Source organism: Panicum virgatum, chromosome 9N (assembly GCF_016808335.1).
Source record: "Panicum virgatum strain AP13 chromosome 9N, P.virgatum_v5, whole genome shotgun sequence".
NCBI lineage: Eukaryota > Viridiplantae > Streptophyta > Magnoliopsida > Poales > Poaceae > Panicum > Panicum virgatum.
This window is the reverse complement of record NC_053153.1, coordinates 43,076,171-43,147,719: the sequence shown is the minus strand read 5'-3', so window position 1 is coordinate 43,147,719 and position 71,549 is coordinate 43,076,171. Positions and strand designations below refer to the sequence as shown.

The following is a 71,549-nucleotide window of genomic DNA, read 5'->3' as shown; positions in this document are numbered from 1 at the left end:
TTCAAAGCCATAAAATACATCAACACATCGTTTTGTACGAAATTATACCTGAAACTGTAGGAGCCATGACTTGGAAGGGCCTTTCGACTATGGGTGCTCATTGAAATCTTCAGGATCAATCGTGGTGGCAACACCTGCAAAACATTCCTCAAGATCCTCCAGCCACGTAGAAGGTACCACGCGGGACCCGACAACGTCTCCGGTGATAGGAAGACCAAGCAGCATCGCAACGTCCTGCAGGGTCGGTGCCATCTCCCCACAAGGGAGGTGGAACGTGTGTGTCTCAGGTCTCCATCTGTCAACGAGAGCTGAAAGTAGAGACCTGTCTAGCTTCACCAAAGCACTCTCAGCAAGACGAGCCACTGTGAGAAGACATGCCTCGCTCAGCCTGCACCATACAATGCTCAAATGTTAATACATTATATAACGAAATGTATAACGGATAAAAACAGAAAATATACGACATATCACCTGGGCACCCATCACGGGTCTACAGCAACCAACTCTGCAGGTGGACGTGGACGCAGCACGTTTAGTTCTTGGTGCTGAACCTTCGCAAGGAAGGACCGGTGATCCGAGTCTATTGTTGGGTCCAGCAACGCAGGAGTAACCCCGGCCATACCTACCATGTAAGATCAAAACAATACAATACAATCACACACATCTAAATATTTTTAATATTTCCTTATATTTCCTAAATAATTTATAAGATTTTCTAACCATTAATAATAATTTCTAATATTTTGTAACATTTTAGAAATTTTCTAATATTATCTTGCAATTTTTAAGATTAATTAATTAGATTGCTAATGTACTATATCAACGCTAATCACTACAATTAACTACACCTAAATGTACCACTAATCAGTCCTAATAATAATTAAAATGATTGCTAATCTACTGTTTAAACAAAATAGTTTCTATAATTTTTTTATAATTTTCTAACATTCTCTACAATTTTCAAACATTCTCTACAATTTTCTATAATTTTCTACAATTTTCTAACATTTTCTACAATTTTCTACAATTTTCTAATATTATCTTGCATTTTCTAATACTTCTCTAACAATTTTCTAATACTAAATCTAACACTTAATGTACTATATCAACGCTAATCACTATAAGTAAATGCACCTAAATGTACCCCTAATCACTCATAACAATAATTGAACTGATTGGTAATCTACTGTTTCAAAAAAATAATTACAATATAATCTATTTATAAAATGTGGAAAATTTTAGTTACCTAAAGTCGCTGGCTTGAAAATCCGACAGGGCTTCGCCGCTTTGCTTCTCTCTCACCCCTCCTTTCCCTCCCTCCATCTCTTTTCTTTTTTCTGGATTTTTAGCAAGCCAAATGAGGGGGGGAGGGGCAGCCAACACCCTTATATAGCGGAGGGGGGGCCGGCCGCCCCCAGCCGGGCGGCCTGGGAGGCCGGCCGCCCGGCTGCCGGGCGGCCGGTTCCTAGGGACCTGTCTGCAATTTTTTTCCTTTTTTTTTTGTAGATAAGCCCCTGCCGCCCGGCAGCCGGGCGGCCAGGTCCCGGCCGCCCGGCAGCGGGGTGGCCGGGATATATTTCTGTAAATTTCCAAATCGAAAATTTATTTTTGTAAAAAACAGAAATAAAAAATATAAAAATACAAAAACCGCCTGTGCAGGCTGTACTAGGCCGATTGCACTATCGGAGCCTAGGCTAAAGAGCCTATCCAACCTACCAAACAAACCAGGCTGCACTAGGGAAGTCTAGGTAGGGCCTTATGCAACCTACCGATCATAATCTACTTGTGTTTTAAGGCTCTATAGAATTAGACAGGCTCACACAATGCAAAAGAGCTATCTACCCTGTATAACTTGAAACAAAATTCATTCTCATTTCCGGCTTATGCAACTTGGCTAGCGCTAGACATGGCCAACTAAGTAGTGTTTGTTTGAGGAGCGAGATAGAATGGAATGATTCCATTCTTAAGTTATAAATGAGATCATTCTATGTTATGTGTTTGGTTATAGGAATGAAGCCATTCCATTTCATATTTGGTTGGAGGCATAAGAATAGATCTTTCATTACTCCGTTAACCACGGTTAGGTGGGACCCATCTGTCGGTCATCCAATCTTCCCTTCCCATCCTCTCTCACAATGAAGCATCCTTACCTCCCACGGCCATGGCTCCACCCAAGCTTTCCGCAATGGCCGTGCCCGCCGAGCTTCGTCCGTGACCGTGCTCTACCAGCGCTGCCTCCACGCTTGGCTCGCACCACCCATGCTTCCGAGCTTCTTGCGCGCCACTCACTTACCACGTGTCGAGCCCCACTACCCTGCTCCATCGGCACCACCCCGCGCACCACACTCTGCGAGCGCCACCTGCGCACCATGCTCTGCCCGCGCCGATCGCACTCTGTGCTCCACCCAAGGTTCACCACCGTGCCACTCAGAGCTCGCAAGCTCCCTGCACCTCCTGAGCTCCCAAACTCTGAACAGCCACTGGAGCTCTAGCTTGCGTGTGGAAGGGGCATTGACGCTGGACGGAGCTGATGCCGTCCAAGTAGCAGGTACTTTCGGTTGCTTCCTGTAGCTGTGAGTACCTACTACTCACAGCTTCGAAGCAACCGGAAGTATTTGGAAAATTATTCGAAGCACTCAAAGGAATGATCAAAGTGCTTGAAGTACTTGAAGATTGTTGATGCTTGTTAACGACCAATTTCAAGCGTCAATTTGATCATAAAATCTTTAGAGTTTAAATATTTCATATAATGTTGGAAAAAGGACTAAAGTGCAGGTTATGAGGGCCTTATGATCCACGGGAAAATCGTCGACCAATCAGAGCGCAGAACTCGGGCTCACATGGATTAAAAGGCCCACATGCAACACCAAACCGACTTACCATAAGCTCAGGCACGTGGAAAAGGAACAAGAGGACATGTGGGATGCCACCAGAGAAGACTGGAGGTGGTTGGGCCCACCTGCCAGTCGGTCGACCACCATGGTCGACCGAGTGGGTCCCATCTCCACTGACCTCCAGCCTTCAGGGGAGTTTCCTACAGTCTTCCTTAAGTCAGTTTGAGGTGCCAGGTGTCCTGAAACAAGTCCGTGAGACCCCCTTGATCTCTCCCTATAAATATGAGGGGGGGGGGGGGTAAGAATAGAACAAGCACAAGCAAGCACTCTTCTCCATTTTCACACTTGAGTAGTTTTAGGCTAGTGGAGCTTAGGTGAATTAGTTGTCGGGTCACGCGGATATGCTTCGGAGAATAGGTATGGGTTCACTACTAGTTTTCTTTTGTAATGTTCGGTCATGTATACTTGACTTATCTTATAGTTATTTATATTTGCATGATTTATGCCCTGCGGTGTCAGACATAGATTTCATGATTACTTTACTTTCTTATTATATGCATTGCCTGGTTAGAGACTTAGTTCTAGTTAACTTTTACATACTCCAGTATTCGTATGTTTGCTCTAGTATAATGTCTGTCCATCCCAAGGGTGCGGGCTCCTCGTAGGATTCCAGAGTATCGCTTGCTAGTGTAGACATTGTGTCTGGGTTAGTTAAGTGTTGATGGATGTAGCCTTTTCCACGGTTTGTAGAGGTAGCCTGCAGGTGGTGACAGCTCTATTTAGTGCCATCATAATCCTCCATGTTCGGTTAGGGGGGGTAGGAGGGTATAAATGTCTATGATGGCTTGACAATCATATCTGTCAGCCATTTGCACAGTTCTCCCTTGTATTATGAATAACTAGATAGAGTCTAATCACATTAAGTGCAAAGTATAAAATACTAGTAAACAGTATAGATAACTAAAGAACATTAGATAGACCTTGACTAACTAACTTCTACCTAGCTCCCTGCCTCTTTTTACTTTTGTTAGAGCTAAGTTTTGCTTGTGTTTCACACTATCTTCATCCATATTTATCTTACCACAGTTTATGCATTTAAATATTCTATTGGTATTAGTTCATATTGCCTACCTACACAACTTAGTCGTTGCCTTCCCTGCGAAAATATAAATGACACCCCGAAATACTCATCTAGGTAAAATAATGCACCGATGATTCTGTCCGTTTGCGGAATGATTCATAGTTCACAATACAGTATCTGCAGGTAGTGCAAGCTCGCTTCTTCCTCGAAGCGTTGGTCATTTTAACTTCACCGGGTGAGCAGCCGAAGTGAGGAAAGAAACTCTTTTCTCCACTAAATCAAGCATATCAATTGAAAAATTGAGCCCACGCACTATCAAATCTAATCCCCAACAGTGCAGATCGACCTCATAAGCAGCGAATCGTAACTGATGGCAACAAATCAAGTTTGAGGCGGAGCAGGGGATAGCTATGCTGGTTGTTCTGGTGTACGGTCTTAGAGCAATCATGGGCTCAGACTGTCCACACTCGTCATAATCTAAATTCATCCTCTAAAAGTAATATTCTTACCTGGTCATCAAAATTCTCTACTTTATATTCAGTTTCGCTGCACTCATCCATCCTCTATATTTCTCCTCTATCCCAACTACCCATGAAAAGGGTCCACATGTCACCCACCCTTCTCTTTTTTTTTGGGAAAATTGGTCCTGTACCATCGAAAGATCACCATACCCGTAAAATACCACTGAAAGATGACCGCCCCGTAAAATACCACTGAAAGGTGCAAACGTTATTAGAAATTAGCACTCTGTTAGAATTTCTGACGGAACAAATTGATTTGGCGCATTTCAGCATAAAACACGAATATGAAATTACTCTTCTACCCTTGGCTGATGACCAGCAAGGCTCGCGACACAGCCTTATCCACTCCAAGCCTCCCGTTCCTCCATCTCGCGACCTTGCCTGGCGACACAGCGCCGCTTCTCCTACTCCCCTGCCATCGCCGCTCCTCCGGCCCCCTTCCAGCGCCGCCCCACCACCCCCCTGCCAGCGCCGCCGCTCCTCTGACCCCTGCTGCCAGCGACGCCGCCCCTCCCACCGGCTGCAGCCCCTGGATCGAAGGGATCCCCTATCCGGTGCCCATCCCCGACCAAGGGCCTCCAGGTCGGCATCCCTTGGCCGGCCCTAGGCGTAGGGCGGCGGGATGCCTTGGCCTCCCCCCTTGGCGCAGGCCGCCGCTGTCGGGTACCACGATTAGGGACACCCTAACCGGGGTACTAAGATCGCTTTAAAACGCAAACACATGTTAAGGCGACTGGGCCCACAAAGGCCCACGACCTCCTTCCAATCTGAAAGAAAGGAAAGGACTCAACGAAGCCTAGCATGCGGCCCATTCGCACCCCTCTCGGGCCCGCGGGACGATCTCCGCCTCGCTGGAGGGCTCCTATCGAGACCCTCGACTGTGCCCCGCATCTCCGCCTCGCTCGAGGGTAGCGGAACTACCCTCGAGCAAGCAACGCACCTCCACCTCGCTCGAGGGTAGCGGAACTACCCTCGAGCAAGCAACGCACCTCCGCCTCGCTCGAGGGTAGCAGAACTACCCTCGAGCAAGCAATGCACCTCCGCCTCGCTCGAGGCCACCCCTCGGCATAAGGACAAACGGCCCCGCCGCTCAACCGCTTGCCGTACGGGGGAATTAAAAGCCGATCACTCCTCCACGGCGCCCAGGATAGACGGTGTCAGACCGCCATTCCTCATGATGGCTGCGACCGGAGTCCCATCCGCCGACTTCGGTCACTGCTCCGCCATCCCGGACGCTGTGGCGGCACTGTGGAACCTGCGACGCGGGACAAAACGCGCTCAGCACAGTCCTCGTTACTATTCTGCCAACTCCGGTTGACCGGACTCCACCTCATCATATGCATGGCCCCGCACCCGCCTCCTGCTTGGGAAAGGACCCGACGACGCCACGTACCCTTCCTCGAGGGATGCTCAGCACACGCAGCTGAAGTCCCGGACCTCCCCCCTCGAGGAGTCCGGGACCTCCACGCAACCCCCGGACATCCTTAGTACGCACACCGATACTTTGTCCAGAGGGGTCCGGGACCGCCGCGTGCCTCGCCACCACTGGGGCACGCAGGACTCTAACCTGCAGGGCCCACGGAATGCCATATCTGGAGGCCCGTACACCCTACAGTGACGACCACGCCGCCTGCAGGGGCCGGCAGGACGCCGGCGCGATCTCCGCAGGACCAAGGACGATATCCAGGACGACTGCCACGCCTGACGCCATGCCCACAGTGTACTTACTACAGTGTTCGGTCACTGTACCCCCGCGATTCAGGGGGAAACTATGACTTCCCCGCCCCCACTTATGTACACCGCCCCTCCTTGTGACTATAAAAGGAGGAGGCGGGCTTCCTTTAAGAGGGGCTGAACATTCTGGACATCAGCGACTGCGGTCACCTACATTCACGATCATCACCATACCCGACTCCTTTTCTAGTAGAGACCTGGGAGCTTCTCTCCCTCTCTCGCCTTGCTTGTACCCCCTACTACAAGCACTCCGGGTGTAAGATAATACAGTGCCCTCACACACCTCCTTTGCTGGACGTACGGCCCCGTGGCCGGAACCAGGATAAACCGTGCGTTACTGTGTTGCCTCTTGCATCATCATCTGGGACGAGGAAACACGCAGCATTTACTAGTTGGAATCCGGACCCCCGGGTCGCGACACCGACAGTTGGCGCGCCAGGTAGGGGTCGCTGCGTGACATTTTTCTCTCTTGTAACCTTTTGATCTCCAGGGATGGCGGGCAGATCCAACCCATACCCTATGGGTGTTTTGGATCTGCTCCCAGCGGGACACATGATCCAGTTCGGAGTCTTGAGTTCAGAGCAACTGGCAACGGTTACCTCATGCAGCTCCTTTCGCCCAGACGCAACCCCATCACTCTGACTTCACCAGCCCGGCGCAATAGGCGCTCGGGTCAGCGTTCCCGACAAGCACGCGCGGAGCGGCGTCGTACGGCACGCCACAGCTCCCCCACGTGGGTTGAGGCTGGCATGCCGCAACTCAACATCATGGCCAACGGGGCCACCGCTTCGTCATCACGTGCCTCGGCGTCATCTGCGCCGGCACCGTCACCTACTGCAGCACTGGTGCCTCCCAGGGGGGCTCGACCTCGCCGTCGCCCTTCCCCTTCGGGATGCGCAACGCTGCCGCCCGCGCCTCGTCAACCAGCGCTAACTTCACCAAGTATGAGGATCTGCCAGGTCATCATCTTCTGTCGATCCGCAGCCTCATCGCATCGTCTCCTGACGAATCCTACCCCGAGATGAAGAGCTCAATCGCCAACGATGTCAACTTCTTCATGAACAACTTCACGGCCGAGGAGGTCGAGGACTACTCTGGGGTTTGCGACCCCGACGCTCTCCGCTCGTTCCAGCTGGCGACGGCTTATTGCCTCACCTGCTCCGAAGACTCCAGCGAGGGGATTACAATCCTGCCCGGGAGTGCCTCATGGTCCAGCTCGCAGACGGGCAAGACGACAACGCTCCGGGTGATGACGGGAATGGCGGGGCAGACGCGCAGGTGATCCAACCGGTGGTGCCGCCTGCAGCCCCCTTTTCTTCGTCAAGCTCGGCAGCACGGCAAGCACAACTGGCACAGCTCAAGGAGCTTCAAGCCAAGCTCGACGAGCAGCGTCGGCAGACCCAGGAGCTGTGCACTGCGCTTGAGCAGCAGCGTACCGCGCGTGGTGCACATGCCCAGGCGGCGGGACGTGTTGCCCGGGAGCGCATCCTGGCCGACGACAACGTCGACAAACCTCCAGAACTAAAGACGGCCGGCGAAAAACTCGTCGCTGCGGCCTATCTACTCAAAGCTTTGCCTGAGCCATCGACGCCTTCGGGCCGCAACCTGCGCCGCGAGGCACAAGAGCTCATCGAGCAAGCTGCCGTGCAGCAGGCCGAGAGTTCTGCGTCTCTATGCGCTCGAAAGCCCCGGGGCAGCCTGGCGGGACTGCGCACCAGGACCGCGAGGTTTCGGTGCACACTCCACCGGTAGACAAGGGCAAGGCAGCCATAGCGCCTGGTGCGAAGGCACCCTCGGTGCACGAGCGCATCGAGAGAGTTCCCGTAAGGGATCGAATCCGTGACACGCGCGGGCATGCCGGCGACGGCGATGCCCGCTACATCATCGATGGCAGGAGGTACACCCCTCGACGGGGTGGACGCTTCGACCCCGAGCACGACAGGGGTGAGTCACCGGAGCCTCCAGGCACCCAGGTGTTCAACCGGGAGATCCGAACTGCACCTTTTCCCCCGTGCTTTCGACAACCCAACACCCTCGTGAAGTACTCGGGCGAGACCGACCCTGCAGTCTGGCTCAACAACTACCGCCTAGCGTGCCAGCTAGGCGGCGCGACGGAGGACGCGGTCATCATCCGCAACCTTCCTCTTCACCTTGCTGACGCCACACAAACGTGGCTCGAGCATTTGCCCGCGGATCAGATCCACAACTGGGCCGACTTGGTCCAGATCTTTGTGGGCAATTTCCAGGGCACATACGTGCGCCCTGGGAACTCCTGGGACCTCAAAGGGTGTCGTCAGAAGCCCAACGAGTCCCTGCGCGACTACGTGGGCCGCTTCTCCAAGCAATGCACCGAGCTCCCTATCGTCACCCACGTCGAGGTCATCAACGCTTTCCTCGAGGGTACGACGTGCAGGAATCTGGTGCACGAGCTTGCGAGAAGCCGACCCGCCAACACCAATGAGTTGTTCGACACCGTAACCAACTACGCCGCCGGCGAGGAGGCTGTTGGTGCCATCTTCAACGACAAGTCGAGCAAACGCAAGGACGATGCGCCGGCGGAGGGCAGCAACCCCAAGTTCAACGCCCCCGCCAAGAAATAGAAGCGGGGGAGGAAGGGAAAGAAGCCGGTCCCACCGAACCAGCGCGGGTCGGGGCGGGCAGAGGACTCCGAGGAGGCCTTCGCTGCCGCCCCAGACCGCAAAGGACCTCGAGGCCCCCCTCGAGGCGGTGGTGGCCAGTTCGACGACATGTTTAAGAAGCCGTGCCCTTACCACAAGGGCCCAGTCAATCATACCCTCGAGCAGTGCGAAATGGTCAAGAAATACTACAACCGCGTCGCGCATCACGACAAAGACAAAAAGAAGGTTGCGGGTGACAAAGGTGGAGATGATGAGTTCCCCCCAGTGGAGAACGCCTTCTTCATCTTTGGAGGAGCAACGATGAACATGACTTCTCGACAGCGCAAGCACGAGCGCCGGGATGTTTTCTCCGTCACCAAGGCCACGCCATCCTACCTCGACTGGTCGAAGGACACCATTTCCTTTGGCCGCGAGGACCACCCCGGCTACGTCCCGCACCCAGGACGATATCTGCTCGTTGTCGATCCCATCATCGGCAACACCCGCTTCTCCAATGTTCTCATGGACGGAGGCAGCAGCCTAAACATCATGTACGCCCACACCTTGGAGCTCATGGGGATTGGACTGGACAAGCTTCGCCCCAGCAAGTCGCCATTTCATGGCGTTGCGCCGGGGAAGCGCGTTCAACCCCTCGGCCAGATCGATCTGCCTGTCTGCTTTGGCACGGCAGCTAACTTCCGCAAGGAAGTACTCGCCTTTGAGGTGGTGGGGTTCCGGGGATCCTATCATGCCATACTTGGTCGTCCCTGCTACGCCAAGTTCATGGCCGTCCCCAACTACACCTACCTCAAGCTGAAGATGCTGGGTCCCAAGGGCGTCATCACCATTGGCTCTTCGTTCGAACACGCCTACGAGTGCGACGTTGAGTGCGTTGAGCGCGCGGAGGCTCAAGCGGAGGACGAGGCCCTCACAGCCACCCTCGACAAAATGGCAAGCGAGGCCTTGGACTCCATGCACCGACACGCCGGGAGCATCGAACCCGCCGAGGGTATCAAGAAGGTGCCCCTTGACCCGAGCCACCCCCACGACAAGGCGTTGCAGATTAGCGCCACCCTCGACAACAATTAGGAAGTGGTGCTCGTCGATTTTCTCCGCGCCAACGCTGACATTTTCGCGTGGAGCCCCTCGGACATGCCTGGCATACCGAGGAAGGTCGCCGAGCACTCCCTTGATGTCCGACCCAACTCCAAGCCGGTGAAGCAGCGCCTGCGACGCTTCGACGAGCTCAAACGCCGAGCGATCGGCGAGGAGTTGCAGAAACTTCTGGCGGCCGGATTCATCAAGGAGGTATTCCATCCCGAATGGCTAGCTAATCCCGTATTAGTGAAAAAAAATGGAAACTGGAGTATATGCGTAGATTATACTAGTTTAAATAAGACATGTCCGAAGGTTCCCTTTCCTTTGCCACGAATTGATCAAATTGTATATTCTACTGTGGGGTGCGAGCTTTTATCCTTTCTTGATGCTTACTCTGGTTACCACCAAATCAAGATGAAAGAGTCCGACCAGCTCGCGACTTCTTTTATCACACCTTTCGGCATGTACTGCTATGTTACGATGCCCTTTGGCCTCAGAAACGCCGGAGCCACATACCAGCGGTGTATGCTCCACGTTTCCGGAGGCCATCTCGGGCGGAACGTAGAGGCATATGTCGACGATATCGTTGTAAAAACCTAGAAGGCGGACGACCTGGTTGCCGATCTCAGGATCGCATTCGATTGCCTACGGGCCAAAGGGGTAAAACTCAACCCCGAGAAGTGCGTGTTCGGGGTGCCTCGAGGAATGCTCTTGGGTTTCATTGTCTCCCAGCGGGGCATCGAACCCAACCCTGACAAAGTCTCGGCCATCTCTCGGATGGGACCGATTTGAGACCTAAAGGGGGTACAGAGGGTCATGGGATGCCTAGCGTCCCTCAGCCGGTTCATCTCGCGTCTCGGCGAGAAAGGCTTACCCCTATATCGACTCCTGAGGAAAACCGAGCGTTTCACATGGACCCCCGAAGCCCAAGAAGCCCTCGAAAGGCTGAAGGCATCGCTCACTCACGCTCCCATTCTCACACCACCCACGGATGGTGAGCCCCTCTATCTGTACGTTGCTGCGACGACCCAAGTGGTCAGCGCGGTGATCGTGGTCGAAAGACAAGAGGAGGGCCATGCTCTGCCCGTCCAACGGCCGGTGTACTACATCAGTGAAGTGTTGTCTGAAACTAAGACACGCTATCCTCAGATTGTTGGCGCTCCCTAAGTACCCCTTTTATCCCTTGTTTATCCTTGATAATGGCATGAATTTAATATCAAAATCACTAACCGTCCTAACCCCGGCCTAATTATTAGTCATTTTCACACTTGCACATATATTTTGAAGGAACTTCATTTTTGCAGGTTTTTGGCCCATTTTGAAGCATGAAATGACAAGGTCCGTGATCGAGTGCTAACACGAAGAAAGACGAAGGCCAAAGCCCAAAGAAAGGACCAAAGCCCATGTTGATTCGAAGCCCATTCATGCACATCCATCCTCCAAGAGAGCCCAAAGGACCAAACCTACGAAGATGAGATCAAGATACTTCGGGATTAAGCAAAGCAAATGAAGATTTAAGGAAGGATTCCCTATCCTATCCTTTCCTCGAAGATATCTCCAAGATAACGACATCAAAAGGGGTGCAATCGTGAAGGACATAAACTCTAGAAGATGTGAGGAGTCTGCACGCGAAAGGAGGACACGAGACGGCGAAGGAATGAGCCAGGCCGGCCGGCCCAGCCCTTTTTTAGGTCGGTTCGACCTCCCCTTCGACCGGTGGCTTCCTCGGCTTATAAATAGCTCGCACCTTATTCAACTCGAGGCATCCATCCACCCAGAACTCGACGAAAACCTAGGGTCAAGACCGGAGGGAGACGACGGCCGCCGCAAGTCTTCGAAGTTGTCTAGGAGATGGCTTAGGCCGACCCTAGCCGCCGTGGCCTCCCTGCGTGGTTGTGCCATGGCGGAGTTCAAGAGCTAGTTGGATTCATCAATGGTGTGCACATGGCGGTGTTGATCCAAATGAATCTATTATGTGAGTAATGATAATCATGTCTTCCGAATCTATTAGAGATCGTGTTCTCCTCTTTTGATTTCGTTCTTCTCTTTTGGTTTGCTTCATCCTAGATCTATTATCGAGATAGATCGCTTAGCATGATCTTGTAGTCATGGTGGCTAGAGGTTCATGGCGGAACTACCAAAGGGAGTTCGACTTGTTTCAGGGTATCCCATTGAAAGGGGTGGCGTCGTGACAGGCCGTTGCCACTTAGTAGGTTGGGTATCGAGGGATCGGATTGGAGATTTTGAGTTTAAAGATGCTTTTGATTGAGATGCATGATTTATCCACTCGTTAGCTTGAACTACAACTAGATGACGATAGGCCTAGTCATATCTTTGGTTTTGCTATGATTAAGCCTATATTCATGGATGAGATCAACCTTCACATATCACTCATATCTATTAAAGGTTTACCCTTTATATGCAATCAATGCTTCATGTTAGGATAGATCCATTAGATTAGATGGAAAACCTTAGGTAGTTCTTTGTCGATCCACGAATTGGTAAACCTTGGGGGAATACTCTAAGGGAAAAGCTACACGAACCGTGCGCTTGCGGTATACAAATCGGGGTGCTAAGGAGCGTCAACACAGATTCAGAAGCTGCTCTACAAAGTGGTCCTGGCTCGGTGCAAGCTGCGCCACTACTTCGAGGCCCATCCCGTCACCGTGGTCTCGTCTTTTCCTTTGGGAGAGATAGCCCGCAACCAGGAAGCCGAGGGTAGAATTGCCAAATGGTCTGTGGAGCTGATGGGAGAGACTCTCACCTACGCCCCCCGCAAAGCGATCAAGTTCCAAATCTTGGCTGACTTCGTGGCTGAATGGACGGACATTCAGCTACCCCCACCGCAAATCCAGGCCGAATGCTGGACTATGTACTTTGACGGGTCGGTGATGAAGACCGGCGCCGGCCTCCTCTTCATCTCACCCCTCAGAGAACACATGCGGTACATGATACGTTTGCATTTCCCTGCGTCTAATAATATGGCGGAATACGAGGCCCTCCTCAGTGGCCTCCGCATCGCCATCGAGCTCGGCGTTAAACGCCTCGACGCGCGCGGTGACTCTCAACTCGTCATCGACCAAGTAATGAAGGAGTCTAGCTGTCTTGACCCAAAGATGGAGGCGTACTGCAATGCAGTGCGCCGCCTCGAAGACAAATTCGACGGCCTAGAGCTCAATCATGTCCAGCGCAAGTATAACGAGGATGCCGATGAATTAGCCAAGATCGCGTCGAGGCGGACCACCATCCCCCCGAACATCTTCGCTCGTGACATCACCAAGCCCTCCGCCGAATTCAAGGATCCGGCGGAGCCGGGCCCTCGTCCACCGGGTCCCCCGGCGGGAACCCCCCGGCGGACGGGGTCGAGCCCATGAACATTGACTTCGAGACCACCTCCGCGGACGACGCCAAAGCAATGGAAGTTGACGAGGTCCCCACCTCGCAAGATTGGCGCGTCCAGTACCTTGACTGGATGATTCGAGGGGTCCTACCCTCGAACCGTACTCAGGCGCGGTGCCTCGCTAGGCGGGCCAAGTCCTTCGTTCTAATCGACAATGAGCTATACAAATGCAGTCCCTCGGGTGTCATGCAGCGATGCATCCCCGTCCCCGAGGGCAAGGAGCTGATCCGCAACATCCATGCCGGCATCTGCGGCCATCATGCCGCGCCGCGCACCCTCGTGGGTAACGCGTTTCGGCAAGGTTTCTATTGGCCCACCATGGTCGCCGACGCCACCGACATCGTGCGGACCTGCGAGGGTTGCCAGTTCTATGATCGAAAAACACACCTCCCGGCCCATGCTCTGCAAACAATCCCCATCACATGGCCTTTCGCTATGTGGGGACTGGACCTCGTCGGTCCGCTGCAGAATGCGCCCGGGGGCTTCACACACTTGCTGGTGGTAGTCGACAAATTCTCCAAATGGATCGAGGCTCGACCCATCGGTAAGATCAAGTCCGAGCAAGCGGTCCTATTCTTCACTGACATCGTCTTCAAGTTCGGGTCCCGAATTCGATCATCACCGACAACGGCACGCAGTTCACAGGCAAGAAGTTCTTGGCGTTCTGCGACAGTTTCCACATACGCGTGGACTGGTCGGCTGTGGCGCACCCACAGACGAACGAGCAAGTGGAGCGTGCCAGTGGCATGATCCTCCAAGGACTGAAGCCGAGAATCTTCAACAAGCCGAACAAATTTGGCCGAAGATGGCTCTCGGAGCTACCCTCGGTCATTTGGAGCCTGAGGACGACCCCAAGCAGAGCCACGGGCTTTACCCCATTCCTCCTCGTCTATGGCGCCGAGGCCATACTCCGCACTGACCTGGAGTACGGGTCGCCAAGGCTCAAGGCATACCAAGAGCAACAAAACCAGCGAGCCCGCGAAGACTCGCTGGATCAAGTGGACGAGGCTCGTGACGTGGCACTCCTACACTCCGCGCGCTACCAGCAGTCCCTACAAAGGTATCAAGCGCAGAGGGTCCGGCGCTGAGACCTCAACGAAGGGGACTTGGTGCTGAGGCTTCGACAGGACAGCAGGGGCCGCCACAAGCTCTCACCGCCATGGGAAGGACCGTACATAATCGCTTGGAACATACAACAGCTACATCGCTTCTATCCTTAGAATTTCAAGCTATTTGTACATCAATTGTACTCAGGTTTTCAATTTCCCGAAATAATAAAGAAGTACACATTACTTGTTTATTTTTGGGAACCTTCTGGACCCTCGAAGGCTCGGATGCGCACGAACACTGAGGTACGCCTGGCTTTACCCTCGGCAAAGCCACACCTCCGTCGGGGGCTACTACGGGGGGAACCCTCGAATGTCCCCAAAAAATCGCCAATGTTTTTTCGAAATACTTCCGTTTCGACCCTAAGCTTCTCGTATCCTTGGAAAAAATGGATGTGAGGCGTAAGCAACTACGGTACGGGGCCAGCCGAGTTGCGGGGCCGCCTACGCCTCTGGGATACAGCACACCCCTCACCACCCCACGCCTACGTTGCTTATGAACGCGAAATTCCTCGCAGACGTTTATCTAAGTCGCATATGAGAACACGGAAATAAAGTAAAGAAAACATAGGCTTGGACGCACAAGGCCTCGATGGGCCACACAGTCGATTTAACGGAAATAAATCTCTTATATCCATAAGGTACGATTACAAAGTGTGATTACGATAAACACTAATCTATTACATGGGCTTCGAGGCCCAGATTTCCTACAGGCTACCATCCCCCCTTGCGGGTCTTCAGTGGCGTCGAATTCAGCAATGGGAGGGATGTCAACTTCGAGCTTCTCGGCGAGAATTGTGGCGAACTCCTCCGCGGCTGCGTCGGCTTCGTCCATGATGGCCGACGCGGCGTCCGCATCAGCATCATCGGGAATGATGTACCCCGACGACACCCTCTGGAGATCCATGAGGTAATGCGTCGAGGCCACGGCGAGGGCCCGCAGGACACCGAGGCGGAAGGTGCTCTTGGCGTGTTCAGCAATCCGACCGCTTAGCGCTCGCAGGCGGCTGATCACCGAACTGCTCGAGACGGCACTTCCCTCGAGCTCTTGGCACACGCTCACGGCGGTTTGCTCCAGCTCGGTGAACTCCGCCTGCGCCGCCGTGAGTGCTGTGTGGACCGCTTCCGTTGCCGCGGACTCATCCGCCACCTTCTGCCTCAGCTCTGAGCAAAGGAAATCAATGTAAGCTACGAAAAGAAACAAACCAACGAAAATTCAAAGGTACTTACCCATGATACTCTTTTGCGCCTCCTCCCTCTGGACTCGGGCGGCCTCTTCGAGCGAGGACAAGGAGTTTTCCTTCTCATTGAGGGCGGTCCCCACGTTCTGGAGGGCCACCTCCTTCTCCTCGAGGGCCTCGCCCTTTTCCTAGAGGGTCCCGGTGAGCGCAACCATGGCCACCTCCTTATGGAGGAGCTCGGTCTCTTGCTGCTCGAGTGATGTCCTGAGGCGCCGCAGCTCGGCGCTCTGCGCCTCGGCTTCCCGAGCCTTCTCCTCAAGCGCTGTCTAGAGGCGTTGCAGCTCGGCAGCTTGCGCTTCGGCCTCCCGAGCCTTCTGCTCCGCCGCGGCCCTCTGGACATCCCGCTCACCGGTAACCCGCGCCAGATCCGCCTCCAGCGCCTGCTGACGCGCTCCCAGATCCGCCATCTTAGTGTTAGCCTCGATGTTCTTGAGCACTAGCTCGGCGTTGTGCTGCCCGAGCTGGCTCATCTGGGAGTACATCCGGGTCATCTCGGCGCTCTTCTCGTGCGAGATTTCCCTCAGCCGCTGCAAGTGAAAGGATGTGGGAAAAAGTATGTTAAAGCCGAAATCGAATCCGAGCAATTGTCAGGGCGAAGCATTTACCTGGCTGACCTGGTAATCCGTCCCCTGATAGAGCTGGAACGCGCGGTCGAGGGCTTGCAAGATCTCGTGACCGACATTGAGCTGCGCGTTCTAGGCCTCCTCCTCCTCATGCTCCTTGCGGAGAAACTCCGAGGGGAGCCCGGACGGGACGATCGCCCCGTGGTGACGCCACTCGAACGTCCCCGCCTCAAGCACGTCCGCGCTGGCCGATGCAAACTCGGCAATGTGCAAGGCGGTGCTTACCGCAGCAGCGGGGTTGATGTCCATCGAGTCCCCATTGGCGCCGGCACCACCGCGACGATACCCTCGTCCCGGGCCTCGGTGGGCTCCGAGACGGGGGCTCCTACCACCACTGGTGCCTCTAGCGCAGTCCCCTCCTCTGCGATGCCCTCGGCCTCGGCCCTCGGGGGCTCGAGGACGAGGATCTCCTCCGCTTGGTCGGCAGGGCGCTCCTGCGCCCCCCCCCGCCAGTTTCTCCTCCTGTATCCGGTCGGGCGGCGCTGGCCGCGTCGCCCTGATCGGCCTCAACTTCAATGACTGAACGTGCGGTGCCGTCCGTGCCGCCCCGGCCGGTCTCCTCGGCGCCGTCAGCTTGTGCGGCTGCTTCAGCACCGCTCTGGCTGGCATCGCCCTCCTCCCCCTGTGCCCGAGCTTGCTGGGCCGCCTGGGCCCCTCGAGCCATGGCCTCCCGTAGCTTCGCGGCCGCCGCCATGAGGTCCACGGCAGGCAGGGGCTGCGGCGCTGTGTGCGGTGTGCTGCGTGACCCGGTCTTGAGGGCCTTAGTTGGGGCAAGCTGCACCGCATCCTTGGCGACGGCCCCGGGGCTAGAAATCGAGGAACAGAGGTTGAGGACAACGGGATCGAAAAATCGATCAATAACGCAACAGAAATAAAACCCAACGTTTACTTACCCGGATCGAGCACTCATGCTCCGCTTCCTCGTGGCCCTTCTTCGGGCCCGCGGTACCGCACAGCCCCTCGAAGACTGTCCCGAGGGCACCCCCTCGTGTCGCTCTGGTGACTCGAGGCTGCCAGCACGGACGACTCCGCGCCCGCCGAAGCCTCGTCGCCACGGATCAGCACCTGGGGCGCGGGCGTCTCCTCACCGGCTACCGGAGGGGATGACTCCCGCTCCGCACCCACGACGGACGGGCCGCCGATGACTCTGCCATGGCCCTTGTGTCTTCCGGCGCCACCGGCGCCCCCTCGTCATCCTCCCACTGGTAGGTCGGCGGGGGGCTCGCACCCGCTGCCGTCCCGTCGCCCCCCAGAGCGTGGTCCTCAGCATCCGAGGCCTCTTCCTCCTCCTCGTCCGTGGACTCAGGCGTGGCAGGCCGCGGCTTCCCCTCCGAGCATGCAATCTTGCATGCCTTATCGTGCCTCGTATTCCGCTTCCTCTTCCTCTCGACCTTTGCCTCCGCTGCGTCCTTCCGCCTTTTCATCTTCTCCGCGTGGAGGCGGTTGATTTGGCGTTCTTCCGGGACCGGGGGTTTTGAGGTGCCGCACCTCAACCCCTGCAAAGCATGCCCGAGTTGGAGTCAGGAAAAGGGACTACACAAGACAGCGGATTCGGAATCAAAACTTACGAGAGAAATGTACCCCGCCTCGGGGCGCATCTTGATTCTTCAAAGATCCTTGGGATCGTGGGGGAACTCCGCCACCACATTCTTTTCCCTCCGGGCGGCGGTGGTGCGGGAAAGCAGCTTGTACGACGTCCTCGAGCCTTCAACCTGGCTCCCGGGGGTGAGCTGGAAGATCGGCAGGGCCCTTTCCACAAGAGGGATGACCCTCTGCCAGTGGAAGTTTGCGATGACGGCCGCTGCCGTCAACCCCTTCCTTGCCAGATGCGCCAGCGCGTCGGTGAGGACTTCGAGCTTGTCTTGTTGTGCTGGGGGCGACACCCCCCAGTCCCACTTCGGCGGTCACTCCCGGAGAACTCTGTTGGTGAACGCCGGGAGCGTGCCACGGTAGTTCCGAAGGTAGAACCACCCTCGGCTCCACCCGGCGTTGTTCTTCGTCATCTTGCTCGGGATGTACTAATTCTTCCGGGAGTGACGCACGTGGAACATCAGGCCACCAGCTCGCGCGAACCGCCTCGGTTGGCCCCGCCCGCTCTCGATGAAGAGTTCGCCGCGGAATAGGTGGATCCAGAGATCCCAGTGCACTTCTATCCCAAGGTACCCCTCGCAGACGGCGACGAAGACTGCCGCCTGCGAGATGGAGTTGGGGCTGAAGTTGGGCAGCTCCGCTCCATAATAATCACACAGCGCCCGCATAAACCTGCAGACGGGGACGCCGAAGCCCCGCTCGTGAAGGCACACGAAGCTCACGACGTAGCCTTGCAGGGGCTTCGGCTCGGTCTTGTCCGGATGCGGGGAAATCCACGCCGGCGCCCCCGAGTTGGAGTTCCGCGGTAGCAGCCGGTCGGCAACCAACTGCTCCAGAACCGCCACGGTGGCGGAGGACTTGCCCCACGGCAAAGGCTCCTGGACGTCAGACATCTCTTCGAGTCGACGAGGTGCACGGGAGTGAAGGTTTCAGGATGGCTAAGGTATGCTCTATTTCTCTCTCTCTCCTTCCTCTTCCTCCTTTCGCTCTTGGCTGCGGGCTCAGGATGCAGGGGAGGCGGAGAAGGCAAAGTGAGACGAAGGCAAACAGCCAGGTGAGCCCAAACAACCCCCCTTCTCTTCATTTTTATTCACCACGACGGGCGGATCCGTAGCCGCAGCCTGAATCTACTGCATTGAATGCGATATATTTCGCTGTCGCTGACGGCTGGGCCCCACGGCCGCGGAGCCTCCCACACGGGCACGCAGCAGTAACTGCGGCACGGTAACCAGCGGGCGCGGCGCGACTGTTGCGCTATCCCATCCGTCAGCCGCCGCCCACGCCGCTTCGTCTGCCCGAGGCTGCCGCCTGAAAAGGCGTGCCCGCACCGCACCACACGAATCGGGCCACGTCGCCCACCACCAGCGAAAGACGCGCGCGTGTGACTCGCGACACTGCGTCGTTTCCGAATCAAGACGGAAGATTCCTTCGGGGGTCCCTTTACCCTCGAAGGAATCGCATTTCGAGGCCTTACTGATCAGGGGTTCGAAGCCTGGCCCTTCGGAGGTTCGACAGGAAACCCAGATCACCAGAGTTAGGGACTGCAGGGATGTGCCGTACAAGCCAACCTCGAACGCGGAGTTCGAGACATCCTACGCAGTGTTCAAGGCCAGTTGAGGGTGCCTAGAAGGGGGATCCCATCGAGGGAGAGCATCGAGCCCTCGTACCCTATCGAACAGGTCCGAGCCCCGCCTAGCGAACCTTCACAAGCGCTTTATGTGACGTGTCCATGGACCACGAGCCGACCCTTATCGAATGGGGCACGGACGCCCGCTTGAACAACCCGCTAACAGCTCACCGAAGCAGCCATAGCTCGCGGCCCGGGCATGGGTAGCATGGTGTGCTTCACCCCTTTTCCCTGCGGAAGGGCGACGAGGGTCGTAATCAAAGTCGAGAGTTCCCCTGAACGCCTTCCCACGGGCCTAGGCTCGGGGGCTCCTCGCACACTACGGTTCAAAACCGCACCCTCGAATAAGTCGAAGACCGTCAATTGTGAAGCTCCACGTGTATAACCAAATCCCCCGCTGTAAACGTACGCTCCCCTAATGGTTAAGCTGAGCGCCGGGTCGCTGTTCCAGCACGGGAATGCCGAGGGTGGCTGAAAGAGTGTCGTTGCCGGCAGAAAAAGACGCTGGACGGCCACCCCGGTGAGGCAACCCAGTGGGACAACGTTCATAGCCCTTGGACGAGCACAAACTTTCATCCAAGGCCTCGGGGACTACACCCGCGGGTGCACTGATGTGCCCGGGGACTACACCCGCGGGTGCACTGATGTGCCCCCGCAGGAGACTTCACACATATTCAAGGGCCGTAACCCTCTGTGCATCCCTATACCCTCGATCATCCTCCCCGAAATGGAGAAATGGAACTTTATTGCTCGATGCAAACAAAGATTACAAAGGGTTACCGGCGCGAAGCCATCGAAAGATACAAACACATTGCCACCTACGTGGCAATTTTCCCTGTCTTGGGGAGGAGCGAGTGACGAAGAAAGGCACCGAGCCCCTGGCTGAAGCAACGGCCAAGCTGCTAGGGATGCGAGGAGCAGCCCCCAGGCCGCACGGGTCCAGCGGGATGCTCTCCTCGCAAGCTTTCTTCTAGCGTCTCCTCCACCAAAGACCACACGGGGGGTCGAGCTGGCGAACAGCGCCCTCCACACCGTCTCCCTGAGAGCAACCTTGTTGCCAGGGGGGCAATGCGAAGAACAGCCGCCAGACCTGGCGCCAGCGCCATGGTCAGGCGTCTCCATCCCCCTTCAGGCTAGGGGACATCGCAGGAGCAGGACCCCACGGGCCCAATGCTCTTCTGCGGATCCCACTTAAGCTAAGGGATGGTGCGTACGCCCTCTCCGGTCTTCCCCCACCGCTCGCAAGCATTCTTCTAGCGCCAAAGCCTAAAAAAGCCAGGCCACCCCATCTAGGGGCCGGACACGAGAGGCAAAGTAAAACATTACAAAATTTGGGCAATGCTAGAAGAAAGAGCAGGGAGGTTGGAGAGGAAAGGGAACCCCACGACCCCTATTTATAGCTGCGTCGGGCTCCAAGCTTCAGGCCTGTCAATGGGCAAGGGCTTGGACTTCCCATGATGACGCGACCCTCCACGAAAGAAAGATGCCTTCGGTCACCGCGCCGAGATGCGACCGAACGAAATAAAGCGGAGCTGAGCCCCTGGACACTAAGCGGTGCAGCATCGGCTCAGGCCGACTGCCCTCGAATGGCGCGCCGCAAAGCAACCAGGAAGGCTGGGACCAAGGCCCTACGCGCGGGATAGCGCGATGAAAGCACCAGCTGCCAAGCAGCGGGCGCCATCGTCGCCCTGGCCCCCCTCAGCGCGCGGACACGTCTTGTCCTTGAAACAAACAAACAAAGAGGCGCACACCTCGAAGTACTCCTCCCACGGGCGCACTACCTCGACCGGCGTGTTGTCACATCCATCGGGTTGGCGCTCAGGCGCGTCTGGCAGGTGCGCGGCATTGACGGATCACGTCAAAGGGGAAATCGCCGAATCACCCTTTGGCTGAATCCTTTGACTCGACCAAAGCCTCGGGGGCTACTGTCGGGTACCACGATTAGGGACACCCTAACCGGGGTACTAAGATTGCTTTAAAACGCAAACACATGTTAAGACGACTGGGCCCACAAAGACCCAAGACCTCCTTCCAATCTGAAAGAAAGGAAAGGACTCAACGAAGCCTAGCATGCGGCCCATTCGCACCCCTCTCGGGCCCGCGGGACAATCTCCGCCTCGCTGGAGGGCTCCTATCGAGACCCTCGACTGCGCCCCGCATCTCCGCTCCGCACGCACCTCCGCCTCGCTGGAGGGTAGTGGAACTACCCTCGAGAAAGCAACGCACCTCCGCCTCGCTCGAGGGTAGCGGAACTACCCTCGAGCAAGCAATGCACCTCCGCCTCGCTCGAGGGTAGCGGAACTACCCTCGAGCAAGCAATGCACCTCCGCCTCGCTCGAGGGTAGAGGAACTACCCTCGAGCAAGCAACGCACCTCCGCCTCGCTCGAGGCCACCCCTCGGCATAAGGACAAACGGCCCCGCCACTCAACCGCTTGCCGTACGGGGGAATTAAAAGCCGACCACTCCTCCACGGCGCCCAGGACAGACAGTGTCAGACCGCCATTCCTTATGATGGCTGCGACCGGAATCCCATCAGCCGACTTCGGTCACAGCTCCGCCATCCCAGACGCTGTGGCGGCACTGTGGAACCTGCGACGCGGGACAAGACGCGCTCAGCACATTCCTCGTTATTATTCTGCCAACTCCGGTTGACCAGACTCCACCTCATCATACGCATGGCCCCGGACCCGCCTCCTACTTGGGAAAGGACCCAGCGACGCCACGTACCCTTCCTCGAGGGATGCTCAGCACACGCAGCTGAAGTCCCGGACCTCCCCCCTCGAGTGGTCCGGGACCTCCACGCAACCCCCGGACCTCCTTAGTACGCACACCGGTACTTTGTCCAGAGGGGTACGGGACCGCCGCGTGCCTCACCACCGCTGGGGCACGCAGGACCCTAACCTGTAGGGCCCACAGAACGCCATATCTGGAGACCCGTACACCCTACAGTGACGACCACGCTGCCTGCAGGGGCCGACAGGATGCCGGCGCGATCTCCGCAGGACCAAGTACGATATCCAGGACGACTGCCACGCCTGACGCCATGCCCCACAGTGTACTTCCTATAGTGTTCGGTCACTGTACCCCCGCGATTCAGGGGAAAACTACGACTTCCCCGCCCCCACTTATGTACACCTCCCCTCCTTGTGACTATAAAAGGAGGAGGCAGGCTTCCTTTAAGAGGGGCTGAACGTTCTGGACATCAGCGACCACGGTCACCTACATTCACGATCATCGCCATACCCGACTCCACTTCTAGCAGAGACCTGGGAGCTTCCCTCCCTCTCTCGCCTCGCTTGAACCCCCTACTACAAGCACTCCGGGTGCAAGATAATACAGTGCCCTCGCACACCCCCTTTGCTGGACGTACGACCCCGCGGCCGGAACCAGGATAAACCGTGCATTACTGTGTTGCCTCTTGCATCATCATCTGGGATGAGGAAACACGCAACATTTACTAGTTGGGATCCGGACCCCTGGGTCGTGACACCGACAGCCGCCGTCCTCGAACCAAGGACCTATAGGCACACATCCCTTGGTCGACCAGAGGCGCAGGGCGGCGGGGTGCCTTGGTCGCCCCCCTAGGCGAGGCTGCCAGGAGCCTAGGCCGTCGCTCATCCTCGACCTGCGACCCTCCACCATCCGTCCTGGCATCCATCCCGGCCTCCACAGATGGATCCATTCCAGACTCCCCCAGAGTAAGATTCTTAAACCTAGCTCGCCCTGTATCTGTTACTGCATGTAGTTCTATTGTGAAATTAGTTGAAAGAGATGCACTTTTGGATCAATGGGGTATGAGATTGGGAGTAGTCCGTAATGATTGTACCAGAATTGCAAGAAATAAATCAGATGGGTTAACAGTGTGGTTAATTTATGCACTGCTATTATTTCAGGATTGATGAGAACAATGCTTGTAGACTAGTGATTGATGTTACCTCCTTCTCAACTATTGAGGATGGTCGTGCTGTGTACTGAAAGGGCAAAAATTTGGAGTGGTGGGTAGATTCAGAGGAGTACTCGATCATTGACATGAAGAAAGATGTTTCCAAACACTTTGGTTGGGCTAGCTATCAAGAGGCAAATTTTTGGTTTCTAAATCAGAATGGTGAAACAACACGACTTGCTACTGATCAAGAGCTTCTAACCTTGTTGTGAGCTTCAAAAATTGTGAAGTTCATCATGACTGTTGATAGATGTGAGCATGTTGATGTTCCTGTGAATGGGACTCAAATTGCGGATAATGAGTTGCAAGTCATGGGGAATGAGCTGCAAGTAGATGTCAGCAATGAGAGATATTTGCTACATGTCCCATCTAGAGTTGTAGTTGCAGAATATGAAGGCCAAGAATGGGCACATGAGCCAGAACTTGGGGTTACAGCAGCTGGCCCTCCTAGAGTGGAGGAGGAGGAGGAGCACTATATGGAGCCTGGTTTTGACCCCGAGGGAGATGATCCAATTGGAGCAGATGAAGAGTGAGCAGCAACAGAAGGAAAAGAGGACATTGGAGTTGTACCAAGTGATGAAGCCACTATGATCGGAGAGTCATATGTTGCACAGACTACATATGACAGAGATAATCCTGAGGTAAAGGCCGGATCCACATTTGTTGACAAAGATGCATTCAAATTGGTTATCAAGCAATATGCAATTAAAAGAGAGTTTTAGACATTTGTGGAACATAGTGACAAAGTAAGGTACAGAGCAAGATGTGCAGATCCAACTTGTGAATGGAAAGTTCATGCAAAGAAACTTCGTGGCTGCCCTACTATCATGGTATATTATGTGACATGTGATCTGTCCATATTTGTTTTAGAATAATTCAGATCTGTTATATTCATGTTTTGTTCTCAATTTCATATTTCTGATCATGTGTCTTTACTTTTCAGATTGTCTCCATTTTAGAAGGGCATACATGTGCAGGCATAAGCCAAGTCAAGGGCAAAGAGGCCACTAAAGGTAGGATCGCGGACAGGGCAAAACCTCTACTTCAGTCCAACCCACGCATGACTGCAAAAAAGATGAAGGATCATCTTGAACACCAATTTCCACTGAAATTATCATATAACAAGGTGTGGGAAAGAAGACAACGTGCACTAGAAGGACTGCATGGCACTTGGGAAGATAGCTTCAAGATGTTGTGGGGATTCAAAGCAGAGTTAGAGGCTACTTGTCCTGGAAGCATAGTAGAGATTGATTGCAAGAAGAAGAAAGATGGGCGAGTCTATTTCTCTATGAAGCTAAGTATTTAGGGGAGTGCAAGGTTGACTATGTGAATAACAACATATTAGAGTGCTTCAACAACTGGATTAAGGAGTGCAAAGGTTTGCATGTGGATGTACTTATGTGGACACAATTAGAGACATGATAATGGAAAAGATAGCCATGAGGCAGGTCATAGCTCAGAGACTTCAAAGGCCAATTCTTCCTAGTGTTATCAATGAACTTAAGATGAAGAGTAGAAATTTGAAGTACACGATCAAGGGGAGTGGTGGACTTAAGGCAGAGGTGTCTGGATTGACAAAGGACAACTATCCTTGGAGGCATGCAGTAGATCTTGAACTAAAAACATGCTCATGTGGTCAGTGGCAGATTTCTGGTAAACCTTGCACCCATGCCATATGTCTCATAGGTTCATTGAGATAGTTGAAACTTGAGGACTATGTGCATGATTACTACTCACTTGAACGTTTCAAGGCTACTTATCAATTTCTAGTAAAACCGATGGTTGACAAGTCACAATGGCCTGTGGTTGATCCTGGGTTTGAGATGTTGCCTCCAAAGCTAGAAAGGGTTGCAGGCACACCAAGAGTGAAAAGGATCAAGGCTAGAGGTGAGCCAGGGAAAAGGGGCCCTTACCAATGTAAAAGATGCTTCCAGTTTGGGCATATTGAGAAAGGATGCTTTGAGCCACCTACTGAACTTGGTGCTGAATTACCACCTTCATTTGCTGCCAAATCAAAGGGAGTTGAAGTTCTTGCTGTCGCTTTTTCCCCCTTGCATATGCCTTACATAATGATTTGATTACATTACTATTATGTAGAAAAAGGAAAGCAGAGGCTGGAACTTCAAAGCAGCCTGCTTCTAAAAGGTCTAAGAAGGGCGGAGCCAAGAAGGGTGCCGCCAAGAAGGGTGCAGCAGCAAGCACATCTACTTCCTTGGTCCCTCAACCACCTAGAACAGAAAGCACCTCTACTTCCATAGTTGTTGAAGCACCAGTTAGTCAAGGACCAACAACTGGACGCATGGCAGCTTCTGTTTCCACTCTCACAAACTCACCAAGCACACCAGTTAGTCCGGGACCAACAACTACAAGAATGGCTGCACAACTGAACATATCACCAGGAGGCATTGCTAGGAGGGTCATCATCAACTAGACGAGTGTGATCCTGAATGTTTGTATTGACCACTATTTTGGGCATGTGTTGTCTGTATGTGTTGGATGGGCATGTGGCAGCTCCATGTTGGCTGCATGATGTGTAAGACAATATGTAGTGTGTTGGACGTGTAGATGTACCTCCTGTTCTTTAGTTGCATGATGTGTTGAACAATATTTAGTGTATGTGTTGAACCAGAAAATATTTCTATGTCCTTGTGTTATTTCATATTTGGGATCCCTTCATATTTTGTTCATTTGATGCCATGGATTGCATTCAAATGGTGTCACTTGAGGTTCTGCAGTTGATTCTTATGTTTTCATGTGCCTGGTAACGGTCTAGGGGTATTTTTGTCCGAGTTAACAGAGAGTTAATAGAGTTGCTACTGAAACATGATGGAATGGTATTTACAGTTCGGGTTTGCACCTTTCAGTGGTATTTTACGGGGTGGTCATCTTTCAGTGGTATTTTATGGGTGTGGTGATCTTTCGATGGTACATGACCAATTTTCCCATTTTTTTACTCCACAGCGCCCTCCACCCTCCCCGTCTCTCTTTCCCCTCCTCCTGCATCCCCTCCGGCCGGCCTCCGCCTGTGACACCTCTGGTGTCAGTTTAAATGGCTGTTTTTGAAATAATTAAATAACTCTCAAACCAGTGCTCAAATGAAGAATTCCATAACACGAAAGTTGTAGATCTCGAAAAATTGAACAAGAATGGTATTCAACACTTTTTCTTTTGAGGCCCAAAAGAGGGAGAAAATTTGAAATTACAGAAATGATTTTTGAACTTTGATTTATTTACGAAATTGCCCCTGCCTTCATCTCCTACCTCTGCTCCTTCCTGCACCGTGCCCACGGCGGAGCCGTACGCCGCCGGCGCCACCTGTCCCGGCCACTTGGCCTCACCCTGGCCAAACCAGCCCCCAGCGCCCCCTGTTTCACAAACCCACTCCTTTCTGGCGCCACAAGAGCTCGACACGCGCCCAGCCCTCCCCTGCGCTCGCCACGACGACTGCCATGGCCGGCCGAGCTGCCATGGCCGTGCGCGCCTCCCCAACACCCATCCTCACCAGAAAACTCGCCCCCAGCTTGACCTCCCCCTCCTCCCTTGCCTATAAAAGGCACAGTTCGCCCCTTCGCGCGTGAGCCCGCCCGGTGGCCTGCCATTAGCGCCGCTACCCAAGCTCCACTGTGGAGCCATCGCCTCGCGACCCCATTGTCCAATCCGAGCAAACCTCGACCTTCCTCACCTCACACTGGTCCTCTGCAACGCATACTCAAGTGCCCAGAGCCACCAGACTCGCCTAGGAGCGCCACTGCCGCCCATTATCGCCGGCGAGATCCGCCCAACGATGAACCCCCATCTCCGGCCTTCCTCCACACGAACCGTTCGCTCCCTCCTTCCCACACTGGAACATCGCCACCGGCGACCAGAGCCACTGCCGGCCGCCCCTCTCCGCGGACCCGCCTCCTCCTGCCCTCACCTGACGAGCCAAGACCACCGGAAGGTAGCACTCGAGCCCCTCTCCTTTTTCCCCCACTTTCCCCTCACCGCCGGCCAACCTCATCGCCAAAAATCGCCCCGCCGTTTCTCCCCTGTTCTGTGAGTTCCGCCAGGGACCCCAAGTTAAAAGAAACGAAACTTCCAGGGGTCAAACTGCAAAATGTGCTTGAACTTCAAAACAGTTAACTTGTAAAATACATAGAAAATCGTAAAAACATCATAAAAATACAAACTCAACTGTTCTGAAATCCTTATAACAAGAACTACAACTTTTGTTACAGTCACATGTTCATATATTGCTTTTATTTTAATCTAAGAAAAAGACTAGTTTAAATAGCACATAAATGTTCTAGGAGTATGGTTCAGTAACTATGCTTTATTTTTGGATATGTTGAACTTAATACTGTTAGAAGAACCTGGTAAAAATATGAGATCTGTTTGAATTCGTTTGCTTTCTCAAATGATCAAGATTCCTAAATCTACTAGTATTTGCTCATATATTAATGCTGGTAGAAATAATGAGGTTCTGTGTATGAAACTTTTTCCTTGTATGCATGTCACTAAAACCGTACTGTTGCGCAAGTTTGAGAAATTTTAGATCAGTCTAACTATATATTTGAGTTAATGCTTGATAAGTAGGCTTTATTTGTGATATATAGTTCCTTTGCTTAGAAAAATCTAAGTTCATATCTGGAACTCTGTTTTAGTATTTTAACTATGTCTGCAAAGTTTGAGCTCCATTTACAAAGTATTTCTATAGTTATAAATCAGCCTTGTGATATCATGCCTAGAATTGTTATTTTTGTTTTGGATGCAATTTTTCATATGTGATCATGAATTTTGGACATGTTATTAGTTAGAGTATATGCTCACTATAATAAAAAGTTCACATACAGTACTGATCAAATGAACTTTGAAAAATTATGCTAACTCATGTTAAGTTAAATGCATAACTAATTTATCTGGTTGATATAAAGCTTGATAATTTTTCTGGAGTATGTTTAGCTCATGACTAGGCTCTGGTAAAAATTTGAGAACCATATCCCTAGTATAACTCTATGTAGATTTAATCTTAGTTAATGGCTTGCTATCTTTTGTTCTTTTTGTCACATCTGCTGTATAAGCGAATAAAATCTGGAAAAAATTTCAGTACTGAATAGATGCCTTGTAGATGCTCCCATAAAATTTGTAGCACCAGAAACCGTGTCAAATGTTCTATGCAAAGAGGTGAAGCAACTAGAGTAATCTACTTTCATGAATAGTTATGGTAATTGCTTTATGGTTAGATGCTGAAATTTATACCATAGATGCTAAAGTTTGGATCTGTGTTACTTTAATTTTCATCACTAGCTCATGAGTAGATTTGTTGTTAGGCAATAGTGAAAACGTGCTATGTGTTATTATTGAAAATGAAAACCAAACCCCCACTCATTCTTGAAGAAACATAGTTGTGTTTACTACTCCATAAATGTCTGCCCATGAAATGAAATATTGAGATCATCATCGAATTAACTTTTGTTGAACTACAACTTTATCGTGAAGGAAAGAAATCGTATCCATGAGTAACTCATAATCTTGCATTGCTTATAGAAACGGTTAATCTCGCGGACGGTGACTACGAATTGGTGCCCGCGGACTCTTGTGTTGTTCTGGAGGTTAATTTGAACTGTGCTAACTTATCTCAAGGCCTGGTCCAAGCCCCAGAGGTTTTTCTGCCTGACAGTGCCCAAGAAGGCAAGCCCCGGTGCATAATCCCATTATTTTACGCATTATATTCATCTTACTATTTGTATATGTTATAATATTTTTATTGTGCATTTACGTTTTCAAGGAGTTGATCTGAAACCTTAGGTGCAAGATCCCTAGGTACCTATGTTTGATACCCGGATCTTTTTATCGACTAGCTGCCATGCTAATTAGGTACGGTAGAAGTCGAGGGGTTTCCTGCCTCTCGCGAGCAAATAGGAATTTTACTGACTTTAATTCCTGCTGAAATATAAGGACAACGGGCGGGGTTGTGTAGTTGTGATACCCCGCTGGTGTAGTAAACAAATGGTTAAGGTCGCGGTGTGTGGCTCATTTCGTTAAGCGTTTGAAAGTACTAGCCACATGCCGAGAAATATGGTAATCGGTAAGCTTAAGTACCTGATTGGACCAGCGAGTGGAACGATCCGCACCCTCCTGGTAGAAGTAGGGTTTATATTTTTGTCGCGACGTACGGGTGCAGAGACGTCGGGCTCTGTAGTCGGGGAGGGTGTTCCAGATCCACGAACTGGAAAGAAAGGGGAACTGTAGCGTGGGCGGGAGCGAAGTCGATCCCCATGTGTGTGGTCTAGGTTCCCCTGGCCAGGTTGAAATTCGATTCAGAATCGTCCGCCTCTCACGACATGAGATTGCTTAATGTTTTCGGTCACACAGAGTAACAAGTGGAACATGATGATGATAATACTGCTGGTTGATTAAAATAATTGCTCTACCATGTTTGTGTAGAGATAGATGCAAACTTAGAATGGTTAACCCAACTGGAAGATGGCTAAATAAAATCTGAAAATAAGGATCAACATTTAGTGGCGTTTTTGGCAAAACAAACCCCAACAACCAAAAAGCCTTGCATGTCTAGTTATCGGACTATGTTATATCCGGTGACGGGTCAGTCTTGCTGAGTATTAGTATACTCAGTCTTGCTTGTGGCACTGTTTTTTAGGTACTAACTTTGAAGATCTGGTTGCAAGTCTTACTTGGCCGTGTACTTTGCCTCCGGGCTGGTCTGTTGAGTGGGATGGCCCTTCAGCTGGTGCTGACCACCCTCCCGCTGAGTGACGCTTTCGTACGGGCTTTATCAATGCGTCATGTTATTTCGCTAGTTATCTTTTAATGCTTCCGCTGAACACTGAGACTTGAATAATTTGAGTAGATGGAACTCTGTAGTACCTTACTATTCTGAACCTGGTTTGTAATAAATTTCTTTTCCGCTGCAATCACTCTGAGATGTATGAAATGTTCTATGTTGTAATCTCTGGGCTCACCTTCGTGTGGGTGTTGTCTGCTGATCCTGGAATAGCGTGGATTTTATCGAGGCTTCACTCGAGGAACTACCGGTGAGTGCCAATTTTGGGTCAGAGTTGCTTAGCAACAAAGATCAGTGCACCCAGGCCCAGTAGTTTTGGGTGGTTCTGCCACAGCTGGCATCAGAGCTCGCAGACAGCCTACCAGAGATGACAGCCTCGGTTTTCAAAACAACAAATTAAAACTTGACTTCAAAACTACTAAAGTTTTTGAAAGAGTTTAGGATCTCCAAGGATAAGTCTAGGACGTAAAGCCCTAGGGGATCTTATGGGTATAATCAGGTGGCTTATATTGTATGGTTAACTTCCAGCACATTACTTTTCAGTATTTAAATTCTGTAATTTAAATTATACAACTACATTCTCGCCGCGGAGGTATGCTTACTCAGTCAGCTGAGGGAGTCTGACCTTCCCGTCGGTGATGCGAGCCGAACGCTGGAGCTCAAGCAGTGGCCTACTTGAGCTGCTGCCCATATACCAACTTCGGTTGATTATATGGGGAGTAATGGTTCGAAATTGGAATTCAATTCCCCGTCAAAAGTCGGTACTCAGTCAATACGTTGTTTTGATGACGTATGCTTAACGTTGTCCATACGGCGGGAATTGTATGGATGCCGGTTCTATAGTGATCGGTAATGTATGGGAACGCTTTCGTGGGTGCTGGCACGGAAGGTTCAATTTATATATTGTCAATTTTCTGCAGGTACGCTAACTCAAAATCGAATCTTAGGCTATCTAGCTATATCGAGTAGCTACATAGTGAGAGACGTAATATGAATGCCACCAAAGTCATTTGCGTAAGACCAAGATTACATGGTAATTCTTTTACTTGGTGAGGACGGATAGTTTCTGCATTCATCCTCAAAATTGTTAACAAAGAAATCTTTGGAAGAAATCGCAATCGAATCAGCTAAAACCCTATCCTAAGGAGCATCTAGATAGTCTGCAAATTAAGGGAAATTGGTTTCCATGAATTTTAACCCTCTGATAAATTATTCAAATCGACTTGGGGTAGTACGACGAAATGATGTTCCCTAAGTTATCAAAATCTTGTAAAAATTTAAATTTTTTTGAAGCCTTCTAGCTTGGTATTTGTGATTTTAGATCAACCCTGTGTAAAACTGTCAACTCTGAACAGTCTGTACAAACTGAAATTTTTCGACCTTCATAAGTGTTCAAATGAAAAATCGTTCAACACAAAAGTCGTAGGTAACTTAATAAAGAACTCACTGTAAAATTTTGAATTATCTTTGCCGACTGGTTTGGTAGATATGGTCAAATTACTCTTTCTCTGGACAATCTGTTTTCTGGTTTGACATCACTTCAAAACCTTGAGCATTAAACCTTGTTAGGATCTGAACTGGCCTTAGTGTTGACTAGATGAAATGTTCCTCACTACCTTGGGCATCTTCTATAAACATTTGAGAATTTTTGACCAAGTATATTGTCCTTGGTGAAGAAAACACTAGCTCTTTGTTCGCTGAATTTTCTGGACATACAGTAAGGAAGACTTTTAAGAAAAAGACCATCATAGGGTTTGATCTAGACCTAGGCTTGACTAGAAAAAATTGTGCACAATGATATTAGGAATGTCCTAGAAAAATTTCAAAAATTTTTGGACCCCTAAATTTCGAGTTATGAAACTCTAAGGTTGCTGCCGGAACAATTGAACTCTCATTGTCTAGTCTAAACCCCACATGATATTGCTGAAGTTTTCACCCTTGTAGATGACTCTTCTTGGATGTGAGTTGAATAACCAAGTGGTCACAAATTTCACGATCTAGGTTCTCACAAATTTTCAAATCCATGAAGCTAGTATACTCTGAGCTATAGGCAAAACACTATTGCCGACCTGCTGAAAAACAGCCAGAACAGAGAAGCAAAGACTGAATATTTCAACCATCTTAACCATTGTTTTAGCCCTGAAATTGAATACCAAAGTTGTTCCAAATTTCCTAAGCTACATGCCTACAAAATTTCAGCTTCATTAGATGTATATAGTAAGACTTATGGCCAAAATACCGAGACTCTGTTCAGAAAACCAGAGGTGTAGTAATGGACAATTTCGACTATCTTACTCTTAGAATTAGCCTCTAAGTTGACTACCAAAGCTGTAGCACATGAAATTATCTAACTCCTGTCAAAATTTCAAGGGATTTTGATGAACAGAACGCGAGTTATGAGTTTCTCGTAACCTGCAGCTTCCTGCACGTTCGGTTAACCATGCCTTTCGAGTTCTACTCATCTGCCCATCTATCCTTTGAATCCTACCAATGTTAGGGACCATACTGCTGGTGTTAAGCCTTCCATATTGTTGAAGCGCAATGTTCTCCAACCTCAGGATGCTGGTTATCAATAGCTCAACAAAAAGAAGAATGACACAAGGGATGCCTGAAATTACTTGGACGAGTTGAAGGAATTCTCATTGCCCTTCTTGCTCAAATGGGTCTTTTGAAAACTAAAAATAGGTGCACAAAAATGCTAGAATATCATGCATAATCATGACTGCAATATTCATGCAATACTTGTAGCAAAAGTACTACCGATGCATTGTTATTACATTCCCACGATTTAAATCACATATGCATCTGGGAAGGAATTGTGAATATTATCTGACTCTTCATCTTCCTTTCTTGCCATGAGCATTAATTGGGTTGCTATGTTTTTACCTTGTCATGGTGTTCGTCACTAACCTAAGGTGCCGCAACGGAACCTAGGGCCTCGTGTGTGCTACCGCAACAATCACTCTGAGTTGTATGAAATGTTCTGTGTTGTAATCTCTGGGCTCACCTTCGTGTGAGTGTTGTCTGCTGATCCTGGAATAGCGTGGCTTAATCGAGGCTTCACTCGAGGAACTACCGGTGAGTGCCAATTTGGGTTAGAGTTGCTTAGCAACAAATATCAGTGCACCCGGGGCCAGTAGTTTGGGTGGTTCCGCCACAGAACCTAGGGCCTCGTGTGTTCTACCGCAACACGATTGTGCTACTAGGTGCGTGCTGGTATCTTGGTTTGTGATAGCGACTCCATGGCAATCTATTTTCTCGCAACCTGAATAATGTGTTGATTGATTTGGGTTCCGTCTCGATTCTACAGAAATTAAGAGTACTTGCATAACTCTCTGGATCACTAAGATGCAATTAAGCTGTGCATCTTATTCTCATGTGCATAATCATCCTACCAAATAGACATACCCCATCAGGCATGAAAACCATGTGCATCAGCAGTTATACACCAGGAAACGCCCATCATTCAATAATATCATGACAAATGCATCATGCCATGTGCATCATGTCATCAATGCATAGATCATTTTATCTGTGTAGTGCATCCCCGCACACATATGTTACCTAGGTGCGTTGCCTCATTACAACCAAACACCTGCACCTAACTTATCAATGTGTATCATCAATCTCATGACATGTTGGCATCTCCACCATACATCATGACATTGAACTAGTGTGCATTTTTCTCAAAACAAGTACCGAATATTAAATAAAAGTATCTTGAGCAAGAATGACTTGAGAAAAGTTTGTTTCTGCCAAAGAAAACAAAAATCTCCATCCTAGAAAGCAGTCAGATGTAAGCGGACCAGCAGGTACAGAAGGAAAACCCAAATCTTAGACCTGGCCAACTACCTCAAAATAAGTTGAGCCTGTGGAACAAAATGTAGTAAAACAAATCTCCTTACTGCTGTAAAATTTTTAAATTTTTTGGAGAATTGTAACCCTCAAAATTCAGTCTTTTGGTAAACCCCTATGATCCTGTCAACTTGTAGCAGTCTGGCCACATGAATTTTTCGACCCACTTAAACGCTTTTTCTGAGAAAACGTTCAACATTAAGGTTGTAGATAACTGAGTATAGAAGATACTGTAAAATTTTGAGAATTTTTAGTCATTATAATTGGTACTTATAGTCAAAATACTAGCCCTCTGTTCAGTCTGAAATCTGGGTCAACCTTTAGGCAAACACTTAATGATTTGACTATCTTAAGCTCTATTTCTGAGTTGGAGTTGACTAGAGGAAATTATCACAATTATCTTAGGCACCCCAGTAATAAGTTGAGAATTTTTCGACCTTGGATTCCTCAGTTATGATCAATTCTATCAACTACCCAGAATATGTTTTGCAAAAGAATCATCAAGTACAAGCTCTCTTAAAGAGTGGAGAAGCATACTGCGACAAGGATAGAGATGTATGGTTTGAATCTCCATAGTGGATCAACTGAATCGTGATCTCTGAAAACCAATTCTTGATAGGTCACCGCTTCCAAAGCTTTTCAGTCACTTGGGTATTAACGAAGTATATCAATACCCTAAGCAAATTTTTCGCTAAGTATATCTCATAATGCTATACCGAGACCACTTATAAATACCCGTTACACTCCAACTTTTGCCGATTATGGATTTCATGATTGATTTGCCAAGCACCTCTCCAAGGCCTAATTCTATATGGATCATTATCGACAACCGACACCTTTTCTTCAATTACACACTATTCATACTACCAAGAAGTGTGCCGGTATTCAACTTGATCACATTGTGGTCTACATATTGCACCACATACAATTAATTCCAATAGTGACGCTCAACTCCTAGAACGCTTTTTGGGAAATCCCTTGCAATCTTCTCCTGTCACCAAACTGATCTGAAGTTCAGCTTATCATCCTCGAACCGACGGCCAAACTGAAAAGTGGACCGAATCTTAAAAGACATGCTAAGATCTTACATCATTCATTATGACAACCATGAAGACAAATGCCCGTTTTTAGCAGAGTTCTCACCCAGCTATCAAGCAAGCTTGAAAATGGCACTATTTAAAGCATCGTATGATCAAAGGTGTCAAACTCCACTGAGTTTGTCACAAACCGAAGACCACTAAATATTTGGACCAGACTTGATCATTAGGCAGAATAACAACCAAAGATAATACAAGAAAATCTTAAAGCTACCCACTCTAGCCAAATGAGTTATTTGGATAAAAAGAAGAAAACCATTGCAACTTGAAGTCGGTAATAATGTCTACCTTCGGGTTTCACCAATCAAAGGAACGCACACTGCCCACACTTAGTATACTTACCTTAATCTCAGGACGAGATTCTTTTTAAGGGGGGTAGGCTGTGACACCTCTGGTGTCAGTTTAACCAAAGCCAGGAAATTAACATAACTTCACACACAAATGAGCTAAGAAAACTTAAATAAGAACCCTATGTCTAGTTCTGGCAAACTTGTGTGTAAATGTATGTGTGCATGTGTTTGAGTGCAATGTGTTTGAAAAACAATAATTGGTACCCTTTTAAACTTGACTTGACATGTGTGGTAATAAGGCAATAAAATACACCTTTCATAATGAGCTATAAACTTTCTATGCAAATCAAATTCAAACTAGAAAACCATCACATGAAATGATTAATGGAACCATTCTTTGATTTGTGAAGATCTGCTAGTTCAAATAAAATAATAAAATGAGGCCACAAATATTCAACACACAAGTAATTTGAAATCTTGAAATTTCTTTAAGGAAAAGAAGACATAAAACATACTTACTTCGGAGGTCTAGTAAGAAAATATTTAGTTCTTCCTTAAATGACAAATTGGAGTTGTGAACAAACTGAAATTTTGAACAAGGGACCATAAACATTCCTTTAGCACATAATAATAATAAATATTTATAGGAAACAAGAATGCATCCTTGTATATGAGTATGTGTGGATATAAAACTTGTTCCTTTAATATTCTTGAAACTTTCATGCTCAACTTGTCATAAAAATATAGTATGAAGACACACCCATATTTTTGGGGCACATAGTTTAATTTAAAAAGACTTTTTGCTAATTCAAAATTTAAACATTCAAATAAACAGGAGTTCAATTTCTAGTAATAAGGAAGTTAAAAATAACTTTCAAACTAATGCAATTATGCATAGGAAAATGAATATACATATTCACCATGTCATGTTAAACAAAAGCCTAGTTGAAGCCTAGGAGTAAAAGTGCCAAAACTCACATAGAATGATAAGTACTTTAAATGGCTGTTTTTGAAATAATTAAATAACTCTCAAACCATTGCTCCAATGAAGAAGTGCATAACACGAAAGTTGTAGATCTCGAAAAATTGAACAAGAATGGTATTCAACACTTTTTCTTTTGAGGCCCAAAAGAGGGAGAAAATTTGAAATTACAGAAATGATTTTTGAACTTTGATTTATTTACAAAATTGCCCCTGCCTTCAGTTCCTACATCTGCTCCTTCCTGCACCGTGCCCACGGCGGCGCCGTACGCCGCCGGCACCACCTGTCCCGGCCACTTGGTCTCACCCAGGCCAAACCAGCCCCAACGCCCCCTGTTTCACAAACCCACTCCTTCCTGGCGCCACAAGAGCTTGACACGGCCGTGCGCGCCTCCCCCAACACCCGTCCTCCCCAGAAAACTCGCCCCCAACTCGACCTCCCCCTCCTCCCTTGCCTATAAAAGGCACAGCTCGCCCCTTCGCGCGTGAGCCCGCTCGGCGGCCTGCCATTAGCGCCGCTACACAAGTTCCACCGTGGAGCCATCGCCTCACGACCCCATTGTCCAATCCGAGCAAACCCTGACCTTCCTCACCTCACACTGGTCCTCTCCAGCGCATACTCAAGTGCCCAGAGCCACCAGACTCGCCTAGGAGCGCCGCTGCCGCCCATTATCGCCGGCGAGATCCGCCCAACGATGAACCCCCATCTCCGGCCTTCCTCCACACGAACCAACCCCTAGAACGGAAGCTCCTCGGCCTCTTGAAGCTCTCCGAATCGTCCACTCCCTCCTTCCCCCACTGGAACATCACCACCGGCGACCAGAGCCACTGCCGGCCGCTGTGGCAGAACCACCCGACATAAACCGGCTTAAGTGCGCTAACCATCGTTGGAAAGGCAATTAGGTTTAACTCGCACAGCAGACGGAGCACATCGGAGGTCCGTCGGGTAAATTCCCGATAAAACCACTTAAACCTGGATCGAACAAAGCAGCATAACTCACGCGAAGGCGAGTTCAGATATTACAACAATACACCATATATTACAACACAGAGAATTTAACATAATTTTAGGATTACAAACCAAGTTCCAAACTTAACAAAGTGCTTTGTAATGCCAACATAAAAGAAGTTCACCAAAGTTCCTTTATTTTAGCAGAAAGTAAACACGAGACTAACGACGATAGGGGTGTCACGATGAAGCCCGATTCGTGACATCACTCGCTCTTGTCATCGTTGGCCGGGGACGGATCCCATTCCATGGACCAACCAAGCGGGAGAGTGCATGGCCAGGTCAAACTGGCAATCATATCCTCAACGGTTTCACCTGAAACAAAATATAGCCACAAGCAAGGCTGAGTATACTAATACTCAGCAAGGCTTACCCGACTCTGGGTATACTCCGCCCACTATCTAGACATGCAAAGCTTTTGGCTTGAGAGTTGTGTTTTGCCAAAACGTAGCTAAAAGTGAGTCCTAGCTTTCAGCATTTTAGCTCAAGTTTAAAGTAACAAGTATTTACTATGTTCGCACACCTATGTAGAGCAAGCAAGGTATATCAAATTAATTCTCCAAGACTCGTATAAACATTCCATTCTCATTCCAAGTCTTTACTACGATGTGACAAAGAGATCCAGGCTCTCATATCCGCGAGTCACGGCGAATCGATCCGATTTTAAACCTTGCAAGGTGGACCTAACACACACGACCTGTGTAAACCCCGTCGGACTATACAAGTCAACCGTTTCCTATATGCACACCGAATAGATGAATTGCCCTGCAACTCGGGACCGCTAGCCCCACCGTTACCTACAAAGGGTCAGCCATGAGTTTACCCACTAGCACCACTGGGAAGACAGTATCAAGTTCATAACTACCAGTGTGCACATGGTACTGAGCTTACCGGTTTTGACTACCTCCTACTTCCGGCATGTGGTTAGTACTGTTCAATCCTCGATCAGCACTGCCAACAACAGATCGGTCCTTAACTGACACAGGCGGAGACTTACTTTCCATCCAATTCATAATCTTAGCCAATTTCATCTCCGCCCGGCCTCCTTTTCCTTTCCACATTGTTTTATCCTCCACAACCTTTCGATAATCCAAAAGGTCCTAGTTCTCGCGAGTGACGGAAATCACTCGACTTCTACCGAGTCCTAATTAGCATGGCAGTACTAACGACCTACACACACTAGTAGATCAACTAAGGGAACCTAGGGATTATGCAATTATGGTTCCAGTCAACTCCTACAAACTTAAATGCACAGATACATAATAGGAACATAAATTGGAGTAGCATTTAAAATACTGGGATGGATGCACCGGGGCTTGCCTTCTTGAGCTAAGTTAGTTTCCGAGGCTTCTGAAGTCAGGTTCGGATCCTCGACGGCGTCGGCGAAATTCACTTGAGCTTCTCCGAGACCTTCTTCCGCTTCAGGCACCAGCTCGTACGTCCCGTCCGATAAAGCAGACGTATCTATATGTAATGCAAGAACAGTATTATAAACACACTCACGATGTGGTGAAGCTAAACAAACACAATTTATAAACACATGGGCAAACGTTTATAGAGTAGTAACTCAACCAATCTAGCTACACAAGGCATCATGATCAACAGCACAAGAAAGCTATACTAACTTCCTAAACAAGTGGGAGTAGTTTCCTATAACAATTAAATCATGGTTTGTTAATAAATCAACAACTCAGAGCATAAACAGTAATAAATTTTAAAAAAATTACACTAAACAGAAAATTAATAGAGTAAGCTATCCTGTAAAATCCATGTCAAAATATGTAGCCATTTATTCAGAACAATTCATTCATTCAGACAACCTATAGAATAAGATTGAATTACACAGGTTAAACCAGAGTATAACTGAAGATAAAACTTTAACAGTAGGTCTAAACAAGGATGAATTAGCTACTATGAATTTTTCATGATTTTATCTAGACATAATTAATTCTGAGAAAATAAACAATACAGACATCAATCTAAAAGGATTCATTTTTATCTTCTGTTCTAGTCATGAACTGGGGCTCAAACTTCATGGAAATGCTAAAATATTTAAAAAGAATACTCATAAATATTTACATGATTTATTATCAAAATAAACTATTTATCATAATTAAAATCTACTAAACAAGCATTAAATCAAGGAAATAGCTACACATGAGAACTGATGACGAAATTTTTATAGCATCACTAGTGTAACATGAACAAACCACCATAAAAATTTAAGAGTAAGACATCGTTTCAATCATCAGTTAAAGAAAAAGATAAAACAACTAGCCTTTATGTACCTAGTGACACAAATCAAATTTTCCAGCAAAAAGTTTCAACTAACACCTAGCATATTATGATTCTACTGCATATAGCTTTACACAAGGATTCCAGAACAACTGGATTTGCTATTTTACGAATTTCATATAAATTTCTATAGAATTTAAAAGTTTACAGCTAGAAATAACAAATAAGCCCTTGCTGCTACTATTCATATGAGTCACAAGCTATTCCAAACCCCCCCCCCCCCCGGGTTTCCGTTCCTTCTCAACCCGAGGTCCCTGGCTGTGGTTTGAAACAGGGGAGGCGGCGGGCGGCCGGAATCCGGCGCCTGCGGCGAGGGGGAAAAGGGGGAGGAGCAAGAGGGCGGCGAGAGGAACCTAGGGGTGGGCTCAGTTGGGGCTGGGGTGGCCGGAGCAGGCGGCGCCGCGGAGAGCAGCGGCCGGTGGTGGCGGTGAGCGGCAACGGCAGCGGTCCGGTGGACCTGGGCGGCGGCGAGTGGGTCGGGGAGCACCAGCGGAGGGTGAGGGAGCTAGCTATGGGGTCGGTTGGGCGCGAGGAAGGGCGGAGGAGGGGGCTCTGCGGCGAGCTATAGGGCGGCGGCGGTCATGGTGGACGGCGGCAGTCGTTCCAGGCGAATGGGGCGGGCTGAGTGTGGCTCTCGTGCTCAGGAGGGGAGAAGGAAGGGTTGGGGACGCCTCTGAGCTTCGTGGGAAGACTCTAGGCGGTCAAGGGAGAAGGTAGGGCGAGGCGCGGTCGGCCAGGTCGTCACGGCGTCGTCGTGGCGGTTCGGCGGCCATCCTCGGCGGGCGCGCAGTGGATTGCGACGCGTGGTGACGTCGAGATTCTTCAGCGAGGAACCGGGGGCGGAACGGGTTGGGGGCGCGGTGAAGGCGCGGTGCGTGGCCGGCGGCCGCGGCTCGGCACAGAACAGGGGAGGGAGGGAGAGAGAAGAGAGAGAGAGAGAAATAGAGGTTTGATTCAAATTCAATTTTTTCTCAAAAAATTTCTTTTGACACATGAAAAACTTTGAATATGAAAGTTGTAGAGAATTTCGAATTCTACATTTTTCGTTTCAGGCACAAATTCGTTTGAGACTTCATTCAAAAGTTAATTTTTAAATCTTTAGTGTATTTGAACTTGGTCCTGTTAGACTCGGAAATTCAAAATTTTCTTCCATTTTTGGGTAGCACTCGGAAAAACCATCAACATGGAAGTTGTTCAACATTCAAAACTCTACAAGTTTTATTTCAGGAGAATGTTCAATTAAGCCACGGTTTGAAAGTTATTTTAAATCTAACACAACAAAGAGTTTGAATACCTAATTATTTCATGTAGACTTGCAAGGCACTAAATTATGAGGGTTTTGCTAGTAATTACTTTTAATGACAAATGGAGCATGAAATATTACAATCATATTATAAAATAGTCTTATATGCACACATACACGTAGACACACATACATACACATGCATTTATTGCGACATTTCTTGGTTATGGGTACATGATTTGGGTGCTAAAGACCCTGGTTTAACTAATTAAACACCTGGGGTGTTACAGCCGTCCCTCTCCGCGGACCCGCCTCCTCCTGCCCTCTCCCGACGAGCCAAGACCACCGGAAGGTAGCACTCGAGCCCCTCTCCATTTTCCCCCACTTTCCCCTCGCCGCCGGCCAACCCCATCGCCGGAAATCGCCCCGCCGTTTCTCCCCTGTTCTGTGAGTTCCGCCAGGGACCCCAAGTTAAAAGAAACGAAACTTCCAGGGGTCAAACTGCAAAATGTGCTTGAACTTCAAAACAGTGAACTTGTAAAATATATAGAAAATCGTAGAAAAATCATAAAAATACAAAATCAACTGTTCTGGAATCCTTATAACAAGAACTACAACTTTTGTTACAGTCACATGTTCATATATTTCTTTTATTTTAATCTAAGAAAAAGACTAGTTTAAATGACACATAAATGTTCTAGGAGTATGGTTCAGTAACTATGCTTGATTTTTGGATATATTGAACTTAGTACTGTTAGAAGAACCTGGTAAAAATATGAGATCTGTTTGAATTCGTTTGCTTGCTCAAATGATCAAGATTCCTAAATCTACTAGTATTTTCTCATGTATTAATTCTGGTATAAATAATGAGGTTCTATGTATGAAACTTTTTCCTTTTATGCATGTCACTAAAGCAGTAGTGTTGCGCAAGTTTGAGAAATTTTAGATCAGTCTAACTATATATTTGAGTTAATGCTTGATAAGTAGGCTTTATTTGTGATATATAGTTCCTTTGCTTAGAAAAATCTAAGTTCATATCTGGAACTCTGTTTTAGTATTTTAACTATGTCTGCAAAGTTTGAGCTCCATTTACAAAGTATTTCTACAGTTATAAATCAGCCTTGGGATATCATGCCTAGAATTGTTTTTTTTATTTTGGATGCTATTGTTCATATGTGATCATGATCTTTGGACATGTTCTTAGTTAGAGTATATTCTCACTATAATAAAAAGTTCACATGCAGTACTGATCAAATGAACTTTGAAAAATTATGCTAACTCATGTTAAGTTAAATGCATAACTAATTTATCTGGTTGATATAAAGCTTGATAATTTTTCTGGAGTATGTTTAGCTCATGACTAGGCTCTGGTAAAAATTTGAGAACCATATCCCTAGTATAACTCTCTGTAGATTTAATCTTAGTTAATGGCTTGCTATCTTTGTTCTTTTTGTCACCTCTGCTGTATAAGTGAATAAAATCTGGAAAAAAATTCAGTACTGAGTAGATGCCTTGTAGATGCTCCCGTAAAATTTGTAGCACCAGAAACCATGTCAAACGTTCTGTGTAAAAAGGTGAAGCAACTAGAGTAATCTACTTTCATGAATAGTTATGGTAATTGCTTTATGGTTAGATGCTGAAATTTATACCATAGATGCTAAAGTTTGGATCTGTGTTACTTTAATTTTCATCACTAGGTCATGAGTAGATTTGTTGTTAGGCAATAGTGAAAACGTGCTATGTTTTATTATTGAAAATGAAAACCAAACCCCCACTCATTCATGAAGAAACATAGTTGTGTTTACTACTCCATAAATGACTGCCCATGAAATGAAATATTGAGATCATCATCGAATTAACTTTTGTTGAACTACAACTTTATCGTGAAGGAAAGAAATCGTATCCATGAGTAACTCATAATCTTGCATTGCATATAGAAATGGTTAATCTCACAGACGGTGACTATGAATTGGTGCCCGCGGACTCTCGTGTTGTTCCGGAGGTTAATTTGAACTGTGCTAACTTATCTCAAGGCCTGGGCCAAGCCCCAAAGGTTTTTCTGCCTGACAGTGCCCAAGAAGGCAAGCCCCGATGCATAATCCCATTATTTTACGTATTATATTCATCTTACTATTTGTATATGTTGTAATATTTTTATTGTGCATTTATGTTTTCTAGGAGTTGATCGAAAACCTTAGGTGCATGATCCCTAGGTACCTATGTTTGATACCCGGATCTTTTTATCGACTAGCTGCCATGCTAATTAGGTACGGTAGAAGTCGAGGGGTTTCCTGCCTCTCGCGAGCAAATAGGAATTTTACTGACTTTAATTCCTGCTGAAATATAAGGACAACGGGCGGGGTTGTGTAGTTGTGATACCCCGCTGGTGTAGTAAAAAAATGGTTAAGGTCGCGGTGTGTGGCTCATTTCGTTAAGCGTTTGAAAGTACTAGCCACATGACGAGAAATATGGTAATCGGTAAGCTTAAGAACCTGATTGGACCAGCGAGTGGAACGATCCGCACCCTCCTGGTAGAAGTAGGGTTTATATTTTTGTCGCGACGTACGGGTGCAGAGACGTCGGGCTCTGTAGTCGGGGAGGGTGTTCCGGATCCATGGACTGGAAAGAAAGGGGAACTGTAGCGTGGGCGGGAGCGAAGTCGATCCCCATGCGTGTGGTCTAGGTTCCCCTGGCCAGGTTGAAATTCGATTCAGAATCGTCCGCCTCTCACGGCATGAGATTGCTTAATGTTTTCGGTCACACAGAGTAACAAGTGGAACATGATGATGATAATACTACTGGTTGATTAAAATGATTGCTCTACCATGTTTGTGTAGAGATAGATGCAAACTTAGAATGGTTAACCCAACTGGAAGATGGCTAAATAAAATCTGAAAATAAGGATCAACATTTAGTGGCGTTTTTGGCAAAACAAACCCCAACAACCAAAAAGCCTTGCATGTCTAGTTATCGGACTATGTTATATCCGGTGACGGGTCAGTCTTGCTGAGTATTAGTATACTCAGTTTTTTTTATGTACTAACTTTGAAGATCTGGTTGCAAGTCTTACTTGGCCGTGTACTTTGCCTCCGGGCTGGTCTGTTGAGTGGGATGGCCCTTCAGCTGGTGCTGACCACCCTCCCGCTGAGTGACGCTTTCGTACGGGCTTTATCGATGCGTCATGTTATTTCGCTAGTTATCTTTTAATGCTTCCGCTGAACACTGAGACTTGAATAATTTGAGTAGATGGAACTCTGTAGTACCTTACTATTCTGAACCTGGTTTGTAATAAATTTCTTTTCCGCTGCAATCACTCTGAGATGTATGAAATGTTCTGTGTTGTAATCTCTGGGCTCACCTTCGTGTGAGTGTTGTCTGCTGATCCTGGAATAGCGTGGCTTTTATCGAGGCTTAACTCGAGGAACTACTGGTGAGTGCCAATTTTGGGTCAGAGTTGCTTAGCAACAAAGATCAGTGCACCCGGGCCCAGTAGTTTTGGGTGGTTCCGCCACACTGCCCCTCCTCATATGGTGGGCGGCCGGCATCCCCTCTGCCCCTCGCGCATGCAGGCGGGGCGAGCTGAGCTCCGGCGGCCGGCATGGCGCTCCATCCCCTCCCCCCCCCCCTCTCTCTCTATTGGCCGGCATGGCACCCCTGCTCCCTTCGCATCTAGAGACCGGCGAGCACCCCGCCTCCGCCGCCGGAGAGCGTCTCGTCTCGGCTCCGGCTCTCGACTACGCGCTCGCCGCCGCGAGCGCCCCATCCCACCCAACGCCGGCGAGCCGTGCTTCCCTCTGCCGCATCCCCCCTGTTCCCCTCCATGCGTGGCACCTGGCGTGTGGTGCTCCGGCGTGCCCCTGCTCCCCTCCCTGCACGGGAGCAGCCGGCTCTTCCCTCCCCTCCTCCCGCACCCCCTCGGCCTCCTCCTCCCGCGGTCGGCCGCCCCTCCTCTGCTACCTCCGCGGTAGATCCTTGGCTGCGGCGGGCGCGAGCGGTGAGCGTGCGCGGCCGCAGGCGGGCGCGAGCGGTGAGCGTGCGCGGTGCCGGTGAGCACACGCGGCCGCAGGCGTGCACGAGCGGCGAGTGGAGCTCAGCCGCGGGCGTGCGTGAGCGGCGAGCGGAGCAGATCTCCAGCGAGCGATGGAGGAGGGCGGCGCAGTGGGAGGGTGGGATGGCGACGTGGCGGTTCCCCTGCTCGAGCGCGCCGGCTAGATCTAGCAGCCTCAAGTTCCGTCCCCATTCGGCGGTGGAAGAGCAGTAGCAGGGGACCTCGACGGAGGCTCCTCGCGGCGGCCGAGTCAGCAGCTCTTCAGAAGCAGACATTCGGAAGCAGAAGCAACTTGGGAGAGAGAAGACGCGCTCCGAGCCGAGTTCCCCAGTCTCTTTAGTAGTGAAGCTGAATCTCGGGGACGAGATTCAACCTAAGTGGGGTAGGTTTGTAACATCCCAGTTTTCATCACTATTGAAGGAAATGCAAGGCAACCCTCTAGAACATTCTCCACTAAGCAAGAGTGAGATATTTTTCATGGAGTACTCTAGAATTGGTAATAAGTAAAATTTTGAAAATGTTAGAATATTTTGGAATTCTCTAGAAGGGGGACACTTGTCCTAATACCATGGCTTCCCTTGGCCTATAAATAGAGCCCCCCTCCTTGCCATGGCATCCATCCATGAGCAAGGTAGATGAGTTGTGGTAGGGCTAGAAGGGTGAGTGCTAGGTTAGCCACTTAAAGGTGTGTGTTCCTTTGTAACTTTGTTGCTCCAATAAGGTAAGTGTCTTTATAAGTGTTAGTCTCCCGGTTAAATTTAGGTACTTAGTGTATAAGTTGTGATTCATCGAAGGTTGGCTCTGTCACCCGGAAACCAGCTTCATCTGTTGGTAGGCTCTGCCTCTCGGAAGCAAAAGGCGGCTCTACCGTCAAAAGGACCCGGTACACTAAGTAACTAGAAGCTGGCCGACTCTGAAGTGAGTTGGTGTGTCATAGGGGTAGATCCTCAACTTAGTGGTATTAGGGCCACCTCAATTTCCAACAATCACTAAAATAAAACTTATGTTGCAATTAAACTAGTAACGTAAAATAATACTAACATTATATGAGGTATTATATAAATACTAGGCAAACTATTTTATACTCTTGCCTTGCGTTAGTACATTCATTCCCTTCAGTAACCAACATACGCATGCTTGCACCTACGACAAAAATCATCTTGTCTCTTTCCATAGAAGCCTCTCGAGTCACCGTACCATGCCATAATTCCCAGACAATCATGACAGCGCCTACCTCCTTCGCCATAACTTCATCATCCCCTGGAAGCCACATAGTACCCACACCATTGACCTTGAAATGACCTGTCATGACAGCACTCACTCCATTTCCTGGAAGCCGGCAAGAGTGCTCACAATATTAAATAACCCGTCATGCAAATATGGCGGCACCCACCTCGTCATAAATCGGAGTCGTCGCGCACAGTGCCGGTCGAGATTTTTCTCCGCCGCGCGAACCGCTTCACCTCGTCTATAAAAGAAGCTGACGCCCCCTCCCTGCCGTCCTCACCCGCGCTCGCTCTCGCTCGCGCACGCGCGACACGCCGGCCCCACGACGGGACCACGCACTGCCGTCGGCACCACGCCGTGCCGCCCACCTCCGTGTCCCCACCTCGCCCACGCCGCTGCAGCGTCCTCGCCGGCTTTGCCGCCTCGACGCTCGCGCCTTCAGCGCTGCCACTGTTCGCGTTGACGACGAGCTGCCGCAGCCCACGCCGTCGCCCGTCCCTGCGCGACGCCACTGCTGCTCTCCTTGCCTATAAAAGGAGGGAGGCCATGACGAGCCCCGTCATCAGCCCAAGCACACCGAGCCGCTTCGCTCCGCTAGCTAAACCACTCCTCACGAGCCCAGCTCACTCACGAGACGAAGCTCCAATAGCTGACCCTCTTCCTCGAGCTGTTCCGCGCCAAGGTGAGATGGCAGGCAGCTACCCGACCATTAACTCCACAACACTAATAAAGGCCCAAAACACCCACCAAGCCGTGAGCACTTAATTCAAATCATTCTATTTTCGGAATTAAATACCAACCAATACTGTAAACTCAATATCTCCTTCATATCAACTCCTTTTCACGTAACTCTTTTTCATAAACTCTCCTCAAATCATATACTATCTATTCCTCCTATTTTCATCTCCATTTGAGCTTATTTTATTGCTTGCTTGTGTTTGTTTGCCGGTTGTGCCGTTTTCGCCCGTAGATCACGGAATGACCGAGGAGGAGCCTGCCAAGGAGTACGAATGCCAGTACCGCGAGCCAGAGCCGGAAGACCCGTACCGCGAGCTGGAAGCCGGCACCGCAGACGCGTACGTAAGCGAAGGCAAGTTTCATCGACCCTACATGAGCGGTTGCATCCATGTGAGGACGTCCAGTTGTAGCCCTGGTTTAGGATCGATTACATATACCGGTGCTTGAGTGATTGAGTGTGCTCATACATGCATATGAGTAGTTATACATATCCAGAGTTGAGACTAGGACATGAAGGGTTTTGGCTGAGGCTAGGGCAGCTGGGTATGCTGGAGCCGGCGCTACCGTGGTGGTAGACTGGCAGGTGAGTGCTACCATAGTGGTAGGCTCGAGTTGACATGTTGAGGGATGGTTGCTGCCCTAGTGAACCATAAGGACCGAGTTGTTTTGACATCTCACCTAGCTTACTTTAGTACGACCACAGGTTCCAGTGTGGGCCGGACTTAGCCTAATCCCACTGGTTAGCCTGACGGTAGCAGGGATGGTTTACGGGTATAGACCATTGGGGTCAGGGCCTGAGGGTTTGTGCGGCCGGACTGGGGCGTGACCACGGCTGGGTGTCGGCTATGTCGGTTGTCCGTTCGGGCAGTCGAGCGTGTGGGTACAGTGTACGACCTCTGCAGAGTGTATAATCCATTCGAATGGTCCGTGTCCACGGTATGGACAAGCTACGGTGTGGTCCTGACAACTAGTGAGCTACCTACTGTGGGTTGTGTCGGGAAGAGTTGCATACCATGAGTTGCATTGCTAATGCATTGTGCTTAATGTGTGTTGTGCATGTCATTCCCCTCCCGTAGGGTGAGGTGGAACTTGCTGAGTACTCTTGTACTCAACCCTTGTTGATTTTTCTCCAGAGGATCCTGACTTTGTGCCAGAAGACTGCGAGTAGATCGTGTCCGCACCCAAGCTGATCGAGTGGAGCCGTGATGGATGAAGAGCTAGTCCTCCATGCCGTCATGCTAGTCATTATCCTATGGTTGTTCTGTGTAGCCCTGTGTTGTCGCTTTATCCCTCGTGTACATGTTGAATAAAGCTCTGTATGACTCTGGACTCCACTTGATGTAACATGTATTATGCCGGAGACCCTATTCGGTAATTAATACATGGTTTAGCCCTGATCTTTGGGTCGTGGCGCTTCAGGTGGTATCAGAGCCATGCTTGGCTGTAGGACACGCACCGGTAGTAACGATGACCGTAGGAGCCCTAGGATGGTCAATCCTTGAAACCCTATTACTCCTTAAAACTTTATCCAATATTCTAACTCTACCTTTGTAAGTCAGATGACGGATGACTGGACCACCACCTACTGCATCAACGAAGATGGATTTCCTAGGGTGCTTTATGCTGCCACGGTGCGACTTAGTATTCCGGAACGACCGGAGTACGTGGGTCGCGAGTTCATGGAGCATGGCACCGAAAGCTGTGAGGTCACCATCCATATTGGTGCCAGTGATAAGTACTTGGAGATGCAACCCTGGAGCGTCACCGCCACTGGAGCCCGTATGCCTGACACCATTCAACTTGTAGCTCGCAAGGCACTGCGGTACTTGTGCCAGATGTTTGAATGGCACTTGGGTTCCACTCCCATGAAGTACTTTCCACCGTTGGATCGTAGCCGTCCAGCTTGGGCGGCGAGGATCCGCAACCTGGAAAGCCCCGCAGGGACAAAGAAGAACCCCACAGTTGTCGCTATGTCTGGCTATTTGCTTAGCCTCGACGATTTGTGCGACCAACTGCATCAGCGTGTGAGAGATTTAATCCAGCGTGCTGAGGGAGCGGAGTCCCGTTGGCGTAGGGCTAAACTGGCCGTAGCCCAGGCAGAAGCCCGAGCAGCCGAAGCTGAAAGCCGCCTTGCTGTGGCCGAAGAGAACCTTAGGGAGCAGGCAGATCGCCACAGTCAGCTCCTTAGGGGTGTCTACCTAGTGGACCGTGCCAAGCGCAAGGAACGCCATCCCAGGACTACCGTGGAGCCGCTAATCCTAGAGGGAATCCCACTGTGTTCCTCGTCCCAACCACGCAGGAGATTTGTGAATCAGTGCCGCCCTCGCCTCCCGCGTCTCTCCGAGATCCCGGAAACAGTGACCCCGAAGACCGTGTTGTAGGGTTCAGTAGTCGAGTCTTCCCGGCCGACCCTTAAAAGTCGAGCCGCGTTATTGTAATCCGTCGTGTCATGTATCCCTGCTTGTTTGAATGAATGCTTGTGTGGTGTTTGAATGATTCGTTTGTGTTGTGTGCTATTATATATATACAAATCTACCCTAGTAATAAATTAGGAGAGCCACCTAATCTTACCTTATCCCTCCTTGACCGCAGATGTCCCGTCGTTCGAGCCGAGTCCAGGGACTCCATGCTCAGGAAGACGGTGACGAGGTCAACCCAAGAAACCAGGCCCCTCTGAATGTAGCCCCAGAAGCACCAGAAAATGGACACCTACCGCCGCCACCTCCCCGTGCCCCAGCACCCATTGATCTGGCAGCCATACTGTAACAACAGAACCAACTCCTTCAAGTTCTTGTGACCACTCTCACAGCTCATGCTCAAGGCAATCTTGGCAACAATAGACCTGCAATGAATCATGCTCAAGTTCTTGTGTTTGTTTGCCGGTTGTGCCGTTTTCGCCCGTAGATCACGGAGTGACCGAGGAGGAGCCTGCCAAGGAGTACGAAGGCCAGTACCGCGAGCCGGAGCCAGAAGACCCGTACCGCGAGCAGGAAGCCGCTGTCGCCGACGCGTACGTAAGCGAAGGCAAGTTTCATCGACCCCTACGTGAGCGGTTGCATCCATGTGAGGACGTCCAGTTGTAGCCCTGGTTTAGGATCGATTACATATACCGGTGCTTGAGTGATTGAGTGTGCTCATACATGCATATGAGTAGTTATGCATATCCAGAGTTGAGACTAGGACATGAAGGGTTTTGGCTGAGTACTCTTGCATTGCTAATGCATTGTGCTTAATGTGCGTCGTGCATGTCATTCCCCTCCCGTAGGGTGAGGTGGAACTTGCTGAGTACTCTTGTACTCAACCCTTGTTGATTTTTCTCTAGAGGATCCTGACTTTGTGCCAGAAGACTGCGAGTAGATCGTGTCCGCACCCAAGCTGATCGAGTGGAGCTGTGATGGATGAAGAGCTAGTCCTCCATGCCGTCATGCTAGTCATTATCCTATGGTTATTCTGTGTAGCCCTGTGTTGTCGCTTTATCCCTCGTGTACATGTTGAATAAAGCTCTGTATGACTCTGGACTCCACTTGATGTAACATGTATTATGCCGGAGACCCTATTCGGTAATTAATACATGGTTTATCCCTGATCTTTGGGTCGTGGCGCTTCAGGGGCGGAGCTCCTCCCACGACTCAGCAGTTGGTGCGCAGCAAGGGCGAAGGCAAGGTGGGCCCGGTGCAGGCGTAGCGGGCCGCCTGTTACAACGCTCGATTTGGAGGGAGCGCGAGCGTCGCGGACGGAGATAGAGTACCCGCTGCAGCAAAACTGGTACTGGAAAATGGCGTAGCGGGCGTTTTACAGTACCCAGTGCGGAGAGCCTCATGACCTCCGCAATCCTCTGCATCCTCTTAATCGGAGCAGCAAATAGGATTGGAGATGGCCACTGAAAGGAATAGATCTTCTCCTTTTCTCTGGTTTTGTTTTTCCTTTCTTTTTGGTTATGTGTGAAAAGGTGGCTTGTACCAATGGTGGGTGCGAAGAGGCTCTAACCTCTCCTACTGCCATTGGATCCTGGGAGCCCCTTCTAAACTCTCTCTATACTTCTTTTTACCATAGATGTACTGTGGGGAGAGGCTGAAGTTAACTAGAGATAGAAGAAACCTCTTCTAACAATTATCATGGATCCAGAAGGAGCATGGATAAATAGTTCATGTTGCTTGCTTGCCATGCATCCATTTCACAGATAGGGTAATCGTTTCATGCTTGGATTAGATCTGTACCCGTGTGTTGCAATGGGAGCTGAAAATTTTTCTATCAAGATAATAAGAGCATAAAAAATAAAGTGTTTTATGATCATCAGGCATTACAATCTAGCAATATGCTGTTTTGAATAAATACACAAGTATCAACTTTGAACGAACTAAAAAGAAAAGGCACATGAAAAATTTCAAAAGATCGGATAATTGAACTTATATTCTATTACTGAACTCGTCAATGGAACCACAGATGATCTGCTCATTCCTAATCCAACGGTCCAGAATCCATGCTCATGGATCAAGGCATATATAAAAATTCATTTTCTAAAACGCATGCTTTTCCAAAATCTTCATGATCTTACCTTATGAAAATAGAAAGAGGCACAACCTCCAAACATGACACACGTAACAAATCAACTCAACATTGTCAAAAGAAATTTCTATAAAAAGAATTGCACACTGGATTGGATACTGATAGGAAAAACTATAGCATTTATGACAGAAATGTTTATAACTACGAAAAGTCCTTTGACTATCCATGATCATGTATGCAACTCCTAACATCATGTCATGAAGTTAATAAGAAAATATCATTTTGTACCAGTAAGTCCACGGGGACGCAGCATAATTGCAGCATGTAATCCATGTATTGTAACAGCCCCCAGGTCCTCAGCACTAATCAATTGAACACACAAATTATTGCAAGGAATGGCCTCTTGCATAATTGAGGACCTCAATACTTCTAGCAAACTCTATCGTTTCTTCCAAGGATAAGTGAGCAGATCAATGACACATCTAAAACACACAGCTGAGTTCTCCAAGTCATATAATCATTTTTGTCTACTTCAACTATGTACTCCTTGGTATGCACAATCATATCCTAAATGACTTCTAATACCAGTACGGAGGGAGTACAATCCAGAATTTATCCATTATGACTGTGGCTGCATTTGAAATACCAGATGTCTTCTAGCGAAAGTGTTACTTCACGTTTTTGCTGCAATAACTGCAGCAGATCCAACAAGGTCGTATGGACATCACCAGAACCTTTGCCTTGAGTAACAACTCCAGCACTGGAACATGGGCCGCGGAGGTCGGAGAAACCAGGGTAGACGCCATGGGAGTGGTCTCCAGCTTGCCGGAAGCGTAGCCGGTGACGTCGTGCTCGGTGGCGGAGACGGCCGTAGAGACTGATTTTGCCTATGGCTCGCACCACCTGGCAAGAAGGCTCCACGACTCTGCATCGCACCAAGGAGCCGTCCCTGACTTCCGCGCTGCCATCTCGAACCGCCTCCGCTCCGCCTCTCGCTCCTGCTGCCTACCGCCTCCGTCCCGCCTCCCTGCAATCATCGTCGGCCGCCTCGCGCTGCTTGCTGCTGGCTTCATCGCAATGTCCTTTGTCCATGGCGCCAAGGACATGGATGGAAATGACGGTGAGGAGCAAATCGGCAGATCTGGCAGTGGGTTCCTCCTCGGCCCCCTCGTCGGCGGCCTGCGCCCCGGTGTGCGGTGAATTGGTGGCATCTCGTAGCGGCGGACTGGGCAGGAGTTGTGGAGCGCGAGCCAGGGGCAGGATGCATTCGGCGTGGTAGATGTGGTTGCACGGCATCTCGCGAGGGGATGTGGAACCGGTGAATCAGCCGAAACTGGCGGCGGCGAGCACGGGCGGAGGGAGAGAGAGGGGACGATGCGAGCGCGGGCGAATTGGTGGCGACAGATACCAGTGGGGGCCAGCGGCTGCGGCGCTGATTGGCCGAGTGGAGACGGTGGAGAGGGAGGGGGGGCACCGTGGAGCGAGGCCAGGGTCCACGGGTGTGGACGATTCCCTACAGTGTTTTTAGTAGTAGAGATCGAAGGATTTGATTGTTATCAATGGAGAACTGAATCGTGTGAGAATAGCCATATGATAACAGTGAATCCTCGTAGGGTATCGACAACCTCGGTGATAGTGACCGGAGGTAACATAAATAAAACTCACCACAATGAGCGTAAAGTTTCACTCAAGTAAAGCCATCCTACCAAACAAAATCAATCTAATGCAGGCTTAGACGTACAACAAACTAAACACCAAGCAAAATCATTGCTACAGATAGACTTAGCTTAGCCTGGTTTAGATCTTAGCCAGGCCAGCCCAAGACAAGTAAGAGTAGATACAATAAGAGTTTATTAGCCCGTCTATATCAACAATATGAAATGGGATAAAAGAGTGCCACGAGTTCTTATGCAAGAGATGCTTCCAGCACGAGAAACAAAGCACAAGAGTCGATTTTAAAGTCCAACCCATCTCTTGCGCACGTATCTCATGAGCTTTTATTTATTTTTGTATGTAAAAATTTAATGTTTCTATACCCACAAGAGACAATCTAAAAAATAATTTATTGTAGTATATGTTTTTAAGTGGTGTCTCTAGATGATATGGAAAAGACTTAAAACTCCACTTGTTGCCTTTGCTATGAGTAGTTACGTGACCAAACGAAGCTCTGCTGCGTACAACAACGGTCGGGAAGTTCAAACTTGTTGGAATGCAACGGAACCTAACCAAGTGGGTCCGGTCCAGTCCAGTCCAGTCCGTTGGAGATTTGGAATCCGAGGCCCACCAAGAAGAAGTTCCATTTATTCGTCGTGCCGGCGGCCGGCCACCGTAATCCCCCCCTCCTCTGCCTTTGCGACGCTCCCCCCCCCCCCCCCCCCCCCCTCCCCAATTCAAAATCAACAATCCCCCATTTTCCCCACCTCCGATTCGATCGATCGGCCGGCCGTCGTCGCCTCCCCTCCGCCGACGAGTCCATGGAGTCCTCCGCCTCCGCCTCCACCCCTCGTCGAGGAGGAGCAGCCGTCGACTACGTCTCCATGTCTCCGTCCCCCTCCCACACGCCCAGGAGCTCCTCCGCCCACAAGCCCACCCCAAGGCATCGGGACCGGGATCGGGCCGCTCTGCTCTACAACAGCGGCGGCATCAACGCTGCCCCCACCCAGCAGCAAGAATCCTCCACCCCAAAAGCCGCCGCCGCCACCTCCAAGGGGCCCGGGCCCGGAGGCGTCAACGTCCAGGTCCTGCTCAGATGCAGGTAACTGCCCATACGTTATTTCAATATCGGTTCATCCACCGGTTCCTAATTGAAAATGCATCCGTTAGTTTTTAGGCAGGATCAAGGATCGACTAGTATGCACATTATCTTATCTGTGATGTCACCAATGCTATGCAAGCCCCACTGCTACTGTTTATTACTCCGCTTTATCGTTAATCTCACTCACTATTTGCTCATAAATTCAACCTCACTCACTGCATCGAATAGGCCATTGAGCGAGGAGGAACGACGCACAGGCACACCCGTGGTCATCACTTGCAATGACCAGAGGCGAGAGGTTTCTGTTGCCCAGAACATTGCAAACAAGCAGATTGATCGCACTTTTGTATTCGACAAGGTCACAGCTAACACTACTTGTTATTCATGCGAACTGTCTCCCTGTCCATCTTTTACTTCACACACTTTGTTTCCTATTATACGACATTAGCTCAATCAGCTCATGATAAATACACACAGGTGTTTGGACCAAAGTCTCAACAGCAGGATGTCTTCAACCACGCTGTTGTGCCGCTTGTCAATGAGGTTTTGGACGGTTACAACTGCACAATATTTGCATATGGCCAGACCGGAACTGGCAAAACATACACCATGGAAGGAGGAGGGGGCAAAGCACTGGTAACTATTATTATATTCACATCTCAAACATGTTCCTGATGACACAATTTGTTGCTTCAATTTTGAGTTCATATATAACTCCACCTGCATTTCTCTAGAACGGTGACTTGCCATCTGATGCTGGTGTCATTCCAAGGGCTGTCAAATGCATATTTGATATTCTCGAGGCACAAAGAGCTGAGTACAGCATGAAGGTTTCTTTTCTTGAGTTGTATAATGAGGAACTCACTGACCTTCTCGCTCCAGAGGAATCTAAATTCTCTGACGACAAATCCAAGAAACCTATGGCACTCATGGAGGATGGCAAGGGAGGAGTCCTTGTTAGGGGACTCGAGGAAGAGCTAGTTTCTTCAGCTGCCGAGATCTACAGGATACTGGACAGAGGCTCTGCAAAGAGAAAAACTGCTGAAACTCTTCTCAATAAGCAAAGCAGTCGCTCACACTCTATTTTCTCTATCACCATCCATATTAAGGAATGCACACCTGAGGGTGAGGAAATGATCAAGTGTGGAAAGCTTAATCTCGTTGACCTTGCTGGCTCTGAAAACATATCTAGGTCTGGTGCTAGAGATGTAAGTTTTGTTCTTTCTTTTCCTATCCATGCCTAAATACCATGAATAAGCTCCACTAGTGAGAACTGAGAAATGCTTACACTGTTGCCAACTGTTCTGCAGGGGCGGGCACGCGAAGCAGGAGAAATCAACAAGAGTTTGCTTACACTTGGGCGTGTCATTAATACTCTTGTTGAGCACTCCGGACACATACCATACAGGTCGAGCTATCATTAGCTTTTCTGATGGTTCCTTGTGGAGCTGTTCAGTCATCTGATATTTGGGTGTTATTCGTGCAGGGATAGCAAGTTAACAAGATTGTTAAGAGATTCCTTGGGAGGGAAGACAAAGACTTGCATCATAGCAACCATTGCACCTTCGGTACACTGCCTTGAGGAGACACTAAGCACACTGGATTATGCGCATCGTGCAAAACATATCAAGAATAAGCCAGAGGTTGTGCTTTTCTTTGATATGTCATGCTAACATTAATGCTAAAGCAATCCTTTATTTTTGGTAATTGAATTTTAGTAACATGGTAACATGCCCATGATTTATAGGTCAATCAAAAGATGATGAAATCTGCGCTCATTAGAGATTTGTACCTTGAGATGGACCGTATCAAGCAAGGTATCCTTCTCTTCTTACAAGTGTTCATCATTGCTTGATGTTGAGAATTTCAGAAAATTACAACACGGCCATTTCCTATATAAGCATGTGCAAAAGTTAATCTTGCCCTCTTGAAATAAAGATGAATTGAAGAATAGCTGGTTCCGCGAAACATGCTCACTGCTGGATGAAACTTTTTCTTACTATACAATCCACCAAATTTAGTGAATGCTTCATTCTGTCTTATTTATCTCTTCTGGATTCTGAATTCTTTGACTCAACGTACCTTAACACTGTTAACAAATTAATCCACCTACCCAGTTAAATATACATGAATATCCATGTCATTGAATTGCTTGGCACATTCCCAAATGCAGTGATCACGGATGCCATAAACGCTAGGCCTAGACAGGATGTTTCTAGATTTTGGATCTTCCTAACAAATACAATAAAATCTGCAATCGTTCTCTTTAATCTTCTTGTCCATCAATGTTAAAATCTTCTGAAAGCCACATACTTCGAGTTGCTATATTACTAATTTATTCCCCCTTTTAAACAGAACTATTTGCTGCGAGGGAGAAAAATGGTGTTTATATTCCGAGGGAACAATACTTAGCAGATGAAGCTGAAAAGAAGGTACTACACTCTGTATCACTTATGCGTGTATAGGTTCTGCATATATTTGAATGAATGAGGGTTGGAGGTGCACCTAAGGGTCACCCATTTTCACCCCTATATGCGCACACTAGGTTCTGCATTTTATTCTGTAGTATGTGATTCAGAAAGTTTTCAGGCTCTGACGGAGAAACTGGATCGTTTGGAGCTTGTTTTGGGATCAAAAGATAAGGTACACCTTTAAATCTGTTGGAGAATGTGCAGCTTGCTGAAAAACTAATGCTACAATTCGGAATCTGTACTTGTAACAGCAATTAGATGAACTTCAAGGACTCTATGAATCTCAGAAACTTTTGAGTGCAGATCTAAGTGATAAAATTCAGAGATTACAGGTACACGTGTTGTCTTCTATTATTGTCCTCTGATGATTTCATATTTAATGATGATTGTATTTATTTACATGGTCCCATCGTTATGCAGAAAAAGATGAAAGAAACTGAGTGCACCCTAGCCGATCTTGAAGAGAGATACATGCAGGCAAATGATACAATTAAGGAGAAGCAGTATCTGATAGAAAATCTTCTTAAATCAGGTTATAATTTGTCTTATCAAGGTCATCTTATCATAATAAAGACAATTGATTTCTGTGTGAGTGTGCATACGAAATAAGGTATCTTTTAAGCTTAATTAAACATTTGACAGATTCTCTAGCTTGCAATGTAGAGAATGCTTGTGAGTAATAAAATTCAGCATTGTTTGTTTCTTCCAGTTTTGCCTAGAGGTAGTTGCAAGGTATTCTTTTGTAGTTCCAGAATATGTTCAGGCTTTTGTCTGAAGTTATTGTACTTTACTAGTTCTCTTTTTTCATTTGTTTTTTGATCTCTTCAGAAAAAGTTCTTGTTGGTGAAGCACAAATACTTCGATCCGAGCTGGAGAATACAGCAGGCGATCTATATGGGTTATTTTCAAAATTAGGTTTGTCTCCAATTCCCATTCCTTGCCTAGGTTTGTCTGAAGATATTGTGATTTACATGCGTGCATGTCATCAATTTTCAGAAAGGAAGGAAAAGGTTGAAGATGCAAATAGAAGTATAGTTCAGCATTTCCATTCTCAGCTAACTCAAGACATGAGTGTCTTGCATAGAGCAGTTTCAACCTCGGTCTATCAACAGGAGAGCCTACTAAACTCACTCGAAGAAGAGATGAAATCTTTTCTTTCCTCAAAGGGCAAGGTAAATTAACAAGCGAACATGTGGTCATCAGTGTAACCTCTATTTGCACATGTTTAAACATGCCACCACATTTTCTTAGGCTGCTGGAGGACTTCAAGAGCATGTAAGAAAGCTCAAAGAGACCGTCGATTCTAGGATAGTAGAATTGCATGGTTTTGCAAATGAACTCAAGCACAAATCTCAGTTGAGCTTTGGAAACCTTAATTCGCAAGTTATCACACATACATCTGGCCTTGAGGATGTAAGTACTTAATTATCCAGTTATTCTCTTACATTGTGCTGACCATCTTGAATGTTATTCCCTTCAAAATTATTTTGTGAACACATATTAATAATCCTTGGTGCAGTGCATGAGGGGCCTGTTGGTTGATGCTGACCAATTACTCGTTGAACTTCAAAATGGGCTTTCTCAGCAAGAAATGAGCTTTGGTACATTTATTGAGCAGCAGCATGAGGTTCATCATTAATCACAATGCTTGCTTTTTTACCCATTTAATATTCTCTACTGTTATTTCAGTAGTTTTAAGAAAAAAAATGAACTCATACAGGAACTCTCCAGAAACTTAGCGAGAATGAAGTCTGTTTCTGCAACTACAATGAACTTCTTCAGAACAATAGACTCTCATGCTTTGGAGCTCAAGAAGGTTTTGGAAGAATCACAGATGGCACATCAGAAGCAACTCTTCCAGCTTCAGAAGAAGTTTGAGGTAATCTTCTGTTGCAGTCACATATTTTATAGGTTTCTCACTAGTATGTGAAGACCTTTTTAGGATTTGTTATCTGATGACATGAAATTGATTCAGGTCATTGTTGCTGATGAAGAGAAGTACTTGATGGAGAAGGTAGCAGGGCTACTGGCAGAATCAAATGCTAGAAAGAAAAATGTGGTACGCATATTCTGCTCCACAGTATTAGCATGATTTTTCTTCATAAGTTCCATTCCCTCTCAAACTTCATCTGTTTCAATATCTGTACAATGCCAAACAAATAGTGTACATGTCCCTGCTTGGGAACTTGTGGCCACAAGCCAAAACATATTTGCATATTGTTATTGGATCATACTAGTCAAATTTCTTCAAAGAGAATCATCCCTCTACTTGTTAACTGCTGAAAACGAGATACTGATACGAGTTTGATATGTGTGCCATTTCACTAGGTTCGAGATGATATATGCAGCCTCAATAGGACAGCTTCTGAGCGTTCTGACAACTTACAAACTGAAACTACCAAGCTTCAAGATTTCACATCTGCTATGAAAGAGCAATGGGAAGCCTACATGCAGAGAGCTGAAGAGGCATTCCAGCAAAACGTATCGTCTATTGAACAGAAGAGGTGTTTCTTGGCAGAGAATCTTGAGCAATGGTAAGTTGTCTGTTTCTGACAGTTCAATTGTTGTTTTTATCAGAATCTTGAAACACGCCAACAAACACATCACACATACGATTCTACAGCAAGGCAAGGGTAGAATCGTGCTCAGGACAATGGAGTACTGCTCAAAATTCAGTATTAGCCCTTGCAAGAAGCCATGCAGAAGCCACCAGTTCACTCATAAGGTAACTAATAATAACAATCTAAACTGTTCTGTTGTTTAATAAATTGTTTGAAGAGAAGCAACTCGAACTTGATTGCTGTATGCTAAACATGCACGTGTTCCTTTTTTATGAAGTGATGTAACCGAGGAGAGCAACCAACTTAATGCAAGATTTTCATCTGCTGTCATGGCTGGATTTGAAGATAACGATGTTACAAGCAAATATCTCCTTTGTTCTATGGACGGTACTATTTCTACCTGTTGCCTCTTTTGTCGCAAACTAGTACGGAGTATGCCGTATGTGTATTGCTTTGTCTAAATTTCCTATATATGCTTATCCATTTTGTTTTGTCAGATTCATTAAAGTTGGACCATGGCATTTGCGAAAATGTCAAATCTATCACGATGACATCCAGAGCAGAACTCCATGACTTGCAACGTGGTCACTGTGAGAAGACAAAAGTAATCACAGGGAATGCCGACACATCTCTAGGAGATGATTATACGGTTAGCAATATTGTATTAGTTTGTTTACTTTGTCGCACATGATGGTCCCTTGCTTTTTTAATTACAAGCTCTCTGTGTTTACGGATCAGGTGGATGAAGTGACTTGTTCAACACCAAGAAGGCGCGAGATTAAGATTCCGAGCAGCCAATTGATCGGGGAGTTGGTAACCCCACCTCTTGAGGATCTGGCGAAGGCATTCTGGGACAGCAGAACACCGACGAAGCTTGACCTAAATGGAAATGGGAAGCAGAGCCTGTTAGGATCGACTCCAGAAAACCAGAGAGCCCCTCTCGCCGCGATTAACTAGGAAGGAGTATATTACTGTATACATAAGATAAATGTGGTAATGTTAAGTGGTGGTCTCGTATGGGCTCTTGGGAACAAATTTATAAAATCCACTGTATTGGGAAGATCAATTAATTCTGGAGCCTTCCATGGGCGGTCAGGCTTAATGAAATTTGCTATGAGTATGAGATGATCAAGTGACATATTTTTGCTAATAGATTGGAGACATGACCCATCTGCAATGACCAGCATAATCTGCGCCATCACCACCGAATGTTTTCCAATCAAAAAGTTGAAGGCCCACTCAACCCTGCCTGTGTTGCCCCCAGTGAGGCCCAATTATTTAGAATGCAAGCCCACTGGTCAAAAGGGTATTACTACGATTGTAATTTGCCTGGCTCTAGCCAGGAAAAACAGAACAGAGTGGGTAGTCAGACTCTGTTCCCTCCTTCCTCCACTTGAAAAATTGACTCTATTACCTCCCACCAATGACCAACAGCCCCCCCCCCCCCCCCCAAACGCTCCAAGCCAAATTCCTCCAGCTCACTCGCACGCTCTCGCTCTTCCCACTCGCCCACTCGCTCCAAGCCACCTGATCCAAGAGCTCGAGCTCCTCCCTGCCTCTGCGACCACAATGCCCTCACGCGCAATGGCGGCGCTCATCCCTCTCCTGCCAGCCCTGCTCCTCCTGCTCCCGTCCACCCCGGAGGCCACGTCCTCGGCGCTGCTGGGCATCAGCTACGGCCGCGTTGGCAACAACCTCCCGCCGGCCACCTCCGTGCCGCGGATCCTCGCCTCCCTCGGTGTCGGCCGCGTCCGCCTCTACGACGCCGACCCCGCCACCATCCGCGCCTTCGCCAACACGGGCGTCGAGCTCGCCGTTGGCGTCCCGGACGAGTGCCTCGCGGCGGTCTCCACCCCCACCGGCGCCGCCTCCTGGGTCCGCTCCAACATTGCCCCCGCGCTCCCGGCCACCAAGATCGCCTTCCTCACCGTCGGCAACGAGGTGCTCACCGGCGCCAACAGCTCCTCGCTGTCCAGGTACCTCCTCCCGGCGATGCAGTGCCTCCACGACGCGCTCGCGCAGGCCGGCCTCGACAAGAAGATCGCCGTCACCACCGCGCACAACCTCGGCGTGCTGGCGACGTCGTACCCACCCTCGTCGGCCTACTTCCGCAAGGACCTCCTCCCGGTGCTCTGCCCCATCCTCGACTTCCACGCGCGCGCCGGCTCGCCGTTCCTCGTCAATGCGTACCCCTACTTCGCCTACGCCGAGGAGCCCACCGGCGTGGAGCTCGAGTACGCGCTGCTGGAGCCCGGCCACGCCGGCGTCGCCGACCCGGGGTCCGGGCTGCACTACACCAACATGCTCGCCGCGCAGGTGGACGCCGTGTACCACGCCATCGGGGCGGCCAACAGCGCGGCGGCGCGGGCCGTGGAGGTGCGCGTGTCCGAGACCGGGTGGCCGTCGGCGGGCGACGCCAACGAGACCGGCGCCACGCCGCAGAACGCCGCGAGATACAACGGCAACGTGATGCGGCTCGTGGCCCAGGGGAAGGGCACGCCGCTGCGCCCGTCGATGCCGCTGCGCGTCTACATGTTCGCGCTCTTCAACGAGAACATGAAGCCCGGGCCGGCCTCCGAGCGCAACTACGGGCTCTTCAAGCCCGACGGCACGCCGGCGTACGAGCTCTCCTACCGCCTGCCGCAGGACAACAACACCTCCTCCGGCAGCAGCAGCGGCATTGCCGGCGGTGGCGTGTACAATGGCCACGGCTACGGATCGGAGAACGGCGGATACTACAGCATCTCGGCCGCCGGCAAGGCAACAATGGTGAGCTCTGCTTCGCTATACTCTCCTCTCGCTAGTTCTGACATGATTGTGTTTGGTATGACGATGAAACATTTTAATAAAAAGGCTAATCTTGTATTCATTGGTAAGTTTGTTAGGATGATGTTCACTTCGTTTTGTTGCAATATTGTTTTAAGAAAAAAATTAGAGAAAATTTGAAAAGATTTATAATCAGTAGGGGACTTGCATCCTGTTTTTTAAAAAATGAAAAGATTTAGCGTCATGACTACAAGTTTCAACATTGTGTGATTGAATGACATAAAGGAACATTCTACAAGTTTCAACATTGAGTGATTGAGAAATGAGAACATGACTTCAAAACAGTAATGTGAGATTTTGCATATTCTGTTACGAACTTACGGCCAGCCAGAGAATGAATATGAGTGATCAATCAGAGATACCTGTAATCATCAGAGAGCAATTCTCCAGTAGCCTATCTGTCTGATGTCCTTCCAATTGGAACTTTGCCCCAAGTTTTTCTCATCTGCTGAGTTGTTGCCCCTTGTCTGTGCTTGTGCTTGCTCTTGCTAGGGTTGGTGGACATGGGCACAGGCAGCTGCGGCAGCATGTGTAGTTGTCCTGGTGATGCAATTGTGGCTGTGAGCAGATCACGCGATGTGGTTGGATGGATGGAAGCCTCTGGTTTCTAATGGAGTCCGAGGCTGGTAGGGCCACAGTGGGGAAGAACCGCTGCTGCTGTCGACAAAGGCATTGATCATGGTGATGAACAAAGGTTGTTGTAATTGAGGTGCCCTTGTAGTTGGCGGTAAGCTAATGCGTTTAGCCGGTGCCATTAAACTAATTATCTTTTTAATGTTTGTTGTTTTGAGATTTAGATCTTTTTTTGAGGTGAGGGTACTAATACGAGTGGAATGAAGTATTCCACTTGGAATTGTGTAAAAGTGTCTTGGTAATGACTCATAAAAAATGGATCACATGGAGAACATGTATCACCTGGTCTTTTATTTCAAACAGCTCCGCGTATTGGAACAGACTACTAAAATCCAATTATTTCCTTCTTCGTTTAGCTCGATAAGATGGAGGTGTGTTTTGGTGATCACCAAAAAAATTTTGCTAATGGAGATTGGGTTGGTAATCTGCTATAGCATATATAATTATGAAAAATAGTTTATGGTATTGGAAAGAGAGATGAATAATCTGCTGATGATGCTCCAAAAAGCTTCTGAACCCTTGACAAACCAAAAGAAAAGAAAAGGAAATGAAGAAGTTTTTTATGTAGGCTAAACTGAAGCGGACTAAATCGATACTGTGCCTTTTGATTATCATCTATGAGGCGAATCCTTTTGTACTTCTCATAAAAGGTGTGATTTAAGATAACTTTACAAACTAGCTTATTAGAAAAGAAGACATTATTAACATAATAAGGAAAGCTTGCCACCGCCACCTTTTTGTTTGAAACATTAGCATAAAAAAGGATGCTAGTGCTTTTGAGGTGCAGCCTGAACTGAACTGAACTGAACTGGAGGAATATATGCGGTGATGTTGTGCCTTTTGCTTGCTCGTCAGCAGGAAAATGGACCCGTTACTTTAGGAGTGTATAAATAGTGATAAAAGAAACTCAGCTTTAGCCTTTAGGTGCTTGTTTTTAACGAGTTCTAAGGGCGCGTTTAGTTCCCAAAAAATTTCACCCAAAAATTTTCACCTCCTCTTAAACACATGTATGAAGTACTAAATGTAATTAAATAACAAAATTAATTACACAGTTTGGATGTACATGACGAGACGAATCTTTTAAAACTAATTAGTGCATGATTAGCCATAAGTGCTACAGTAACCCGCATGTGTTAATGGCGCGGTCAAAAGCCTCAAAAGATTCGTCTCATGGTTTCAAGTGAGTTCTGAAAATTAGTTTTTTAATTAGTGTCCGAAAAATCTTCCCGACATCCGGTCAAAATGCTGATTTGACATCCAAAAATTTTTGGATGGGGAACTAAACGCGCCCTAAGAAAGCTACTGCTAGTACTTGTTTCTTGGCAACTTTGGATCCGGACAATGGTCATCCATCAACTGCAGCGCAGGAACAGAGAATAGTTTAGTGGAGTAGGAGGAAGGGGCCGCCCGATTGAATCTTTGGGATGAGATGGCCCGTCACGTGCGTTGTCTCCTGTCAGCGGGCGCTGCTTTCTCCTTTTGAATCCCGATGGCGCTGTCCTCCTGTAATGCTGCTGATGTTACCTGTGCACTGACTGACCTGTACGAGCACAAATCAACCTGCAGGTGCAGGTCGTGCTCACCGCGTGCGTGCCGCGGCTAATCTCTGCGGATCTGCTCCTAAGAGTCTAATCTCTTCTCGGCACTATTTTATTGTGCTTGCCTCATCCTTAATTCAAATATATGTACTATTTCTCTAAAATGGTTGAAGAAGTAATACAAATATTTGAACTAAAAAGGGCTAGAAATGCACCTAAGATTCACCCATTTGCACCTCTAGCTGAGATGAAGTTCTAAGAGACATCCGAATGAAACACAACAAACAAACAAGAATGGTAAGTCACATCCTTAAGCAAAATGGAGTGGCGTGTGGAACATAGGAAAAGGATAACAAAACCAATTCAACATGTATAAAGTAATTCATAATCAAAGTTTGAAATATTAGTTGAATTCCAGCACAATAAGTCAGTTATTTGTGATGAGAAAGTAGTCGATGAGATCTAAGAATCAAGTGTGTGTTGTCTATTGTGATTACCTTTGTTACTCCCTTCGCTTCTAATACTTTTGAATACTTGTTGTTTGAGCTTTCTTATATTCTTTCGGAAAATGCATGACATCCAAGAAGTCTTGGGCATCTACTCTTTTCGTGTTTTCTTACACTTGTTAAATAAAATGTTGCTACTCCTATAAATGAATGAATAAATAAATAAATCTCATACTATAACAATAATGAAGGGTAATAATATCTTTTGATATATTTTAAAATCATGATCCATAGCTCTAAAACAAAATTGTTTTCATTTGCCGGGAGTACCACGTTCCATAACAAATAAACAATAAAATTAATGACTGACAGACATTTGAAGACTCCTATCAAAATTCATTTTTGTTTACACCTTCGCACTCTGTTGGTACATAGTCCCTCCATTCTTTTTTGATAGTCTTATTTTCAAAATTAAATTATTCTCTTTTGATAGTCATATTTGAGTTGACATCTTATTTACTTAAAAAAAAAGAGTTGGCATCTTAGGAATAGTAGAGGCGATTGCTCAATTCATGTTCAGAGTAACTTTTCTAAAAAAAGATTGGTATATGTATAGATAATATCGAAACCGAGAAGTCGTAATTAATAAGAATATAAGCACAAAGTTCTTGTTTTGGTCATTGTACCAAGATGAAATAGACTATTAAAAGAAGAATATTTGCCGGTACTATTGTTGTGCCCGTGTAGCTTACTGGGTCCATACACTAATAATAGTAAACATTTGAATTATGTTGTGTAGAACAGATTTGACGGTTCATCTTACCAGGTCCGCCTGTACTATTGTTGTGCCCGTGTAGCTTACTGGGTCCGCTTGTACTATTGTTGTGCTTGTTAACGTTTTCGGGTCAGAGTGCTGTCAGGTTGTACTGTTAGACTTGGCTTTTGGGTTGTATTGAAGTGTTTTGGCCTCTCTATTGACCTATGTGGGTTGGCTGTTCAACGTTGAGCCCAAAACAAACCAATAACCCAAAAAAACTAATAGCCCAGATCAATATAAAACATATCAAGCCTTCGGCGCTGAATTTAAACTTATATAATGACTTTACAGCTAAACAAGACGAAATTATGGTATTGCAAAACACTATAAAATCAGCATTAAAGAGTTGTAATTAAAAACAATGTAAAAAGATATAATTAAAAAGCCTAATAGACATGACATGACTGCATATTGCAGACAAGTCTCCTATGTTGTAGTGCACGTAGGCCCAATAGACATCACTAAAAAAAGAAAAAAGGTCCAACATACATTAGTGCAATGCCTCCCAGCTAGAACTATTGTACAGGGAATGCAATATAATGTGACAACAATGTTAAGAAAATGGGGAACACACAAATACAAGTAATGCAATGTCTCTAGCAATATCTACAATCTGCAATGAACAAGAAAACATCATTAATTCAGTAGCACAAATTGTTTGGTAAGATGCTAACCTAACATGTTTAGTTGTACACACACACACACACACTAGGAATGTGAAACAAAATTTGTGAAACTGGTTATTCTTCAATTTGCAAAGTTCAAGCAGATTATGATATTTATTATTGTTTCTGACATGCAGGAGCAAGATAGAAGATGCACATCAACAAACAATGAAGTTACTTGTCGACAAGAACAAAGAAGATGCCGACAAAATAAAGATAACATTATTTCATATTCCATTGAATAACAAATATATGTCAGATTGGAATGCAAATCAATTTTCAAAGGTTACTCACAAAAAAATCATTTCATTATACTATTGAAAGAGACCATAAAATTATTTTATGATGTATGAATAATCATGTATTACAGATAATAGATAATGAAATGGAAGGGAGACATAATTATCATGGTAGGTCACGAAGTAAGCAACTAATCTATTAAAAACACACAATCCGAAAAGTTCAAGGAAGGAATCAAATACAAATTGATAAGATATGCAAGGGTAAAAGTATATCTGAAAATGAGAAACCGCATAATAGAAAGCCCACATAACAAAAACCCCGTAGTGAAAAATGCTAAGTCAAATCTTTGCAGAAAAGGAGTTATTCACCTGAGTTCTCCCTTTATCAAATTGTTAACTCTGGTGTTGCAATTCCATAAAGTAACATATTAGGTATGACACATTCACCTTGAAAAAACAAGTGCAACCACAAGAGTAGAAAAGGGAATTAGCCACATACCTCGCAATCAAACCACAAATCAGTAAACACAAAGGGGCAACCTCAAAAGCAAATCCTGAATGTGACTTTAACAGACCTCATCGCAGGCAAAAAAATGTCAAAGTAGGTGAAACAATGGTGCTTGAATTGTTGAAGACAAAAATAGTAGGCATAGCATATAAAAGAGCTAGTATTATAGTTCAGGATCCACACAAAGCTAGCACTGCAGAAATATAAAACAAAAAGAAATCCTTCTAATGCTCACACCTTTTCTCGTAAAACCCACATTTTCTTAGGAAGCGAAGCAACCTCTTCTCTTTGTGTGACTCCTTCTTAGGGTGTGATTCCATCGGGCTTCCTAGTTGAGTCTGCATTGCCATATGGTGTTCAAAAAGCTTGACCCTCTACCTTCTCACATGTATAGCATACAATATATCATATTTTACAGAGCTTGGAAATTACACTATTAAACGAGGGTGTAATTCTAGAGTAAGTTACTTGTAGGTTTCTAACCATTAATCAGGAGTGCTAACTAACGAAAAATAAAAGTGGCCAATCAACAATCAAATTATATGCAAGACCACACTACTAATTAACAAAAACAAGAGTTAATATATCAAACTAATAGTTCAATAGCCTCTAAATGCTTATATGGTAACCAAAATAGGAATGCAAAACTCTGAAACTAAAGTATGTGCAGGAAGGACTCTAAAACCCAAAGTATGTTCATGTAACATTAAAAAGTATAGTAAATTCTAAGATGAATATTTGCAGCAAAGGAGAAATTTTTCACCTGCGTTCTCCCTACCTCAACTCATCAACTCCACTCCTGCAATCCTGGAAAGTAATGGGTTAGGAAGAAACTAAAATACTTGGGTATATTTGGCATTGTCGGTGTTTACCGCCAAGCCTGCTCAGGGATACCCTTAGCAGTAAGGTTTGTAGGTAGGGATCGATTGCTCTGGAACTCAGTGGTGCAAGGAACACAAAGATTTAGACAGGTTCGGGCCGTGAGTTGCGTAATACCCTACATCATGTGTGGTTGTTTGTATTGCCTTAGGTGTTGATGTTTTGAGGGGGTCCCTGCCCGTCCTTATATATCCGGGGGGGGGACAGGGTTACATGGAAAGCCCTGGCCGAGTACAGTTGGAGTCCTACTACAACACAATCGGGTAGTTTCTTTTGTACTGCAGCTAGTTCTATGCCTATTCGGGTATTTACAAGAGAGGTAAGATACATCCATGATCTATTCCTTACTCTAGAACATTCTATGCCTACATGCAGTCCCACTGTCCCGGGTCTGACAAGCCCTCGAGCTCTTCATAACCGAGTCCTGCAGGCGTCGAGTACTTGGACGGGCGCCTTCGAGTACTTCAAGTAGTCAGAATATCTTCTGGGCATTTCTTCAGATATGTCGAGTAGTCCTTCAAGTACTTCCGGTTGCTTCGAGGCTGTGAGGTGCTCATGCCCCAAAATCTTGATCATATATGGTGCGCGAAGTACTCGGGCTCCATATGGAGTAGCCCCCGAGCCTTAGGTTGAATCGCAGAATCAGGCTGAGGGTCACTTCAGTCTATTTCCTTTATTATTTTCTAAAAAATTTGAAAAATAAATCTCTGATGCACATATCTCGCAGTCCCCAAGCCTTAAATCAAAATCCCTTATACTGCGGGTAGCCCCCGAGCAAAGATTTGGAATTAAGGATTTAAGATGTGGCATCAGATTTTATTCTTCAGAATATTTGCAGGATTCATCAGATCCGATATCCGAAAAGACCTCTTTTTCGGGTAAAAAATTCTAGAAAAATGATACGATTGGATACACCACACTGATTGCACCCGAAATAACTTCAGAAATAAACCCAGGATGTACGGCTCTTTACTGTATGCTCACGTGGGATGTTACTGTATGGAGAATATGTATTATTGCGTCCTTGAATGCTGCCACTGTAGCGTCACGGGTTGTCCTCCAGTAAGGTCCCTTGTGGCTATAAAAGGTCGGTGAGAGGCTATTGCCAGAAGCACCATTGTTCAGAAGCTATGGCTTACTTTTGGTGTTCTTTCTCTCGCCCTCCTGAAGTTTGTGTAGTTCTTTCCAACAAAAGATGCTAGAAGAGAACTTGCGAGTTACAAAAGAAGTCCCTGCTACCTCATCCTGCAACCCCAATGCTCTCATCGGATCCATTTTGGACATCATGTCCTTGCATATTCCAATGAGGCAGGTTTGGGGTCGATGGGTTGAGTCTTGTTGTGTCACATCCATGGGGTTGCCTGTTTCTGGGTGCCCAAGAACTGATATCTCTGGTAAGGAGACTTAATCTTATCACAATGTATTCAGGGAGAAGGAGAAATTTCTCCACAAGATGCTACAAGAGATCTTGTGAGGCGATTACTGTAATCTGCCTCCAAACTCTTGAAACTTTTCTCCCAGAATACAAATATCATTATTCCCTTGATGGGAATAACAAGTTTGTACTTTGTCATGGCCTCGGGCCGATCTAGCTGCAGCAAGCGTCGACTAGAAGCTCCAAGAGATCCAGGCGGTACGCATGTAGGTCCGAGTCATTGTAAAGCTAGTTAGGAAAAATGTACTCGATTTGTAATATTGAGTAGTTGTACTGTGTCGAGTACTTTTCCTTGTTCTGGAATGTAATCCCAGTTGAGGAAAGAAGAATCGAGTAGTTGTCCAGGGATGTAAGTGTTTTTTTTTCTAGAATGTAATCGTAGAAAAAGGAAATGTCTCAAAAAATCCTGTTTTTTCCGCGATTTGCAACGGTCTGTTGGCCTGTTTGGTGTTTTTTTACCATGTTGCCACTGCCATTATAAAATCAAACGATAACTAGATTTTACCCCACCGGCCGCCATTTACTTTTGGGTCAGTTGGATCCATGCCACTACAATTTCACGATTTTTGATTTCATGTTGAAATCCATGCCATTGAGTGGCATGATTTTCAACGTGAAACCCAATTTCACGGAGTTGTGGTGGCATGAATCGAATTTTCCCTTACTTTTACTACTTAGATCTGTTCTTGCCCTCAAGCCCCCAGATCTAAAGTTCTTGCTCCTCCTTGCTTCCCAACCTCCCTTAGGGTTTCCATCAGTGTATGCGCGTGAAGCGTTCTATAGATTTCCGAATGGCTCCCAAGAAATCGAGCAAAACGGAAGGGTGTGGCTGCAGAGCCAACCCGTGAAGAAGGATGGATGGCAAGTAAGTGCTCTGAATCCGACCTTGGATCCTTAGTTTTTGCTGGTCTTCTACCGGAGAAATCTGTCATCCAATGGCGTCCTGCCTTGGGTGAGGATCGTCCATATGAGAATACGGGCGAAATCGTTGCTTTCGCTCCTTGTTTGGAACGGGGATTGGGGTTTGCTTGTTCATTTTTCTTTTCTGGGCTCCTGCATTACTGCAGGATCCAGCTCCACCATTTAACCCCCAATTCCTTTGTTCACATTTCCATCTTCGTGCATTTGTGTGAAGCTTTTCTAGGCATCGAGCCCCATTTTGAGCTCTTTCGATTCCTTTTTCACTTGAAACCGCAGCCGGATTCCTACATTTTAGATGTAGTAGGAGGTGTGGGTCTTCAGCTTAGACAGGGGAAGGATAAAGTTTATATCCCCTATAGGCTTAGTAATAAAGTAATCGACTAGAAACCCAAGTGGTTCTATGTCGAGAACCAATGGGAGAGTGTCGGTGTTTACCGCCAAGCCTGCTCAGGGATACTCTTAGCAGTAAGGTTTGTAGGTAGGGATCGACTACTCTGGAACTCGATGGTACAAGGAACACAAAGATATAGACAGGTTCGGGCCGCGAGTTTGCGTAATACCCTACGTCCTGTGTGGTTTGTGTTGCCTTAGGTGTTGATGATTGTTTGGAGGGGGTCCCTGCCCGCCCTTATATATCCGGGAGGACATGTTTACATGGAAAGTCCTAGCCGAGTACAGTTGGAGTCTTACTATAATACAATCAGGTAGTTTCCTTTGTACTGCAGCTAGTTCTACGCCTATTCGGGCAGTTACAAAAGTGGTAAGGTACATCATGAGCTATCCCTTACTCTAGAACATTCTATGTCTATAAGCAGTCCCGCTGTCCCGAGTCTGACAAGCCCCCGAGCTCTTCGTACCCGAGTCCTGCAGGCGTCGAGTACTTGGCTGGGCATCTTCGAGTACTTCAATTAGTCAGAACATGCTTCTGGTTGCTTCTGGGCCTTTCTTCAGATACGTCGAGTAGTCCTTCAAGTACTTCCGGTTGCTCCGAGGCTGTGAGGTGCTCAAGCCCTGAAATCCTGATCATATATGGTGCGCGAAGTACTCGCGCTCCATACGGAGTAGCCCCTGAGCCTTAGGTTGAATCGCAGAATCAGACTGAGGGCCATTTCATTCTTTTTCCTTTAATATTTTCTAAAAAATTTGAAAAATAAATCTTTGATGCACGTATCCCGCAGCCCCCGAGCCTTAAATCAAAATTCTTTTTACTGCGGGTAGCCCCCGAGCATAGATTTGGAATTAAGGATTCAAGACGTGACATCAGATTTTATCCTTCAGATTATTTGCAAGATTCATCAGATCCGGAATCCGAAAAGACCTCTTTTTTTTGGTAAAATCCCAGAAAAATGATACAATTGGATA

At 47.9% G+C, this 71,549-nt stretch overlaps 2 protein-coding genes and 2 long non-coding RNA genes across 4 annotated transcripts in view; 2 read left to right on the top strand and 2 right to left on the bottom strand.

Annotated features, from left to right (window-relative positions):
* The window catches only part of LOC120693165, a 947-nt gene extending 425 nt beyond the window's left edge, over positions 1-522 (bottom strand). The window contains exons 1-2 of the long non-coding RNA XR_005682875.1: positions 472-522; positions 49-388 (exon numbers count right to left, since the gene is read on the bottom strand). This is a non-coding gene — a long non-coding RNA (uncharacterized LOC120693165). The remainder of the gene's footprint in view (positions 1-48; positions 389-471) is intronic.
* Positions 523-53,842: 53,320 nt separating this feature from the next.
* LOC120690231 (kinesin-like protein KIN-5A) lies at positions 53,843-60,427 on the top strand. The gene is made up of 22 exons (XM_039972814.1): positions 53,843-54,245; positions 54,474-54,603; positions 54,723-54,881; positions 54,980-55,453; positions 55,556-55,653; positions 55,732-55,888; positions 55,993-56,062; positions 56,601-56,677; positions 56,835-56,888; positions 56,968-57,048; positions 57,137-57,248; positions 57,545-57,631; positions 57,713-57,888; positions 57,968-58,129; positions 58,236-58,343; positions 58,437-58,595; positions 58,692-58,775; positions 59,045-59,250; positions 59,340-59,441; positions 59,555-59,664; positions 59,775-59,926; positions 60,016-60,427. The coding sequence occupies exons 1-22, from the start codon at positions 53,965-53,967 to the stop codon at positions 60,232-60,234; spliced, it is 3,258 nt and encodes a 1,085-aa protein (XP_039828748.1). The 5' UTR covers positions 53,843-53,964; the 3' UTR covers positions 60,235-60,427.
* A 295-nt stretch (positions 60,428-60,722) lies between these two features.
* Positions 60,723-63,014, top strand: LOC120690232 (glucan endo-1,3-beta-glucosidase 10-like). The gene is made up of 2 exons (XM_039972815.1): positions 60,723-62,046; positions 62,596-63,014. Exons 1-2 carry the CDS (start codon positions 60,847-60,849, stop codon positions 62,665-62,667), a joined length of 1,272 nt encoding a protein of 423 aa, XP_039828749.1. The 5' UTR covers positions 60,723-60,846; the 3' UTR covers positions 62,668-63,014.
* Positions 63,015-65,891: 2,877 nt separating this feature from the next.
* Positions 65,892-67,922, bottom strand: LOC120692556. The gene is made up of 2 exons (XR_005682668.1): positions 67,716-67,922; positions 65,892-67,290 (listed from the first exon to the last, which is right to left on the bottom strand). It is a non-coding gene; the product is annotated as an uncharacterized LOC120692556 (long non-coding RNA).
* Between the last annotated feature and the right edge of the window lie 3,627 nt (positions 67,923-71,549).

Excerpts from the sequence above, each read along its gene's own strand:
- LOC120690231 (XM_039972814.1), top strand. The coding sequence starts at position 53,965 with ATGGAGTCCTCCGCCTCCGCCTCCACCCCTCGTCGAGGAGGAGCAGCC. Across the intron at positions 56,889-56,967 it reads TTTTGGGATCAAAAGATAAG|CAATTAGATGAACTTCAAGG; the intron begins GTACACCTTTAA and ends TACTTGTAACAG. Across the intron at positions 59,442-59,554 it reads GCCACCAGTTCACTCATAAG|TGATGTAACCGAGGAGAGCA; the intron begins GTAACTAATAAT and ends TTTTTTATGAAG.
- LOC120690232 (XM_039972815.1), top strand. The coding sequence starts at position 60,847 with ATGCCCTCACGCGCAATGGCGGCGCTCATCCCTCTCCTGCCAGCCCTG. Across the intron at positions 62,047-62,595 it reads CCGCCGGCAAGGCAACAATG|GGTTGGTGGACATGGGCACA; the intron begins GTGAGCTCTGCT and ends TGCTCTTGCTAG.